Here is a 72089-nt window from a genome sequence, read left to right on the forward strand (position 1 = left end):
TTAAAGGTTTCTGTTTTTTGCCTTCTTACATTTTTAAGTAATTAATGCTTCTTGAATGACCATACTTGGGAATCTGCCAGGCTGGGATACCCAGAGCTCCCCCTCTTCTTCTTCTGAAGGGGCTATATGGGGGATGGAGTAAGACGTTATAGCCCGAAACAGTCTTAAGTGGGCCGACAGTTGAACAGGAAGTGGGTGGGGAGTGGTTGTGGCTAAACATGGTTCCGCTGCCCATAAAAAAGGTGTATTCAAATACTGTGTATGTAACTGGGTAAAATAAAAGTGAAAAAAGGTGCTTCTTGCGTGGGTACACTAAACGAGAGAAGAAAATTACAGCTAAACACGAGCGTCGCAAAAATGTTAAAACAGACTCGGTCATGAAGGGTATAAAAATTTTAAAAAAGCCTGGTCTTAAGGGGTTAATCCTGCCGTTTTTCTAAATGTAGCAATAAAAACAAAAGCCAAGAAAAAAATTTGGCCAGTTGATCTATCATTAGATAAGCTGGACAGCAACAACTGCCGGATCCCTGCTAATATGCTGGTAATAGATTTGGTGCCAATGTAAAGTGCTTCCTAACTGGCTAATTATTATTATTACCTTTTATTTACTAAGTTACGCAACAATGTACAATTCAATTGGGGCAGTTGACACATTTAATAACACAAATACATTAATGCATACAGACACATCAGGAGTTAAGAATCTTGCTGTGAGCTTGCCATCTAGCCTTATGGTAGTTTATACAAAGTTCATGGCAGGAATGGTGGGCTTATGAGGGCCCCGCTCGTGAGCTTACAGTCTACCGGAAAAGCATAGGTATGTGAAACAAATGTAGGGGTGAAGCTCTCTTGTAGCAATAATTAGGGCTAAGTGGTTTCAGAATGCAAAAAAAGGATAAATACAATGAACAGAAGGGTGGGCTAGTACGTGGCTTCAGATGGTGGTCTGCAGAAGGCTTGATCCTCAACAGGAGAGGAAAAAAGAGAGATAAATAAGAGAAAATAGTTTTAGGTTACAAAAAGGGGCGGGGTTATATATAAAAGGGCTATAGGAGGCCAGAGGGGAGGGGTTTAACATTAAGGAATGTAAACAAAATTTGGCTAAAAAAGAAACAAGGTTCCTAAAATACATATTTTTTTACATATACAGAAAACAACATGCATAATAATACAAAATATGAATTTGTAAATTCATATTGCTTACTAATAGGGCTGCAACTAACGATTATTTTCATAATCGATTAGTTGGCCGATTATTTTTTCGCAGAATAAAAAAACAAACTGATAAAATGCATTTCTTGTCTTTATTTCCCAACCAGCCCCCCCAATTTATGCACATTTGAGCCCAGGCTTGCCACGCTGCCTCCCAGACATGCCACGCTGCCTCCCAGACATGCCACGCTGCCTCCCAGACATGCCACTCCACGCTGCCTCCCACATATGCCACTTCACACTGCCTCCCACATGTGCCACTCCACACTGCCTCCCACATAAACCACTCCACGCTGCCTCCCACATAAACCACTCCACGCTGCCTCCCACATATACCACTCCACGCTGCCTCCCACATATGCCACGCTGCCTCCCACATATACCACTCCACGCTGCCTCCCACATATACCACTCCACGCTGCCTCCCACATATACCAGTCCACGCTGCCTCCCACATATGCCACGCTGCCTCCCACATATACCACTCCACGCTGCCTCCCACATATTCCAATCCACGCTGCCTCCCACATATGCCACGCTGCCTCCCACATGCACATTTGAGCACAGGCTTGCCACGCTGCCTCCCAGACATGCCACGCTGCCTCCCACATATGCCACGCTGCCTCCCACATGTGCCACTCCACGCTGCCTCCCACATATTCCACTCCATGCTGTCTCCCACATATGCCACGCTGCCTCCCACATATTCCACTCCACGCTGCCTCTCACATATTCCACTCCACTCTACCCCCACATATGCCACTGTGCCTGATACGCCTTATACCCCCTGATACACCACTCCATCCTCCCCAGACATGCCACACTGCCTCCCAGACATGCCACGCTGCCCTCCCCACATATGCCTTATATACCGTATATGCCTTATACCCCCAGATATGTCTCTCCATCCTCCCCAGATATGCCTTATACCCCCAGATATCTCATAGTCCCCTCAGAGTCACAGACCTGTTCGCATCACACTGACACCATACTTTTATAAACAAGTACTGGGTTAATCTTCACTGCCCCCAGGATTTAGATTCCCCTTTAGTCTGATTCCCCTTAGGATTTAGTCTGCCCCCCTTTACCTCTAACTGCGCCTTAAATTAACTTTATTAAATTAACCCTCAGTCCTCATCATTAAATTAACACTAAACACCCCATTAACCATAACTACCCCTAAATTAACTCTAAATACCCCATCAAACACAACTACCCTAAATTAACCCTAAACACCCCATTAACCACAGCATCCCCTAAATTAACCCTAAAGACCCCCATCAACCACAACAGCCCCTAAATTAACCCTAAACACCCCATTAACCACAACTGCCTCAAATTAACCCCAAACACCCCATTAACCACAGCTGCTCCTATATTAACCCTAAACACCCCATTAACCATAACTGCCCCTAAATTAACCCTAAACACCCCATTAACCATAGCTGCCCCTAAACACCCCATTAACCATAACTTCCCCTAAATTAACCCTAAACACCCCATTAACCATAACTGCCCCTAAATTAACCCCCACCTCCCCTAACTTTCAGCAGCCCAAATATTAATTTTATACTTACAGTTAGATGAGTGTCACAGCCATGTGGTTCTGGCCTTCTGGGAGAAGGAAGGGGGCGGGGCCAGTTGTCACAGTGATTACAGGGAGGGACTGGTAAGTAGGAGCTGTTGCTGTGAGTCACTGAAACGGTTTATATAATGAGGGGTATTTTTCAGAGCGTTTGCTCTGAAAAAACCCTCATTTTATAATCGATAAAAATCGATTCAACTATTCAATAATGAAATTCGTTGGCAACGATTTTCATTATCGATTATTATCGATTTTATCGATAAATTGTTGCAGCCCTACTTGCTAATCTGGCATATCTTTTAATTCCTGCGAGGGCTTTAGAGGGTGATCTGCAGTGTCCTTGGGGATGTTTCACAAAAGAAAGAAACATAACTCTCTCTTTTCCAACACAAATAATATGAAATTCTTTATTTTTTTTTAAATCATACAAACCCTAATACCGTATTTGCTCGATTATAAGACGACCCTGATTATAAGACGACCCCCCAAAATCTGAATATTAACTTAGGAAAAAAGAAAAAGCCTGAATATAAGACGACCCTAAAGGAAAAAAGTTTTACCAGTAAATGTTAATTCATGTAAACTATTTTTTTTAATAAAAGCTATGATTGAGAAAAATATTTTTTTTGTTTTTATTTCTTGTATTTTCCAGCCTGTCCCCCAGTTACGCACATCTGCCCCCAGGCTTGCCACACCAATATGGCACTGTGGCCCATGATATGCCTTTTAACCCTCTATATGCCACTGTGCCCCATGGTATGCCTTTTGACCCCCTATATGCCACTCTGCCTCCAGAAATGCCTTATACCCCTATATCCCATTCTGGCATTTAGGGGGTTAAAATGCATATTATGGGGCAGAGTGGCATATAGGGAGGTATAAGGCATTTCAGGAGGCAGAGTGGCATTAAGGGAGTTAAAAGGCATTGTATAGAGCACTCTGCCTCCAGAAATGCCTTATACCCCTATATGCCACTCTGGCATTTAGGGGGTTAAAAGGCATATTATGGGGCAGAGTGGCATATAGGGAGGTATAAGGCATTTCAGGAGGCAGAGTGCTCTATTAAATGCCCCCTTAACGCCACTCCAGAAATGCCCTATGCCCCCATTTAACTAACACACACACACACACTCTCTCCCCCCCCTCCCCTCCCCTCCCCTCTCCTCTCTCCTCTCTCCCCTCTCTCCCCTCTCAGCCCTCTCTTACCGGTGCTTCCAGCCGGGGCAGCGGGTTGACGTCGCCTTCTGCTGCAGCCGGAAGGAGGTGGAGTTGGCAGCGGGGGTTTGTATGCGTCCGTCGCGTATACTTTCCCCGGCTGTCAGAGATCAGAGATCTCTGACAGTCGGGGAAGGTCTACGCGACGGACGCAGACAACCCCCGCTGCTAGCCACACCTCCTTCCGGCTGCAGCGGACGTTGTCTACGCGGATCGCGTAGACGTCAACCCGCTGCCCCGGCAATACAGCAGGAAGCACCGGTAAGTGTGTATGATGGGGGGGGGGGTGAGACAGGAGGATCCAGGTCCCCTGCAGCGGTGCGGGGGATCTGGATCTTAGTCTCCTAATCAGACTCTATTTGAGGTCTGATTAGAAGACGACCCCGATTAGAAGACGAGGGGTATTTTTCAGAGCATTTGCTCTGAAAAAAACCTCGTCTTATAATCGAGCAAATACGGTATATTTATATAAATATCTTTATTTTCAAAAGAAAAAAGTGAGAGATGGGCAACCCCTATTATCAGCAGCTAAAAAGGGGATAGCATACCTTGTATTTTATCTATAGATTGTGTTTCTGTATTATATATATATATATATATGTGACATATGTGGCATATGTTGTGTACTGCCATCTAAACGGGATTTTTGTGCAATCTACATGCATTTAAAAGAAGAATTACACCTCAGGACGAATATGGCAAAGATTTAAGGAACAATATACCAAGAGAGAAAAGAGGGATTAAAATGATAAACTGGTTTTGACCAACCTAATATATATATATATATATATATATATATATATATATATATATATATATATATATATATATATATATATATATATATATATTGTAAATGTCTGTATGTATGTGGAAGCATAAAACATGGGCTATTGTTCTTAATCACTGTGATGTCACAATCCTATGTCATCGTGGTCACCACATAAACTGGGTATTTCTGAACTGGAATGTCATTTGATGCTCCTGCTCTTAGAGATTTGGATTCAAAGCATTTTGAGAAAGGAATAGGTAACAGCAAAATGAGGATATTTGATCTTCTTCCAACTGATGTGGAAATGGTGGATGTTGAATATTATTTAGGCAACAGGAGAGCACTGAAACAACTCCGGGATGGAGAAGATGATGGCTTTACTGTAACTAAAAAAAGAAAGATTTAAATCTTTGAGGATAGCAGAAAAGCTATAAAGCGGCAGTTGGAAGGTGAAGAGGATGAGATTTTGACACCAAAAGGGAAAAAGGGGAAATATTTTGGAGAAGGCACGACTCCTGTGAAGCGGTCCAGGGATGGAGAAGATGGGGACACCTTTACTCCAAAGTGGAGGAGAGTGTGGTAGCTACAACACCTAGCTTTAGTTATGTGATGTTGAATAAAATGTTTGATTTAATTTTGTTCTCTTCTGTGAATGTGATATTTCATATATGTGTAGTTAATATGGGTTTACAAGGGATCGGCCCTGTCAAACTAACCTGATCAGCTTTTATGAGGAGGTGAGCTCAAGACTGGATCGGGGTGAATCGCTGGATGTCATATATCTTGATTTTTCCAAACCATTTGATACGGTGCCCCATAAAAGGCTGTGCCACATAAAATGAGAATGCTTGGGCTCAGTGGCGTCTCCAGCTTTCATATTTAGGGGGGGCACATGGGGGGCCAGGGACCAAAGTAGGGGGGCCAATTATAAAACGGTACATATACACTATATATATATATATATATATATATATATATACACACACACGTTAGACGTGCATTTTTAACTACATAATATGCACTTTTCTCTTTGAAGTAAAGACTGTGATTAAAATATGATTTCAAAATAACAGCTAAAGTGACAGTTATTTTTCATTCTTTAATATTAGCCCCTGCTGACAATATATATAAATATTAGACCCTGCTGCAGATATATAGAAATATTAAACCCTGCTTCCGATATATAAATATTAACCCCTGCTGCGGATATATATTATTAGTCCCTGCAGCCAATATATATAAATATTAGCCCCTGCAGCCAATATTTATTGATAATAGGCCCTGCAGCCATTATATATTAATATTAGCCCCTGCTGCCGATATATATAAATATTAGTCCCAGCTTCCGATATATATTAATATTAGCCCCTGCAGCCAATATATATTAATATTAGACCCTGCTGCCAATATATTTGCCACACTGACTGCAGATCAGGGGAAGACAGTGAGAGTCAGTGCAGTGTTCCATCCTTCTGACTGCACCGTGACATTTAGAGGTCCTCTCCCCTGTAATCATCCCCAGAGTCCCTTTGTCCCTTCATTCACTAAACCATACCGCTCTTTTACTTACACCCTGTAGTTCAGGCATAGATCAAATAAACAACACATGGAAACAGCACATGCAACTGAATGAGATAAAAAAATAACTGTATTTGCAGGTATACATAAATAATTTACGGAAACATAGCAGATACAGATCAACAGAATTTGACACACTATTTGACATCCAAACAACAATAAATCATTCTTTTTTATCACATTATTAAAATCCCAGAAATCAAAAAAGTTAAAAGGCCCAAATAAATTAAGGAGATTAGACATAATGGAAACTTCAACAAAATGCATCACAACCATCTTAGCGCTGCGTCACCAAATGAACACCTCATCACAGATAACACAATGCATACAGCTGCATATAACTAAGCTGAGTACCACTTGGTCTGTGAAGGCCTGTGAAACCAAAGGGGAATAGCATCCTGTATAGTGTAATCAAGAATTGAGTTTCAAAAACTCTGAACCAACATCTAACTTTTAATAATATATTCAGATTGAAATAACACAAAACCTTTACTTTTCCTCTGATTTCTAGGCCTAGAAAGTTTTGTCCTCTGAAGTGACCACAAAATCTGGATAAATAAAAATTATAAAGTTCTATTTAACCCTCTACAGCAAGTAAAGTGCCAGGAAACAGATGACCAAACACATATCAGGACAGGCTCTGCCACACTGACACCCAAACACATACACCAGGACAGGCTCTGCTGCCACATGGACCCCCACATCAGGATGGGATAACCATATAAAATGCCTTCCACATTGCTTTGCTGTTTGTGTGTATTGACCCTTGTGTATTTGTGCCCCCCAGCCACCCCCCTTTGTGCATTTTTGCAATACACCCTTGTGTATTGATTTATTTGATGCCCCCAGCCAGCCCCCCTTCCCTTGTGTATTGATTTATTTGATGCCCCCAGAAAGCCCCCCCTCCCTTGTGTATTGATTTATTTGATGCCCCCAGCCAGCCCCCCTCCCTTGTGTATTGATGCACCAACCCCTTGTACTGGCTAATATAATGGCCCCCATACCCATGTGTATTATCCTTCTTACCACCCTGATGTGTAATTATGTCCCCAGCCACCATCTTTTTGTATTATTTAATTTTCCCAATGCAGCCCCCCTTGTTAATGTCCCTCCTTCTGTCACCTCCACTATTTATTTAAAATAAAATACTTTTTTTGCTGGCCTTCATTCTTCCACTGTAACACAGCAGACTGCTCTTCTCCCTCATGCGCTCAGGCAGTGACAAGCAACTGTTCCGTAAGAGCCCGCCCCCTTCAAAGGGGCAGGATGAAGAGCCTCAGTCAGTGATTGGCATGCCGGCAATCCATTAAGCAGCCAGCGGGGGCGGTTTTACAGCCGCTTTGAAACTGTCAGCCGCATCGGCTGCATTTGGAGCTTAGTGTTCCGGCACACCGGGTCAATGGTATAGCGTTTCAATTGGGGGGGCACACTGGGGGGCACAGCATGATGTAGGGGGGGCCATGGCCCCCTCTGGCCCCCCCCCTGGCGACACCACTGCTTGGGCTGGGGGAGAATGTGTGTTTGTGGGTAAGTAACTGGCTCAGTGATAGGAAACAGAGGATGGTTATTAATGGTACATACTCTGAGTGGGTGACTGTTACTAGTGGGATACCACAGGGGTCAGTTTTGGGTCCTATTCTTTTTAATATATTTATTAATGACCTTGTAGAGGGATTGTATAGTAAAGTATCAATCTTTGCAGACGATACTAAGCTCTGTAACGTGGTTAACACAATAGAGGACTGTTAGGGATATTAATGAGACAAAACAGGCAAAACCAATATTTCGTCACATACACAAAATAACAACGCTACCAAATATTGTAGGACCACATCCACAATATTAATTTCAGGAGATACCCTATATTTTATCTCCGATCCTAAATTCTTTCAGATCGCCGAAAATTATAATTCAAATTAGATAGATATCACCACGATAGTCAATAAAAATATTATTTATTGTAAACACAATTTATAAAATATCTATAGGAGTCACACAGTGCATAATATAAAACACAAAATTCTTAAAACATGTCAAAAATGAATCAATTCAAATACAGTATATTAGTGAAGTTCCTAATAGATGCAAATAATGTCAAACTTCATCTATAGGTAAAAATACCTTTTCATTATTGTTATTACCACGGGTTATAAGCTGCAGTCTCACAAGCCGTCATATACAATAATGCAATATACTATTTCCCAGAAACAGGGAATTCTATACGTAGAAGACAAAATTCACCTCTATTCAGAATATAAAACAATTATATTTACCACCACTTGTTGCTGTTGTCCAACTGGTCCTTGTAGAAATTAATCCAGATTCATTGTCAAGAAATTAAGTGGGCAAGAATATAACTTTCTACAAATTATATAGGTTAGGACTCCAAGTAACTCTAAGAGTGAAATATGGTGCCAGGATCTTAAGATTCTAATTCTCTGGGGTAAATTTGGTGAATAAGTCCGTCAGGGTCTGCCCATTTCAGGGTGCGATCTTTTTTTTTTCTTTTCTCTTTCTTTTTTTTATTAAAGACATAAGCTTTTAAAGACAGGGCTTATTATCATAGCCTCCACCTTTTGATTGGAATTCTCCAATCATAACGGTGGGTTTTACCCATTATAATTAGAATTTCTACTCATATGTGAGAGACGCTCTGGTCTAAGAATTAATTTAAAACCATTACATATGTGTTTGGAATTTATCCTTGGTCACCCTAATCGCCAAATGTTACTTCCTAGATAGTAACTCAGGTCTTGGTAGTCTTCCCATGTATCCCCCATTCCAAATTACATTTGATATAAGATATGCAGTGTCTACTCCTTAACTTTCTCATGGAAGATAACATTAATTGTATCATATATACACTGAAACATCATTATACATGAATACTCCTTTGTTCTCAATTATAGAGGGAACAAGGACAAAAAGAAATAATCACTATATGATTAAATAAAATAAAATGGCTCTAACTCCATTTTGTGTAAAATCACAGAATATAGAAATACATGTTTTCTGTGATGAAATATCTGACAGGACAGTACATGATTACAAATGGATCTGCATAGGTTGGCGGCTTGGGCTGGGATGTGGCAGATGAGGTTCAACACAGATAAATGTAAGGTTATGCACATGGGGAAGAAAAATCCAGGCTGGGAATATGTACTAAATGGGAAAACACTGGGGACGACTGACATGGAAAAGGACTTAGGAGTTTTAGTTAACAGTAAATTTACCTGTAGCGACCAGTGTCAGGCAGCTGCTGCTAAGGCAAATAAAATCATGGGGTGCATCAAAAGGGGCATAGATGCCCACGACAAGGAAATAATTCTACCACTGTACAAGTCACTAGTCAGACCACACATGGAATACTGTGTACAGTACTGGGCACCAGTGTACAAGAAAGATATAGTGGAGCTGGAGAGGGTTCAAATACAGCTAACCAGAGTAATAAGGGGAATGGGAGGACTACAGTACCCAGAAAGATTATCAGAATTAGGGTTATTTAGTTTGGAAAAAAGACGGCTTAGGGGGGACTTAATAACTATGTATAAATATATAAGGGGGCAGTACAGAGATCACTCCCAGGACCTATTTATACCCAGGACTGTATCTATAACAAGGGGACATCCTCTACGGCTGGAGGAAAGAAGGTTTCTACACCAGCACAGACGGGGGTTCTTTACAGTAAGAGCGGTGAGATTATGGAACTCTCTGCCAGAGGAAGTGGTAATAGTAAACTCAATAAAAGAGTTCAAAAGGAGCCTGGACGTGTTTCTTGAAAGCAATAATATTACCAGTTATAGATATTAGATTAATAGGGACAGAACGTTGATCCAGGGATTTATTCTGATTGCCATATTTGGAGTCGGGAAGGAATATTCCCCCTGGTATGGGGCAATTGGCATCTGCTTCATAAGGGTTTTTTGCCTTCCTCTGGATCAACACAGTAAGGACACAATATGTATATAGGTTGAACTTGATGGACTTTGGTCTTTTTTCAACCTTATGAACTATGTTACTATGTACATAATAAATGAGAAACCATTTTTGGCCTTGTGCCACATACCCAGTGAACGCCCCAACCAACCTGTGCTGCCAATCAGCCAGCTAATGCTATACATATGATGGGGGTCACATCTCCCATCATGCTCAGCCACACAACAGCGTCTTTAATACAGGAATGAATGGTGTTTCCTACACTGAGCTCAGCTAAGTTAAGGCTCTGCCAGTATTAACAGAAATAAAGGGGTGAATAGGTTTACTCATTAAGGTCAATGCTAGCACATACTAAGAGTTCAAAAGTAAAACTCAGAAACATAGAATTTGACTGTGGAGAAGAAGCATTCGGCCATCTAGGCTGCCCATTTTTCCTGATGTAATGATTCAGGCCTTAATCAGCCCTCGGTCTTGTTGATTCTGGATCGTTTTATGCCGGTCCCATGCATGTTTCAAAGAATAGTTTGATAAAAACAATTTTAAATGGAGTTAACAACCATCATAAAAAGAACCAATCAAAACAGACAGGACTCTATATCAGTCCCAACATCCAGCAACTCCCCCTCTTTCTTTGCTGCTTGACCTCCAGGTGAGCAATTTCCAATTACAGTCCTTATCTTACTTTTAAGATATTTATTGTTATTTTACTCGTATATATATTATTCTTCTGGGTTAGGCCTTTTCCTTTGGTCCTTTTCTATTCCTACCGTTTAATTTTCTGTTTAGCCTTTTTATTTCATTATTCTGGTGCTGTTTTTCTTGGCTAGGCCTTTTACCCGTATTTTATTTTCTTTATTTATTATCATTTTCACTATTTTTTATTACTTTCAGCGTTTTTCGTTGGCTGCCACGGTTTTGTTCTCTGCCGCGTTGCTCTCTGCGGCGGCTGCAGAGAGCCGCGGTGGTTTAGCGCGCTTTTTATTCTTTGCTGCGTACCTCGCGGCTCTCCGCTTTGCTGTGTCACAAGAAGGAAAAACCGCTGCGCGTCTTTTCTATTACGGTGCGGTGCAGTGCACCGCCCGTGAATAGATCTCGGCTGGGTGACAGCTCGCGGAGAGGTCAGTTTGATTTCTCCGCGAGCACGTCTCCTGCTCACGGTGCGGTGCCGTTTCACCGCCCTCGTGTAGCGGCCCCTTGTGTAACACGTTATTGCAGGGCCTGTAGGTCGGATTTCACGGCGGTTTTGTGCCGTTTCTGTTGTTTTCATGTGCTTGGATGTGTTATTTATGTTTTTAAATAAATTGTAAAACCCCTCATTATGTGAGGGTAACCCCATCTGTATATTTATTGAGGGTAGCCCCCTCTATATTGATTGGCCCTACCCGGGCCCCATGGTTGGTGGTTCCTGAGGGATTCCCTCTCCACCTTTATACTGCCTCTGCTTTTGTCTCGGGGTGAACCCCTGAGCCATTATATGGTGTGGCTGCCTTGTGGGCGAACCACACTCTTCCCTATTTGTTCCATCACTGCCGCTCTATCTCACTAAATCCCTTACTTTGTGTTTTCCATAATACAACCCCTGGAAACATGGCAGATGATTTTGAGACACCACTACCGGCGGCCCTTCAAGCTTGGCTTCGTTCAGCCCTGACTGCGGCTCTACCAACTGCCTTAGCAGAGACACAATCAGCCCGTCAGACACAGACTGTGAGTTTGACAGATTGAGTCTCCGTTTTTTTTATTTTGGCCGGGATCCGTCTCCTGACCGCCCTAAAGCTTCCACCTCAGGTTGCCCGCTCTTCGACCCACGGGCTCTGCGTCATCCACGTTCGGCCGAGTGGACTCCGTCCGCCCATATTGCGGAATTTATGCGTTTCTGGCTTAGACGCCCCTTGGATAAGGAGGTTCGCCAGCGTTTACGGTCTGAATGCCCAAGACCCACTTTGCCTGAGAAGGTGTCGAACACCCCAGAGTTCGACCAGTCGTTCATAACATTCCTCTCTGGCACTGGACGCGACCCCAGAAAGGGCATCGAGCAAGGCTTACGGGCGGCGCAGGATAAATTGTTGGACTCTACCGGCCCAATGGCTCAAGTCTTCCAGATGGCCGACGAGGCCTTGACAGCGGGCACCCCTCTAGATGCCCACCTGGTCCGTGAATGGATCCAGAGAGCGTTCTGCCTCATCGGAAATGCTAATTGTGCCATCTCTGCGGAACGGCGGAAAGCCGCTCTCTTCAAATTGGATGCGAAACTCGCTGACCTGGCTCCCAAGGAACTGGGCCCCGAAGCAAATGGTCTTCTCTTCGGGGAAAAGTTTATGAAGAATCTCAGCCAGCATGTGAGTGTCTTCACTTCGCTGAACAAGGCTCGCTCCTCCATGAAATGGGTATTCCGTCAAGGAGACCGTTTTTCCTACAGGGCTGGTCGGCAGAGGGGTCGTGCCACCAGCAGAGTTGCCTTCGGCTCCAGGCCCCAGTTTCCTCACGCCTCCACGACCTACCGGTCTCAAGACCGCACCCCATTTTCCCGCGGTTCCTTCAGAGGCAGAGGTTCCTCCACCTACCGAGGAAAGACTTCGGCAGGTAAGAGTTTGTACGCCTTTTCCCCTTATTCCGGTAGCGGGCAGGCTAGCACATTTTTCCCGCGCATGGGCGGCGCTCACATCAGACCCTTGGGTTCTAGAGACAGTAGCGGGGTTTCGCTTAGAGTTTGTTTCTCCTCCTTGTCAGGTCGCCCTTCCCTTTTCCCCGCGCTTGCCGTGCAGCTCCAGAGACCTTATCCATGCGGAGCTGGCCTCCCTGGCCGTGAAGGGAGCTATAGAGCGGGCCCTCGGCCCTCCTTGTTTCATCAGCAATATCTTTCTGGTGACAAAGATGTCCGGGGAGTTCCGCCCCGTTATAAATCTCCGTTCCCTGAACACTCTGGTAGTTTACCAGAGATGGAGGGTATCCATCTTTTGCGGGATCTACTCCGCGAGAACGATTGGTTCACGCGGTTGGTTTTAAAAGACGCTTATCTGACGGTTCCGGTCCACTCGGAACACAGGAGGTATCTCCAGTTTCGTTGGAAGGACCTTCTCTGGCAATTTACCTGTCTCCCGTTCGGCCTCAGCTCAGCTCCGTGGTGCTTCACGAAGCTTCTGAAGCCGGTCATGGAGTTCCTTCGTGCTCGCGGCGTTCGGTGCATCGTCTATCTGGACGATGTGCTCCTCATGGCTCCCGACAGAGACTCTCTCATTCGAGACACGACCCTGGCAGTCCGGCTATTTCAGGACCTCGGTTTTATAATCAACGAGACCAAGTCGGTCCTCGTCCCTACACAGTCCATCCAGTTCCTTGGATTCACCGTGGATTCTGTTGCGGCAATGCTCCGCTTGCCACGGGACAAGGTTCTGGCTATCAAAAAGGAGATTCGGAAAATTCTTCGATCTCCATCTGTCTCCCTCAGGTCACTGGCGCGCGTCATAGGCCTTTTATCAGCCTCCATTCAGGCCATATTTCCCGGTCCCTTGCACTACCGGGCTCTTCAGAGGTTGAAGACTCGGCATCTTCGGACGTCGGGTTCCTACGACCTTTTCGTTCCCCTTTCCGACGAGGCGTGGCTGGAGCTTCGCTGGTGGCTCTCCCACATGGACGCCTGGAATGGCCGGGCCATTTTTGGCTCGGCTCCAGATCTCGTCCTACAGTCGGACGCCAGCCTGCGACACGGCGACGGGGGGGCTCTGGTCAGACGACGAACGCGGTCTCCACATAAATTGTTTAGAACTCATAGCGGGTTCTTTTGCCGTCCGCAGCTTTACCAAGGCTGTCACTCATTGTTCCCTTGTCCTCCGCATGGAGAATGTGTCCGCGGTTCGGTACATCAACCGGCTTGGGGGCACGAGGTCTCGACTCCTGACGGAGCTCACCAAAGAGCTCTATCAGTATTGTCTGGACAATCACCTGTCCATTCGGGAGGAGTAACTGCCAGGCAAAGACAATTTAGTGGCGGATTGGTTTTCGCGCCATTGGAGGGATGCCAGCCACTGGCGTCTTCTTCGGGGGGTGTTTCTGTCCCTGGATCACTCCCGGGGTCCTTTTCACCTGGACCTCTTTGCCTCCAGGATGAACCGCCAGACGGAGGATTTCTTCAGCTGGCTTCCGGACCCTCTCTCCCTGGCGGCGGACGCCTTCCTCCAGACCTGGCCCCCTCTGGGCGCCTATGCATTTCCTCCATTCTCCATGATTCTGCACACGCTCCACTACCTCTCCAGGCAGGGAGTTACGGTTCTCGTGATCACTCCGTTTTGGAGGACTCAGCCGTGGTTCCCGTTGCTGCTGGAGTTGTCCTGCGAGGACCCTCTTCTCCTCCCCTCCTCCCCGGACCTGATCCTGGACCCGGAGGGGAACCCTCATCCCCTGATTCTTCAGGACCACCTGGCACTAGTGGCTTGGCTGGTTTTAGGGGATCCTGGAATGTGCCGGGCCTATCGGCAGCGGCTAGGGAATTGCTTTGGGGCTCTTGGGCCCCTGGAACTCAGAAGTCCTATCTCCTGGCCTGGGGTGTGTGGTGTCGCTGGTGTTTGGAACACGATTTCGATCCCGTTACGGCTCCTGTAGTAGCTGTACTTAACTTTTTTGCGCACCTTTATTCCCAGGGTAAGTCTTACCGGTCCATTAATTTGTTCCGGTCGGCTATCTCTGCGGCCCACGTTCCCGTTGCTGGTCTAGGCGTCGGTAAGGATCCCTCTGTGTGTCGCCTCCCCCGGGGGATCCGTATTTCTCGTTCCCCTTCGACGCGCTATTCAGCCTTTTGGGATGTTGTCACGATCCCGGCCGGCGTGCATCGCAAGGGTGCTCGCAGCGTCGCCCGAGTACCCGTTGCGACGGGATATCATACGGAGCGTGTCGCCCGAGTACCCGCGGCATCATGGTCCCGTCCGGGACACGTCGCCCGGGTGCTCGTGGCGTCTCGCTCCGGTGAGGAGTGCTTCTCCCGAGTACCCACGAGTAGCGGGTACTTGGTACTTACCCCTCCAGGACCGATGCCGCAACAGTGTGTCTTCATACGCGGCGGTTCACATGAAAGAACCGCCGCACAATGATAGACACCCACGGCATCATACACCACGCCCCCCTTCAGCTTCTAGTCTCCAATGGAGGAGACGGAACGTCCATTGGACAGCGTCACTGATGGGGGCGGGACTTAGAAGGGCGGCTGGTTTAAAAACTGAGCACTGATACCTGTTCCGTGCTCAGTTGTTCTTACAACTAGCTGTATGTCTACCTGTTGCCAAAACCTTCTCTGCCTGATACCCGGTGCCGACCTCTGCTTGCCTTGTGACCTTGTTGACCTCTCTGCTCTTGACCCGGATTGCCTGACCCTTCTCTGCCTGATACCCGGTGCCGACCTCTGCTTGCCTTATGACCTTGTTGACCTCTCTGCTACTGACCCGGATTGCCTGACCCTTCTCTGCCTGATACCCGGTGCCGACCTCTGCTTGCCCTATGACCTTGTTGACCTCTCTGCTACTGACCCGGATTGCCTGACCCTTCTCTGCCTGATACCCGGTGCCGACCTCTGCTTGCCTTGTGACCTTGTTGACCTCTCTGCTCCTGACCCGGATTGCCTGACCCTTCTCTGCCTGATACCCGGTGCCGACCTCTGCTTGCCTTGTGACCGCGCTCTCCTGCATCCTGGTTTCCTCACCTGTACCAACGTAATAGATGTTTCGAGAGTTCTGGACTTTCTTGAGGCATGGCCGGATAATTCCCGCTTGTCTTTCCGTCAGCTTTCGGCTAAGACCGCTCTGTTGTTATGTCTGGTTTCCTTTCGTCGGTGTCAGGTGAGGGGTGCGGAGCGTGGCGCAGGCACCACTATACAGAGTCCAGGAGCGTAGCACAAAGAGGGGCAAATCCAGGAGAATAGTCGAGGTCACGGTCCAAAGGTCAAGGCAGGCAGCAGACAGCATAAACGGAATACGAAAGCCAAAAAAGGTCAGGATACCAAGGACACGATTACTAGAGGTCGGGATAAGCATGCACTTGAAGCTTAACAAAGAAGCACTGGTGTAGAGGTTTGGGGAGTTTATATAGGGGCAGGTAATTAGGGTCCCACCCCCTATCACCTGTACTCCTACCTCCCAAAGTGCCTGTCTCCCTCCCCCTTGCTACACCTGAGTGTAGGGAGACAGAGCTGGGTCTATCTCCTCCCCCTCCCTCTGGTGGCTGTGGGAGAGGGAGGTTGCATGAACGGGGTTAAGCCCCGCCCCCCTCCTCTCCGGGTGCGTGGCTCGTGCTCGGCACTTCGTGCCCACAGATCGGGAGTCCGGGAGGCAGGATTAGACCTCCTGCCCGACGTCTCCCGCGACGCCGGACCCGATACTCTGCGTGGCGCACGGTCCGGGGACCGTGCGGCCACGTCGCGAGGAGGTCTGCCGGTGGGGATCGCGCTCCGAGGCGGCGGCCCCCGCAGCGAGGTAGGTGCTCCCGGCCGGGCCTGACATACCCCCCCTCGTACACGCGACCCCCGGGCGCGACGGGGAACAGGACGACCAGGATGGGAGCGATGGAAGGATCGGATCTTAGCAGGGGCGTGAACGTTGGCCAGGGGTTCCCATGACCGTTCCTCCGGGCCGTATCCCTTCCACAGAACCAGGTACTCAAAACGACCCCTGCGGATGCGGGAGTCAAGGATGCTCTCCACCTCGTATTCTTGGTCGTCGTCCACCAGAACCGGAGGAGGAGGAATGCTGCTTCCCCCAGCGTCCAGAGGAGGGACCCATCTCTTCACCAAGGATACGTGGAACGTTGGGTGGATACCCCAGGAGTCAGGGAGCTTGAGCTTGACGGCAGCCGGACCGATCAAATTGGTGACAAGAAAGGGTCCTAGATAGGTGGGACCCAACTTCTTGGAGGGTGTCCGAGTGGGTATGTATTTGGAGGAGAGCCACACCTTGTCGCCCACTTGAAGAGGGGCATGCGGCCGATGGTGTTTGTCGAATTGTTTCTTGTGGTGTTCTTGGGCTTTCTGCAGTGCAGCTCTGAGGACTGGGACAGTTTGTTGTAGTAGCTGGATACGGTCCCGGGCCGGAGGGACCCCCTCGGTGGATGGAAGGTCGAAGAGGAAGGACAGGTTGTACCCGTAAACCGCTTGGAAGGGAGACATCCCTATAGACCGTTGTAGGTGGTTGTTGTATGAGAACTCCGCCAATGGTAGCAAGGTGAGCCAATCGTCTTGCAGGTGCGAGATGTAGCAGCGCAAGTATTGTTCCAGTATTTGGTTCACCCGTTCCGTTTGGCCATTGGTACGGGGGTGATATGCGGAGGACAAACAGCGATGGACTCCCAATCCCTTACAGAACGCTTTCCAGAATCGGGACGTGAACTGGGTCCCCCGGTCTGACAATACTGTGTGGGGAGTCCCATGTAGTCTGTATATGGCCTGCAAAAACAGGTCGGCCGTCTTGGCCGCCGTGGGTAATGCAGTGGTGGGGACGAAATGTGCCATCTTTGTGAGACGATCGACCACCACCATGACTGTGTTGTGGCCTTGTGAGGGTGGTAGGTCCACGATGAAATCCACGGTGATGTCTGTCCATGGTCGCTCGGGGATGGGGAGGGGTTGCAGGAGGCCTGCTGTTTTGGTGGTGGGTTTCTTGGATCGGGCGCACACGGAACATGAGTGGACTTACTGCTCGATGTCTTTGGACATAGTCGGCCACCAAAAGTATCGTCGGGCGAGGTCTCGGGTCTGACGGTGTCCTCCATGACCGGAGGAGGGAAGGTCATGGACTGCGCGGAGAACTGCGTGTCTCGCGAGGAGGGGTACATACACCAACCCGTCTTTCAGGAACAGGCCCTGAGAGGCCTTGCAAGACACTGTCTCTGGTTCGGAGTGGAGGGTTCGGCTGTGTCTACGGAGGTCATCCATGAGGGACGTCTGTATGCCTAAGAAGTGGGCTGACTGTAGGATCCCGTCTTGTGACGTGACTGGTTCCTCCACCGGGTCGTACAGTCTGGACAGGGCGTCGGCCTTGATGTTCTTTGTCCCGGCTCTGTAGGTGATATGGAGTTGAAAGCGAGTGAAAAACAGCGCCCATCGGGCTTGCCGAGGGCAGAGTCTCTTGGCTGTACGAAGATATTCCAAGTTGCGATGGTCGGTGAACACGGTGATGGGGTGTTGTGCTCCCTCCAACAGGTGCCGCCACTCCTCCAAGGCCATCTTGATGGCGAGGAGTTCCCGGTCCCCCACGTTGTAGTTGCTCTCAGCCGGGGAGAGTCGTTTGGAGAAATATGAGACCGGATGGAGAAGGTCTTGGGCTCCGTGGCGCTGTGAGAGAACGGCCCCCACCGCAGACTCCGAGGCATCCACCTCCAACCAGTAGGCCTTCAAAGGATTTGGAAGCACGAGGATGGGGGCTGTGGTGAACTGCTGTTTCAGCATTTCAAACGCCTTTTGCGCAGGTAGTGTCCACCGAAACTTGGTATGTTTCTTGGTGAGACTGGTGATGGGGAGGACCAGGCGAGAGAACCCCTTGATAAACCGCCTGTAGAAGTTGGCGAAACCGATGAATCTTTGGACGGCCTTGACCGAGTTGACAGGCCATTGCTGGATCGCCATCACCTTCCCCAGGAACTCCACCCTGGTGGTTTCGAAGGTGCACTTGGAGAGCTTGGCATAGAGGTGGTTCTGGTGGAGCCGAGTCAGCACCAGTGCCATGTGCTTTCGGTGTTCTGCTAGTGAGGATGAGTAGACGAGGATGTCGTCCAAATAGACCACAACACATGAGTCCAGCACGTCCCTGAACAAGTCGTTGAGGAACCGCTGAAAGGTGGCTGGTGAATTACAGAGACCAAACGGCATGACCCGGTACTCGTAATGTCCGTATCTGGTACGAAAAGCTGTCTTCCATTCGTCCCCCTTCCGGATGCGAACCAGGTTATAGGCGCCCAGTAGGTCAAGCTTGGAGTACACTTGCGCCTCCCGTAGGCGGTCCATGAGTTCGGGAATCAGAGGCAGGGGATACTTGTTTTTGATGGTGATGTGGTTCAATTCCCTGTAATCGACACAAGGTCGGAGTCCTCCATCTTTTTTTCCTATGAAGAAGATCCCAGCGCCGGCCGGGGAAGTGGAAGGTCGGATGAAGCCTCTCCTCAGGTTGTCCTCGATGTACTCCTTGAGGATCTTGAGTTCGGGTTCCGAGAGGGGAAAGATACGACCGAACGGTATGGGAGCCCCCGGGAGGAGATCGATAGGACAGTCGTACGGTCTGTGTGGAGGAAGACGTTCAGCTTCCTTAGGGTCAAAAACGGAGGCAAAACCATGGTATGGGGCGGGTAGCATAGAAGCCCCAGCTGAAGGAGTCGACGAAGGCTCGATAAGGGAGAGCGCAGCCCTCGCGATACAATGTTGCACACAAAAGTTCGAACAAAACGTGACTTTTCCTGACGACCACTTTATTGCTGGATCGTGTTTACAGAGCCAGGGAAGACCCAGGATGAGGGGGTACGTGGGAGTGTGGACAAGGTTGAGGACCACCGTCTCGTGATGTGACGTTCCGACGGTAAGGCGGAGAGGGATAGTCTCGGAGGTCACCGGCCCTGATGATATCGGTCTCCCGTCCACCAGCCGGACTTCGAGAGGTGGGTCCCTGAGACGTGTGGGGGTGTGAAGGCGATGGGCTAGGTCAGTGTCCAGAAAGCTTTCGCTGGCCCCGGAATCCAGGATGGCGTGTAGGGGTACGGACTTATCGCCCCACTGCAATAACACAGGAACGGAGAGGTGAGAGGTAGCCCCGTTGAGACATAAAGAGGTACGTAAAGACGTGGCCTTACCTCGAGGCGGTGCTAGGGGGCATACACGAACCAAGTGCCCCGGCTTCCCGCAATACATGCAGAGGTTCTCGTTCCTCCGTTTGGTTCTTTCGGCTGTCGACAGGGGTCCTCTTGCCACCCCGATTTGCATGGGTTCCACAGCATCATTGGAGGAAGGACTCGGAGTCGCAGTTGGAGGACGGTTGGGGAAGCCTGGACGCGAGAGAGGAGGAGGACCCCGCTCTATGCGACGTTCCCGGAGACGGCGGTCCAATAGGGTGACTGCGTGAATCAGGGCATCCAGGGTGGCCGGGGGATCCACTCGGGCTAATTCATCCTTGAGGGACTCCGCCAACCCGAGGCGGAACTGGTGGAGCAGAGCAGGTTCGTTCCACCGGGTCTCTGTGGCCAGGCTCCGGAACTCCGAAACGTAGTCCTCCACCGGCTTGCGACCTTGCCGGAGGTTGTGGAGGAGGTTCTCAGCGGTCCCCCTTCTGTGGGGGTCTGCATATAAACCGTCCATGGCCTGGCGGAACAGTACCCAGGTCTCCAATGCAGGGTGTTGCGTGAGCAATAGGTGATGGGCCCAGATCATGGGGCCATTGGACAGGAGGGAGATAGCCGAACGCACCTTGACATAGTCCGTAGCATACGTGCGAGGCTTTAAGGCAAACAGCAGTTCACACGAGGACACGAACGCCTGATACTTGGTGCGGTCTCCGTCGAAGACAGCAGGCAACCGAACAGGGGGTTCAGGGAGGATTCCTGCCCCCTCCGCTAATGGTTCCCCCACGGGTCCAGGGAGAACCCCTTCAGGGGGTAGTTGGGGTATGGCCCCTTGGACGACTTGGAACTGTTGGCGGAGCAGGAGTTGATTCTCCTGTAGGTCCATCATGTTTTGGGCCATAGCTGCCATCTGTTGGGTCAAGGTGTGGAGCGCATCAGCAGCGCCTGCAGGCTCCATAATGGCTTCTTTGTTTTGTCAGGTGAGGGGTGCGGAGCGTGGCGCAGGCACCACTATACAGAGTCCAGGAGCGTAGCACAAAGAGGGGCAAATCCAGGAGAATAGTCGAGGTCACGGTCCAAAGGTCAAGGCAGGCAGCAGACAGCATAAACGGAATACGAAAGCCAAAAAAGGTCAGGATACCAAGGACACGATTACTAGAGGTCGGGATAAGCAAGCACTTGAAGCTTAACAAAGAAGCACTGGTGTAGAGGTTTGGGGAGTTTATATAGGGGCAGGTAATTAGGCTCCCACCCCCTATCACCTGTACTCCTACCTCCCAAAGTGCCTGTCTCCCCCCCCCTTGCTACACCTGAGTGTAGGGAGACAGAGCTGGGTCTATCTCCTCCCCCTCCCTCTGGTGGCTGTGGGAGAGGGAGGTTGCATGAACGGGGTTAAGCCCCGCCCCCCTCCTCTCCGGGTGCGTGGCTCGTGCTCGGCACTTCGTGCCCGCAGACCGGGAGTCCGGGAGCGCGGCCTGCCACGAGGCAGTGCCGCGCCGTGATCGGGAGGTCCGCGGGCAGGATTAGACCTCCTGCCCGACGTCTCCCGCGACGCCGGACCCGATACTCTGCGTGGTCGCCGGTCGGGGTTTCCGTCTCTGTTTCGCGTCGGACTAAGTCTAATTCGGTCTCTGTGTCGTACCCTTACTTCCCTGATAGACCTAGACTTTGCGTAGCTCAGTCTGTTAAGGCTTACCTTTGCGCGTCTCGGCCCTTCCGTAGCTCTTCCTCGGGTCCGCTCTTTATTTCCTATGTCCGTCCGTTTCGTCCTGTATCTGCTCCGACTTTGGCCAGGTGGATTAGATGGATCCTTGGCCTGGCTGGAGTTGAGCCTTCGTTTGGGGCTCATTCGGTTCGGGGTGCTGCCGCCTCGGCGGCTTTGTCTCTCGGGAGTTCACTGTCCGATGTCCTTTCGGCTGCAGATTGGTCCCGGGAGTCTACTTTTCGCACCTTTTATTTTCGCCCTCAGCCGCATGCTTCCTGCGCTCTGTTGCGGCGTTAAAATTGCAAAATATGAAGCCTCCTGTCTTGCTGTAAAATTGGGGATTAATCTAGCCTTGGTGCAGTATTAATCTAAATTTTATTAAAGACAGGAGGCGAGTATTTTGCATAACCTTCTTTACTGAATAACCTCCAGAACCAAACAATTCTGTTACAAAGTATTAGCTCCAGAGGCACTCAGCTGATCATATTAAAATCTATCAGGCTGCCAAAACATATAATGGCCACAAAAAAACCAACTGATTAAAAGACTTAACTCAGCTCAGGAAAGTCCAATCGAATGGGCTTTCCCAGCCCTGGTCACAACAATCTAGAGATTAACACCTCTATGCTGAGATAGAGATACAAGAATACCTATTTTAAAGTGTTGTTCCACCTACGTTGCAGAATAAGACGTAAATGCAGAATTAGAACCATGATTCTATGTATTGTGAATGGCTCAAGCTTTTACAAAAATATGTTTTATTTGTGTCATTTTTTTTCTCAGACTTTTTCAAAGAATGCACATCATGTGACATAAAAGTAGGCACTGACAGGTTTTTGCCACAGAAATTCAAACTCCTTATTAAAGGTTTCTGTTTTTTGCCTTCTTACATTTTTAAGTAATTAATGCTTCTTGAATGACCATACTAGGGAATCTGCCAGGCTGGGATACCCAGAGCTCCCCCTCTTCTTCTTCTGAAGGGGCTATATGGGGGATGGAGTAAGACGTTATAGCCCGAAACAGTCTTAAGTGGGCCGACAGTTGAACAGGAAGTGGGTGGGGAATGGTTGTGGCTAAACATGGTTCCCCTGCCCATAAAAAAGGTGTATTCAAATACTATGTATGTAACTGGGTAAAACAAAAGTGAAAAAAGGTGCTTCTTGTGTGGGTACACTAAACGAGAGAAGAAAATTACAGCTAAAAACGAGCGTCGCAAAACGGTTAAAACAGACTCGGTCATGAAGGGTACAAAAATAAAAAAAAAGCCTGGTCTTAAGGGGTTAATCCTGCCGTTTTTCTAAATGTAGCAATAAAAACAAAAGCCAAGAAAAAAATTTGGGCAGTTGATCTATCATTAGATAAGCTGGACAGCAACAACTGCCGGATCCCTGCTAATATGCTGGTAATAGATTTGGTGCCAAAGTAAAGTGCTTCCTAACTGGCTAATTATTATTATTACCTTTTATTTACTAAGTTACGCAACAATGTACAATTCAATTGGGGCAGTTGACACATTTAATAACACAAATACATTAATGCATACAGACACATCAGGAGTTAAGAATCTTGCTGTGAGCTTGCCATCTAGCCTTATGGTAGTTTATACAAAGTTCATGGCAGGAATGGTGGGCTTATGAGGGCCCCGCTCGTGAGCTTACAGTCTACCGGAAAAGCATAGGTATGTGAAACAAATATAGGGGTGAAGCTCTCTTGTAGCAATAATTAGGGCTAAGTGGTTTCAGAATGCAAAAAAAGGATAAATACAATGAACAGAAGGGTGGGCTAGTACGTGGCTTCAGATGGTGGTCTGCAGAAGGCTTGATCCTCAACAGGAGAGGAAAAAAGAGAGATAAATAAGAGAAAATTGTTTTAGGTTACAAAAAGGGGTGGGGTTATATATAAAAGGGCTATAGGAGGCCAGAGGGGAGGGGTTTAACATTAAGGAATGTACTTTCCAAGATAAACAAAATTTGGCTAAAAAAGAAACAAGGTTCCTAAAATACATATTTTTTTACATATACAGATAACAACATGCATAATAATACAAAATATGAATTTGTAAATTCATATTGCTTGCTAATCTGGCATAGCTTTTAATTCCTGCGAGGGCCTCAGAGGGTGATCTGCAGTGTCCTTGGGGATGTTTCACAAAAGAAAGAAACATAACTCTCTCTTTTCCAACACAGATAATATGAAATTCTTTTTTTTTTTTTTAATCATACAAACCCTAATATATTTATATAAATATCTTTATTTTTAAAAGAAAAAAGTGAGAGATGGGCAACCCCTATTATCAGCAGCTAAAAAGGGGATAGCATACCTTGTATTTTATCTATAGATTGTGTTTCTGTATTATATATATATATATATATATATATACATATATATATATACATATGTGACATATGTGGCATATGTTGTGTACTGCCATCTAAACGGGATTTTTGTGCAATCAACATGCATTTAAAAGAAGAATTACACCTCAGGACGAATATGGCAAAATGGCAACAATCTCCAAGATTTAAGGAACAATATACCAAGAGAGAAAAGAGGGATTAAAATGATAAACTGGTTTTTACCAACCTAATACATATATATATATATATATATATATATTGTAAATGTCTGTATGTATGTGGAAGCATAAAACATGGGCTATTGTTCTTAATCACTGTGATGTCACAATCCTATGTCATCGTGGTCACCACATAAACTGGGTATTTCTGAACTGGAATGTCATTTGATGCTCCTGCTCTTAGAGATTTGGATTCAAAGCATTTTGAGAAAGGAATAGGTAACAGCAAAATGAGGATATTTGATCTTCTTCCAACTGATGTGGAAATGGTGGATGTTGACTATTATTTAGGCAACAGGAGAGCACTGAAACAACTCCGGGATGGAGAAGATGATGGCTTTGCTGTAACTAAAAAAAGAAAGATTGAAATCTTTGAGGATAGCAGAAAAGCTATAAAGCGGCAGTTGGAAGGTGAAGAGGATGAGATTTTGACACCAAAAGGGAAAAAGGGAAAATATTTTGGAGAAGGCACGACTCCTGTGAAGCGGTCCAGGGATGGAGAAGATGGGGACACCTTTACCTCAAAGTGGAGGAGAGTGTGGTAGCTACAACACCTAGCTTTAGCTATGTGATGTTGAATAAAATGTTTGACTTAATTTTGCTCTCTTCTGTGAATGTGATATTTCATATATGTGTAGTTAATATGGGTTTACAAGGGATCGGCCCTGTCAAACTAACCTGATCAGCTTTTATGAGGAGGTGAGCTCAAGACTGGATCGGGGTGAATCGCTGGATGTCATATATCTTGATTTTTCCAAACCATTTGATACGGTGCCCCATAAAAGGCTGTGCCACATAAAATGAGAATGCTTGGGCTCAGTGGCGTCTCCAGCTTTCATATTTAGGGGGGGCACATGGGGGGCCAGGGACCAAAGTAGGGGGGCCAATTATAAAACGGTACATATACACTATATATATATATATATATATATATATACACACACACGTTAGACGTGCATTTTTAACTACATAATATGCACTTTTCTCTTTGAAGTAAAGACTGTGATTAAAATATGATTTCAAAATAACAGCTAAAGTGACAGTTATTTTTCATTCTTTAATATTAGCCCCTGCTGACAATATATATAAATATTAGACCCTGCTGCAGATATATAGAAATATTAAACCCTGCTTCCGATATATAAATATTAACCCCTGCTGCGGATATATATTATTAGTCCCTGCAGCCAATATATATAAATATTAGCCCCTGCAGCCAATATTTATTGATAATAGGCCCTGCAGCCATTATATATTAATATTAGCCCCTGCTGCCGATATATATAAATATTAGTCCCAGCTTCCGATATATATTAATATTAGCCCCTGCAGCCAATATATATTAATATTAGACCCTGCTGCCAATATATTTGCCACACTGACTGCAGATCAGGGGAAGACAGTGAGAGTCAGTGCAGTGTTCCATCCTTCTGACTGCACCGTGACATTTAGAGGTCCTCTCCCCTGTAATCATCCCCAGAGTCCCTTTGTCCCTTCATTCACTAAACCATACCGCTCTTTTACTTACACCCTGTAGTTCAGGCATAGATCAAATAAACAACACATGGAAACAGCACATGCAACTGAATGAGATAAAAAAATAACTGTATTTGCAGGTATACATAAATAATGTACGGAAACATAGCAGATACAGATCAACAGAATTTGACACACTATTTGACATCCAAACAACAATAAATCATTCTTTTTTATCACATTATTAAAATCCCAGAAATCAAAAAAGTTAAAAGGCCCAAATAAATTAAGGAGATTAGACATAATGGAAACTTCAACAAAATGCATCACAACCATCTTAGCGCTGCGTCACCAAATGAACACCTCATCACAGATAACACAATGCATACAGCTGCATATAACTAAGCTGAGTACCACTTGGTCTGTGAAGGCCTGTGAAACCAAAGGGGAATAGCATCCTGTATAGTGTAATCAAGAATTGAGTTTCAAAAACTCTGAACCAACATCTAACTTTTAATAATATATTCAGATTGAAATAACACAAAACCTTTACTTTTCCTCTGATTTCTAGGCCTAGAAAGTTTTGTCCTCTGAAGTGACCACAAAATCTGGATAAATAAAAATTATAAAGTTCTATTTAACCCTCTACAGCAAGTAAAGTGCCAGGAAACAGATGACCAAACACATATCAGGACAGGCTCTGCCACACTGACACCCAAACACATACACCAGGACAGGCTCTGCTGCCACATGGACCCCCACATCAGGATGGGATAACCATATAAAATGCCTTCCACATTGCTTTGCTGTTTGTGTGTATTGACCCTTGTGTATTTGTGCCCCCCAGCCACCCCCCTTTGTGCATTTTTGCAATACACCCTTGTGTATTGATTTATTTGATGCCCCCAGCCAGCCCCCCTTCCCTTGTGTATTGATTTATTTGATGCCCCCAGAAAGCCCCCCCTCCCTTGTGTATTGATTTATTTGATGCCCCCAGCCAGCCCCCCTCCCTTGTGTATTGATGCACCAACCCCTTGTACTGGCTAATATAATGGCCCCCATACCCATGTGTATTATCCTTCTTACCACCCTGATGTGTAATTATGTCCCCAGCCACCATCTTTTTGTATTATTTAATTTTCCCAATGCAGCCCCCCTTGTTAATGTCCCTCCTTCTGTCACCTCCACTATTTATTTAAAATAAAATACTTTTTTTGCTGGCCTTCATTCTTCCACTGTAACACAGCAGACTGCTCTTCTCCCTCATGCGCTCAGGCAGTGACAAGCAACTGTTCCGTAAGAGCCCGCCCCCTTCAAAGGGGCAGGATGAAGAGCCTCAGTCAGTGATTGGCATGCCGGCAATCCATTAAGCAGCCAGCGGGGGCGGTTTTACAGCCGCTTTGAAACTGTCAGCCGCATCGGCTGCATTTGGAGCTTAGTGTTCCGGCACACCGGGTCAATGGTATAGCGTTTCAATTGGGGGGGCACACTGGGGGGCACAGCATGATGTAGGGGGGGCCATGGCCCCCTCTGGCCCCCCCCCTGGCGACACCACTGCTTGGGCTGGGGGAGAATGTGTGTTTGTGGGTAAGTAACTGGCTCAGTGATAGGAAACAGAGGATGGTTATTAATGGTACATACTCTGAGTGGGTGACTGTTACTAGTGGGATACCACAGGGGTCAGTTTTGGGTCCTATTCTTTTTAATATATTTATTAATGACCTTGTAGAGGGATTGTATAGTAAAGTATCAATCTTTGCAGACGATACTAAGCTCTGTAACGTGGTTAACACAATAGAGGACTGTTAGGGATATTAATGAGACAAAACAGGCAAAACCAATATTTCGTCACATACACAAAATAACAACGCTACCAAATATTGTAGGACCACATCCACAATATTAATTTCAGGAGATACCCTATATTTTATCTCCGATCCTAAATTCTTTCAGATCGCCGAAAATTATAATTCAAATTAGATAGATATCACCACGATAGTCAATAAAAATATTATTTATTGTAAACACAATTTATAAAATATCTATAGGAGTTACACAGTGCATAATATAAAACACAAAATTCTTAAAACATGTCAAAAATGAATCAATTCAAATACAGTATATTAGTGAAGTTCCTAATAGATGCAAATAATGTCAAACTTCATCTATAGGTAAAAATACCTTTTCATTATTGTTATTACCACGGGTTATAAGCTGCAGTCTCACAAGCCGTCATATACAATAATGCAATATACTATTTCCCAGAAACAGGGAATTCTATACGTAGAAGACAAAATTCACCTCTATTCAGAATATAAAACAATTATATTTACCACCACTTGTTGCTGTTGTCCAACTGGTCCTTGTAGAAATTAATCCAGATTCATTGTCAAGAAATTAAGTGGGCAAGAATATAACTTTCTACAAATTATATAGGTTAGGACTCCAAGTAACTCTAAGAGTGAAATATGGTGCCAGGATCTTAAGATTCTAATTCTCTGGGGTAAATTTGGTGAATAAGTCCGTCAGGGTCTGCCCATTTCAGGGTGCGATCTTTTTTTTTTCTTTTCTCTTTCTTTTTTTTATTAAAGACATAAGCTTTTAAAGACAGGGCTTATTATCATAGCCTCCACCTTTTGATTGGAATTCTCCAATCATAACGGTGGGTTTTACCCATTATAATTAGAATTTCTACTCATATGTGAGAGACGCTCTGGTCTAAGAATTAATTTAAAACCATTACATATGTGTTTGGAATTTATCCTTGGTCACCCTAATCGCCAAATGTTACTTCCTAGATAGTAACTCAGGTCTTGGTAGTCTTCCCATGTATCCCCCATTCCAAATTACATTTGATATAAGATATGCAGTGTCTACTCCTTAACTTTCTCATGGAAGATAACATTAATTGTATCATATATACACTGAAACATCATTATACATGAATACTCCTTTGTTCTCAATTATAGAGGGAACAAGGACAAAAAGAAATAATCACTATATGATTAAATAAAATAAAATGGCTCTAACTCCATTTTGTGTAAAATCACAGAATATAGAAATACATGTTTTCTGTGATGAAATATCTGACAGGACAGTACATGATTACAAATGGATCTGCATAGGTTGGCGGCTTGGGCTGGGATGTGGCAGATGAGGTTCAACACAGATAAATGTAAGGTTATGCACATGGGGAAGAAAAATCCAGGCTGGGAATATGTACTAAATGGGAAAACACTGGGGACGACTGACATGGAAAAGGACTTAGGAGTTTTAGTTAACAGTAAATTTACCTGTAGCGACCAGTGTCAGGCAGCTGCTGCTAAGGCAAATAAAATCATGGGGTGCATCAAAAGGGGCATAGATGCCCACGACAAGGAAATAATTCTACCACTGTACAAGTCACTAGTCAGACCACACATGGAATACTGTGTACAGTACTGGGCACCAGTGTACAAGAAAGATATAGTGGAGCTGGAGAGGGTTCAAATACAGCTAACCAGAGTAATAAGGGGAATGGGAGGACTACAGTACCCAGAAAGATTATCAGAATTAGGGTTATTTAGTTTGGAAAAAAGACGGCTTAGGGGGGACTTAATAACTATGTATAAATATATAAGGGGGCAGTACAGAGATCACTCCCAGGACCTATTTATACCCAGGACTGTATCTATAACAAGGGGACATCCTCTACGGCTGGAGGAAAGAAGGTTTCTACACCAGCACAGACGGGGGTTCTTTACAGTAAGAGCGGTGAGATTATGGAACTCTCTGCCAGAGGAAGTGGTAATAGTAAACTCAATAAAAGAGTTCAAAAGGAGCCTGGACGTGTTTCTTGAAAGCAATAATATTACCAGTTATAGATATTAGATTAATAGGGACAGAACGTTGATCCAGGGATTTATTCTGATTGCCATATTTGGAGTCGGGAAGGAATATTCCCCCTGGTATGGGGCAATTGGCATCTGCTTCATAAGGGTTTTTTGCCTTCCTCTGGATCAACACAGTAAGGACACAATATGTATATAGGTTGAACTTGATGGACTTTGGTCTTTTTTCAACCTTATGAACTATGTTACTATGTACATAATAAATGAGAAACCATTTTTGGCCTTGTGCCACATACCCAGTGAACGCCCCAACCAACCTGTGCTGCCAATCAGCCAGCTAATGCTATACATATGATGGGGGTCACATCTCCCATCATGCTCAGCCACACAACAGCGTCTTTAATACAGGAATGAATGGTGTTTCCTACACTGAGCTCAGCTAAGTTAAGGCTCTGCCAGTATTAACAGAAATAAAGGGGTGAATAGGTTTACTCATTAAGGTCAATGCTAGCACATACTAAGAGTTCAAAAGTAAAACTCAGAAACATAGAATTTGACTGTGGAGAAGAAGCATTCGGCCATCTAGGCTGCCCATTTTTCCTGATGTAATGATTCAGGCCTTAATCAGCCCTCGGTCTTGTTGATTCTGGATCGTTTTATGCCGGTCCCATGCATGTTTCAAAGAATAGTTTGATAAAAACAATTTTAAATGGAGTTAACAACCATCATAAAAAGAACCAATCAAAACAGACAGGACTCTATATCAGTCCCAACATCCAGCAACTCCCCCTCTTTCTTTGCTGCTTGACCTCCAGGTGAGCAATTTCCAATTACAGTCCTTATCTTACTTTTAAGATATTTATTGTTATTTTACTCGTATATATATTATTCTTCTGGGTTAGGCCTTTTCCTTTGGTCCTTTTCTATTCCTACCGTTTAATTTTCTGTTTAGCCTTTTTATTTCATTATTCTGGTGCTGTTTTTCTTGGCTAGGCCTTTTACCCGTATTTTATTTTCTTTATTTATTATCATTTTCACTATTTTTTATTACTTTCAGCGTTTTTCGTTGGCTGCCACGGTTTTGTTCTCTGCCGCGTTGCTCTCTGCGGCGGCTGCAGAGAGCCGCGGTGGTTTAGCGCGCTTTTTATTCTTTGCTGCGTACCTCGCGGCTCTCCGCTTTGCTGTGTCACAAGAAGGAAAAACCGCTGCGCGTCTTTTCTATTACGGTGCGGTGCAGTGCACCGCCCGTGAATAGATCTCGGCTGGGTGACAGCTCGCGGAGAGGTCAGTTTGATTTCTCCGCGAGCACGTCTCCTGCTCACGGTGCGGTGCCGTTTCACCGCCCTCGTGTAGCGGCCCCTTGTGTAACACGTTATTGCAGGGCCTGTAGGTCGGATTTCACGGCGGTTTTGTGCCGTTTCTGTTGTTTTCATGTGCTTGGATGTGTTATTTATGTTTTTAAATAAATTGTAAAACCCCTCATTATGTGAGGGTAACCCCATCTGTATATTTATTGAGGGTAGCCCCCTCTATATTGATTGGCCCTACCCGGGCCCCATGGTTGGTGGTTCCTGAGGGATTCCCTCTCCACCTTTATACTGCCTCTGCTTTTGTCTCGGGGTGAACCCCTGAGCCATTATATGGTGTGGCTGCCTTGTGGGCGAACCACACTCTTCCCTATTTGTTCCATCACTGCCGCTCTATCTCACTAAATCCCTTACTTTGTGTTTTCCATAATACAACCCCTGGAAACATGGCAGATGATTTTGAGACACCACTACCGGCGGCCCTTCAAGCTTGGCTTCGTTCAGCCCTGACTGCGGCTCTACCAACTGCCTTAGCAGAGACACAATCAGCCCGTCAGACACAGACTGTGAGTTTGACAGATTGAGTCTCCGTTTTTTTTATTTTGGCCGGGATCCGTCTCCTGACCGCCCTAAAGCTTCCACCTCAGGTTGCCCGCTCTTCGACCCACGGGCTCTGCGTCATCCACGTTCGGCCGAGTGGACTCCGTCCGCCCATATTGCGGAATTTATGCGTTTCTGGCTTAGACGCCCCTTGGATAAGGAGGTTCGCCAGCGTTTACGGTCTGAATGCCCAAGACCCACTTTGCCTGAGAAGGTGTCGAACACCCCAGAGTTCGACCAGTCGTTCATAACATTCCTCTCTGGCACTGGACGCGACCCCAGAAAGGGCATCGAGCAAGGCTTACGGGCGGCGCAGGATAAATTGTTGGACTCTACCGGCCCAATGGCTCAAGTCTTCCAGATGGCCGACGAGGCCTTGACAGCGGGCACCCCTCTAGATGCCCACCTGGTCCGTGAATGGATCCAGAGAGCGTTCTGCCTCATCGGAAATGCTAATTGTGCCATCTCTGCGGAACGGCGGAAAGCCGCTCTCTTCAAATTGGATGCGAAACTCGCTGACCTGGCTCCCAAGGAACTGGGCCCCGAAGCAAATGGTCTTCTCTTCGGGGAAAAGTTTATGAAGAATCTCAGCCAGCATGTGAGTGTCTTCACTTCGCTGAACAAGGCTCGCTCCTCCATGAAATGGGTATTCCGTCAAGGAGACCGTTTTTCCTACAGGGCTGGTCGGCAGAGGGGTCGTGCCACCAGCAGAGTTGCCTTCGGCTCCAGGCCCCAGTTTCCTCACGCCTCCACGACCTACCGGTCTCAAGACCGCACCCCATTTTCCCGCGGTTCCTTCAGAGGCAGAGGTTCCTCCACCTACCGAGGAAAGACTTCGGCAGGTAAGAGTTTGTACGCCTTTTCCCCTTATTCCGGTAGCGGGCAGGCTAGCACATTTTTCCCGCGCATGGGCGGCGCTCACATCAGACCCTTGGGTTCTAGAGACAGTAGCGGGGTTTCGCTTAGAGTTTGTTTCTCCTCCTTGTCAGGTCGCCCTTCCCTTTTCCCCGCGCTTGCCGTGCAGCTCCAGAGACCTTATCCATGCGGAGCTGGCCTCCCTGGCCGTGAAGGGAGCTATAGAGCGGGCCCTCGGCCCTCCTTGTTTCATCAGCAATATCTTTCTGGTGACAAAGATGTCCGGGGAGTTCCGCCCCGTTATAAATCTCCGTTCCCTGAACACTCTGGTAGTTTACCAGAGATGGAGGGTATCCATCTTTTGCGGGATCTACTCCGCGAGAACGATTGGTTCACGCGGTTGGTTTTAAAAGACGCTTATCTGACGGTTCCGGTCCACTCGGAACACAGGAGGTATCTCCAGTTTCGTTGGAAGGACCTTCTCTGGCAATTTACCTGTCTCCCGTTCGGCCTCAGCTCAGCTCCGTGGTGCTTCACGAAGCTTCTGAAGCCGGTCATGGAGTTCCTTCGTGCTCGCGGCGTTCGGTGCATCGTCTATCTGGACGATGTGCTCCTCATGGCTCCCGACAGAGACTCTCTCATTCGAGACACGACCCTGGCAGTCCGGCTATTTCAGGACCTCGGTTTTATAATCAACGAGACCAAGTCGGTCCTCGTCCCTACACAGTCCATCCAGTTCCTTGGATTCACCGTGGATTCTGTTGCGGCAATGCTCCGCTTGCCACGGGACAAGGTTCTGGCTATCAAAAAGGAGATTCGGAAAATTCTTCGATCTCCATCTGTCTCCCTCAGGTCACTGGCGCGCGTCATAGGCCTTTTATCAGCCTCCATTCAGGCCATATTTCCCGGTCCCTTGCACTACCGGGCTCTTCAGAGGTTGAAGACTCGGCATCTTCGGACGTCGGGTTCCTACGACCTTTTCGTTCCCCTTTCCGACGAGGCGTGGCTGGAGCTTCGCTGGTGGCTCTCCCACATGGACGCCTGGAATGGCCGGGCCATTTTTGGCTCGGCTCCAGATCTCGTCCTACAGTCGGACGCCAGCCTGCGACACGGCGACGGGGGGGCTCTGGTCAGACGACGAACGCGGTCTCCACATAAATTGTTTAGAACTCATAGCGGGTTCTTTTGCCGTCCGCAGCTTTACCAAGGCTGTCACTCATTGTTCCCTTGTCCTCCGCATGGAGAATGTGTCCGCGGTTCGGTACATCAACCGGCTTGGGGGCACGAGGTCTCGACTCCTGACGGAGCTCACCAAAGAGCTCTATCAGTATTGTCTGGACAATCACCTGTCCATTCGGGAGGAGTAACTGCCAGGCAAAGACAATTTAGTGGCGGATTGGTTTTCGCGCCATTGGAGGGATGCCAGCCACTGGCGTCTTCTTCGGGGGGTGTTTCTGTCCCTGGATCACTCCCGGGGTCCTTTTCACCTGGACCTCTTTGCCTCCAGGATGAACCGCCAGACGGAGGATTTCTTCAGCTGGCTTCCGGACCCTCTCTCCCTGGCGGCGGACGCCTTCCTCCAGACCTGGCCCCCTCTGGGCGCCTATGCATTTCCTCCATTCTCCATGATTCTGCACACGCTCCACTACCTCTCCAGGCAGGGAGTTACGGTTCTCGTGATCACTCCGTTTTGGAGGACTCAGCCGTGGTTCCCGTTGCTGCTGGAGTTGTCCTGCGAGGACCCTCTTCTCCTCCCCTCCTCTCCGGACCTGATCCTGGACCCGGAGGGGAACCCTCATCCCCTGATTCTTCAGGACCACCTGGCACTAGTGGCTTGGCTGGTTTTAGGGGATCCTGGAATGTGCCGGGCCTATCGGCAGCGGCTAGGGAATTGCTTTGGGGCTCTTGGGCCCCTGGAACTCAGAAGTCCTATCTCCTGGCCTGGGGTGTGTGGTGTCGCTGGTGTTTGGAACACGATTTCGATCCCGTTACGGCTCCTGTAGTAGCTGTACTTAACTTTTTTGCGCACCTTTATTCCCAGGGTAAGTCTTACCGGTCCATTAATTTGTTCCGGTCGGCTATCTCTGCGGCCCACGTTCCCGTTGCTGGTCTAGGCGTCGGTAAGGATCCCTCTGTGTGTCGCCTCCCCCGGGGGATCCGTATTTCTCGTTCCCCTTCGACGCGCTATTCAGCCTTTTGGGATGTTGTCACGATCCTGGCCGGCGTGCATCGCAAGGGTGCTCGCAGCGTCGCCCGAGTACCCGTTGCGACGGGATATCATACGGAGCGTGTCGCCCGAGTACCCGCGGCATCATGGTCCCGTCCGGGACACGTCGCCCGGGTGCTCGTGGCGTCTCGCTCCGGTGAGGAGTGCTTCTCCCGAGTACCCACGAGTAGCGGGTACTTGGTACTTACCCCTCCAGGACCGATGCCGCAACAGTGTGTCTTCATACGCGGCGGTTCACATGAAAGAACCGCCGCACAATGATAGACACCCACGGCATCATACACCACGCCCCCCTTCAGCTTCTAGTCTCCAATGGAGGAGACGGAACGTCCATTGGACAGCGTCACTGATGGGGGCGGGACTTAGAAGGGCGGCTGGTTTAAAAACTGAGCACTGATACCTGTTCAGTGCTCAGTTGTTCTTACAACTAGCTGTATGTCTACCTGTTGCCAAAACCTTCTCTGCCTGATACCCGGTGCCGACCTCTGCTTGCCTTGTGACCTTGTTGACCTCTCTGCTCCTGACCCGGATTGCCTGACCCTTCTCTGCCTGATACCCGGTGCCGACCTCTGCTTGCCTTATGACCTTGTTGACCTCTCTGCTACTGACCCGGATTGCCTGACCCTTCTCTGCCTGATACCCGGTGCCGACCTCTGCTTGCCCTATGACCTTGTTGACCTCTCTGCTACTGACCCGGATTGCCTGACCCTTCTCTGCCTGATACCCGGTGCCGACCTCTGCTTGCCTTGTGACCTTGTTGACCTCTCTGCTCCTGACCCGGATTGCCTGACCCTTCTCTGCCTGATACCCGGTGCCGACCTCTGCTTGCCTTGTGACCGCGCTCTCCTGCATCCTGGTTTCCTCACCTGTACCAACGTAATAGATGTTTCGAGAGTTCTGGACTTTCTTGAGGCATGGCCGGATAATTCCCGCTTGTCTTTCCGTCAGCTTTCGGCTAAGACCGCTCTGTTGTTATGTCTGGTTTCCTTTCGTCGGTGTCAGGTGAGGGGTGCGGAGCGTGGCGCAGGCACCACTATACAGAGTCCAGGAGCGTAGCACAAAGAGGGGCAAATCCAGGAGAATAGTCGAGGTCACGGTCCAAAGGTCAAGGCAGGCAGCAGACAGCATAAACGGAATACGAAAGCCAAAAAAGGTCAGGATACCAAGGACACGATTACTAGAGGTCGGGATAAGCATGCACTTGAAGCTTAACAAAGAAGCACTGGTGTAGAGGTTTGGGGAGTTTATATAGGGGCAGGTAATTAGGGTCCCACCCCCTATCACCTGTACTCCTACCTCCCAAAGTGCCTGTCTCCCTCCCCCTTGCTACACCTGAGTGTAGGGAGACAGAGCTGGGTCTATCTCCTCCCCCTCCCTCTGGTGGCTGTGGGAGAGGGAGGTTGCATGAACGGGGTTAAGCCCCGCCCCCCTCCTCTCCGGGTGCGTGGCTCGTGCTCGGCACTTCGTGCCCACAGATCGGGAGTCCGGGAGGCAGGATTAGACCTCCTGCCCGACGTCTCCCGCGACGCCGGACCCGATACTCTGCGTGGCGCACGGTCCGGGGACCGTGCGGCCACGTCGCGAGGAGGTCTGCCGGTGGGGATCGCGCTCCGAGGCGGCGGCCCCCGCAGCGAGGTAGGTGCTCCCGGCCGGGCCTGACATACCCCCCCTCGTACACGCGACCCCCGGGCGCGACGGGGAACAGGACGACCAGGATGGGAGCGATGGAAGGATCGGATCTTAGCAGGGGCGTGAACGTTGGCCAGGGGTTCCCATGACCGTTCCTCCGGGCCGTATCCCTTCCACAGAACCAGGTACTCAAAACGACCCCTGCGGATGCGGGAGTCAAGGATGCTCTCCACCTCGTATTCTTGGTCGTCGTCCACCAGAACCGGAGGAGGAGGAATGCTGCTTCCCCCAGCGTCCAGAGGAGGGACCCATCTCTTCACCAAGGATACGTGGAACGTTGGGTGGATACCCCAGGAGTCAGGGAGCTTGAGCTTGACGGCAGCCGGACCGATCAAATTGGTGACAAGAAAGGGTCCTAGATAGGTGGGACCCAACTTCTTGGAGGGTGTCCGAGTGGGTATGTATTTGGAGGAGAGCCACACCTTGTCGCCCACTTGAAGAGGGGCATGCGGCCGATGGTGTTTGTCGAATTGTTTCTTGTGGTGTTCTTGGGCTTTCTGCAGTGCAGCTCTGAGGACTGGGACAGTTTGTTGTAGTAGCTGGATACGGTCCCGGGCCGGAGGGACCCCCTCGGTGGATGGAAGGTCGAAGAGGAAGGACAGGTTGTACCCGTAAACCGCTTGGAAGGGAGACATCCCTATAGACCGTTGTAGGTGGTTGTTGTATGAGAACTCCGCCAATGGTAGCAAGGTGAGCCAATCGTCTTGCAGGTGCGAGATGTAGCAGCGCAAGTATTGTTCCAGTATTTGGTTCACCCGTTCCGTTTGGCCATTGGTACGGGGGTGATATGCGGAGGACAAACAGCGATGGACTCCCAATCCCTTACAGAACGCTTTCCAGAATCGGGACGTGAACTGGGTCCCCCGGTCTGACAATACTGTGTGGGGAGTCCCATGTAGTCTGTATATGGCCTGCAAAAACAGGTCGGCCGTCTTGGCCGCCGTGGGTAATGCAGTGGTGGGGACGAAATGTGCCATCTTTGTGAGACGATCGACCACCACCATGACTGTGTTGTGGCCTTGTGAGGGTGGTAGGTCCACGATGAAATCCACGGTGATGTCTGTCCATGGTCGCTCGGGGATGGGGAGGGGTTGCAGGAGGCCTGCTGTTTTGGTGGTGGGTTTCTTGGATCGGGCGCACACGGAACATGAGTGGACTTACTGCTCGATGTCTTTGGACATAGTCGGCCACCAAAAGTATCGTCGGGCGAGGTCTCGGGTCTGACGGTGTCCTCCATGACCGGAGGAGGGAAGGTCATGGACTGCGCGGAGAACTGCGTGTCTCGCGAGGAGGGGTACATACACCAACCCGTCTTTCAGGAACAGGCCCTGAGAGGCCTTGCAAGACACTGTCTCTGGTTCGGAGTGGAGGGTTCGGCTGTGTCTACGGAGGTCATCCATGAGGGACGTCTGTATGCCTAAGAAGTGGGCTGACTGTAGGATCCCGTCTTGTGACGTGACTGGTTCCTCCACCGGGTCGTACAGTCTGGACAGGGCGTCGGCCTTGATGTTCTTTGTCCCGGGTCTGTAGGTGATATGGAGTTGAAAGCGAGTGAAAAACAGCGCCCATCGGGCTTGCCGAGGGCAGAGTCTCTTGGCTGTACGAAGATATTCCAAGTTGCGATGGTCGGTGAACACGGTGATGGGGTGTTGTGCTCCCTCCAACAGGTGCCGCCACTCCTCCAAGGCCATCTTGATGGCGAGGAGTTCCCGGTCCCCCACGTTGTAGTTGCTCTCAGCCGGGGAGAGTCGTTTGGAGAAATATGAGACCGGATGGAGAAGGTCTTGGGCTCCGTGGCGCTGTGAGAGAACGGCCCCCACCGCAGACTCCGAGGCATCCACCTCCAACCAGTAGGCCTTCAAAGGATTTGGAAGCACGAGGATGGGGGCTGTGGTGAACTGCTGTTTCAGCATTTCAAACGCCTTTTGCGCAGGTAGTGTCCACCGAAACTTGGTATGTTTCTTGGTGAGACTGGTGATGGGGAGGACCAGGCGAGAGAACCCCTTGATAAACCGCCTGTAGAAGTTGGCGAAACCGATGAATCTTTGGACGGCCTTGACCGAGTTGACAGGCCATTGCTGGATCGCCATCACCTTCCCCAGGAACTCCACCCTGGTGGTTTCGAAGGTGCACTTGGAGAGCTTGGCATAGAGGTGGTTCTGGTGGAGCCGAGTCAGCACCAGTGCCATGTGCTTTCGGTGTTCTGCTAGTGAGGATGAGTAGACGAGGATGTCGTCCAAATAGACCACAACACATGAGTCCAGCACGTCCCTGAACAAGTCGTTGAGGAACCGCTGAAAGGTGGCTGGTGAATTACAGAGACCAAACGGCATGACCCGGTACTCGTAATGTCCGTATCTGGTACGAAAAGCTGTCTTCCATTCGTCCCCCTTCCGGATGCGAACCAGGTTATAGGCGCCCAGTAGGTCAAGCTTGGAGTACACTTGCGCCTCCCGTAGGCGGTCCATGAGTTCGGGAATCAGAGGCAGGGGATACTTGTTTTTGATGGTGATGTGGTTCAATTCCCTGTAATCGACACAAGGTCGGAGTCCTCCATCTTTTTTTCCTATGAAGAAGATCCCAGCGCCGGCCGGGGAAGTGGAAGGTCGGATGAAGCCTCTCCTCAGGTTGTCCTCGATGTACTCCTTGAGGATCTTGAGTTCGGGTTCCGAGAGGGGAAAGATACGACCGAACGGTATGGGAGCCCCCGGGAGGAGATCGATAGGACAGTCGTACGGTCTGTGTGGAGGAAGACGTTCAGCTTCCTTAGGGTCAAAAACGGAGGCAAAACCATGGTATGGGGCGGGTAGCATAGAAGCCCCAGCTGAAGGAGTCGACGAAGGCTCGATAAGGGAGAGCGCAGCCCTCGCGATACAATGTTGCACACAAAAGTTCGAACAAAACGTGACTTTTCCTGACGACCACTTTATTGCTGGATCGTGTTTACAGAGCCAGGGAAGACCCAGGATGAGGGGGTACGTGGGAGTGTGGACAAGGTTGAGGACCACCGTCTCGTGATGTGACGTTCCGACGGTAAGGCGGAGAGGGATAGTCTCAGAGGTCACCGGCCCTGATGATATCGGTCTCCCGTCCACCAGCCGGACTTCGAGAGGTGGGTCCCTGAGACGTGTGGGGGTGTGAAGGCGATGGGCTAGGTCAGTGTCCAGAAAGCTTTCGCTGGCCCCGGAATCCAGGATGGCGTGTAGGGGTACGGACTTATCGCCCCACTGCAATAACACAGGAACGGAGAGGTGAGAGGTAGCCCCGTTGAGACATAAAGAGGTACGTAAAGACGTGGCCTTACCTCGAGGCGGTGCTAGGGGGCATACACGAACCAAGTGCCCCGGCTTCCCGCAATACATGCAGAGGTTCTCGTTCCTCCGTTTGGTTCTTTCGGCTGTCGACAGGGGTCCTCTTGCCACCCCGATTTGCATGGGTTCCACAGCATCATTGGAGGAAGGACTCGGAGTCGCAGTTGGAGGACGGTTGGGGAAGCCTGGACGCGAGAGAGGAGGAGGACCCCGCTCTATGCGACGTTCCCGGAGACGGCGGTCCAATAGGGTGACTGCGTGAATCAGGGCATCCAGGGTGGCCGGGGGATCCACTCGGGCTAATTCATCCTTGAGGGACTCCGCCAACCCGAGGCGGAACTGGTGGAGCAGAGCAGGTTCGTTCCACCGGGTCTCTGTGGCCAGGCTCCGGAACTCCGAAACGTAGTCCTCCACCGGCTTGCGACCTTGCCGGAGGTTGTGGAGGAGGTTCTCAGCGGTCCCCCTTCTGTGGGGGTCTGCATATAAACCGTCCATGGCCTGGCGGAACAGTACCCAGGTCTCCAATGCAGGGTGTTGCGTGAGCAATAGGTGATGGGCCCAGATCATGGGGCCATTGGACAGGAGGGAGATAGCCGAACGCACCTTGACATAGTCCGTAGCATACGTGCGAGGCTTTAAGGCAAACAGCAGTTCACACGAGGACACGAACGCCTGATACTTGGTGCGGTCTCCGTCGAAGACAGCAGGCAACCGAACAGGGGGTTCAGGGAGGATTCCTGCCCCCTCCGCTAATGGTTCCCCCACGGGTCCAGGGAGAACCCCTTCAGGGGGTAGTTGGGGTATGGCCCCTTGGACGACTTGGAACTGTTGGCGGAGCAGGAGTTGATTCTCCTGTAGGTCCATCATGTTTTGGGCCATAGCTGCCATCTGTTGGGTCAAGGTGTGGAGCGCATCAGCAGCGCCTGCAGGCTCCATAATGGCTTCTTTGTTTTGTCAGGTGAGGGGTGCGGAGCGTGGCGCAGGCACCACTATACAGAGTCCAGGAGCGTAGCACAAAGAGGGGCAAATCCAGGAGAATAGTCGAGGTCACGGTCCAAAGGTCAAGGCAGGCAGCAGACAGCATAAACGGAATACGAAAGCCAAAAAAGGTCAGGATACCAAGGACACGATTACTAGAGGTCGGGATAAGCAAGCACTTGAAGCTTAACAAAGAAGCACTGGTGTAGAGGTTTGGGGAGTTTATATAGGGGCAGGTAATTAGGCTCCCACCCCCTATCACCTGTACTCCTACCTCCCAAAGTGCCTGTCTCCCCCCCCCTTGCTACACCTGAGTGTAGGGAGACAGAGCTGGGTCTATCTCCTCCCCCTCCCTCTGGTGGCTGTGGGAGAGGGAGGTTGCATGAACGGGGTTAAGCCCCGCCCCCCTCCTCTCCGGGTGCGTGGCTCGTGCTCGGCACTTCGTGCCCGCAGACCGGGAGTCCGGGAGCGCGGCCTGCCACGAGGCAGTGCCGCGCCGTGATCGGGAGGTCCGCGGGCAGGATTAGACCTCCTGCCCGACGTCTCCCGCGACGCCGGACCCGATACTCTGCGTGGCGCACGGTCCGGGGACCGTGCGGCCACGTCGCGAGGAGGTCTGCCGGTGGGGATCGCGCTCCGAGGCGGCGGCCCCCGCAGCGAGGTAGGTGCTCCCGGCCGGGCCTGACAGTCGGGTTTCCGATGTCCGTGCATTTGACGTGGACTCCTTTTCGCCGGTCGGGGTTTCCGTCTCTGTTTCGCGTCGGACTAAGTCTAATTCGGTCTCTGTGTCGTACCCTTACTTCCCTGATAGACCTAGACTTTGCGTAGCTCAGTCTGTTAAGGCTTACCTTTGCGCGTCTCGGCCCTTCCGTAGCTCTTCCTCGGGTCCGCTCTTTATTTCCTATGTCCGTCCGTTTCGTCCTGTATCTGCTCCGACTTTGGCCAGGTGGATTAGATGGATCCTTGGCCTGGCTGGAGTTGAGCCTTCGTTTGGGGCTCATTCGGTTCGGGGTGCTGCCGCCTCGGCGGCTTTGTCTCTCGGGAGTTCACTGTCCGATGTCCTTTCGGCTGCAGATTGGTCCCGGGAGTCTACTTTTCGCACCTTTTATTTTCGCCCTCAGCCGCATGCTTCCTGCGCTCTGTTGCGGCGTTAAAATTGCAAAATATGAAGCCTCCTGTCTTGCTGTAAAATTGGGGATTAATCTAGCCTTGGTGCAGTATTAATCTAAATTTTATTAAAGACAGGAGGCGAGTATTTTGCATAACCTTCTTTACTGAATAACCTCCAGAACCAAACAATTCTGTTACAAAGTATTAGCTCCAGAGGCACTCAGCTGATCATATTAAAATCTATCAGGCTGCCAAAACATATAATGGCCACAAAAAAACCAACTGATTAAAAGACTTAACTCAGCTCAGGAAAGTCCAATCGAATGGGCTTTCCCAGCCCTGGTCACAACAATCTAGAGATTAACACCTCTATGCTGAGATAGAGATACAAGAATACCTATTTTAAAGTGTTGTTCCACCTACGTTGCAGAATAAGACGTAAATGCAGAATTAGAACCATGATTCTATGTATTGTGAATGGCTCAAGCTTTTACAAAAATATGTTTTATTTGTGTCATTTTTTTTCTCAGACTTTTTCAAAGAATGCACATCATGTGACATAAAAGTAGGCACTGACAGGTTTTTGCCACAGAAATTCAAACTCCTTATTAAAGGTTTCTGTTTTTTGCCTTCTTACATTTTTAAGTAATTAATGCTTCTTGAATGACCATACTAGGGAATCTGCCAGGCTGGGATACCCAGAGCTCCCCCTCTTCTTCTTCTGAAGGGGCTATATGGGGGATGGAGTAAGACGTTATAGCCCGAAACAGTCTTAAGTGGGCCGACAGTTGAACAGGAAGTGGGTGGGGAATGGTTGTGGCTAAACATGGTTCCCCTGCCCATAAAAAAGGTGTATTCAAATACTATGTATGTAACTGGGTAAAACAAAAGTGAAAAAAGGTGCTTCTTGTGTGGGTACACTAAACGAGAGAAGAAAATTACAGCTAAAAACGAGCGTCGCAAAACGGTTAAAACAGACTCGGTCATGAAGGGTACAAAAATAAAAAAAAAGCCTGGTCTTAAGGGGTTAATCCTGCCGTTTTTCTAAATGTAGCAATAAAAACAAAAGCCAAGAAAAAAATTTGGGCAGTTGATCTATCATTAGATAAGCTGGACAGCAACAACTGCCGGATCCCTGCTAATATGCTGGTAATAGATTTGGTGCCAAAGTAAAGTGCTTCCTAACTGGCTAATTATTATTATTACCTTTTATTTACTAAGTTACGCAACAATGTACAATTCAATTGGGGCAGTTGACACATTTAATAACACAAATACATTAATGCATACAGACACATCAGGAGTTAAGAATCTTGCTGTGAGCTTGCCATCTAGCCTTATGGTAGTTTATACAAAGTTCATGGCAGGAATGGTGGGCTTATGAGGGCCCCGCTCGTGAGCTTACAGTCTACCGGAAAAGCATAGGTATGTGAAACAAATATAGGGGTGAAGCTCTCTTGTAGCAATAATTAGGGCTAAGTGGTTTCAGAATGCAAAAAAAGGATAAATACAATGAACAGAAGGGTGGGCTAGTACGTGGCTTCAGATGGTGGTCTGCAGAAGGCTTGATCCTCAACAGGAGAGGAAAAAAGAGAGATAAATAAGAGAAAATTGTTTTAGGTTACAAAAAGGGGTGGGGTTATATATAAAAGGGCTATAGGAGGCCAGAGGGGAGGGGTTTAACATTAAGGAATGTACTTTCCAAGATAAACAAAATTTGGCTAAAAAAGAAACAAGGTTCCTAAAATACATATTTTTTTACATATACAGATAACAACATGCATAATAATACAAAATATGAATTTGTAAATTCATATTGCTTGCTAATCTGGCATAGCTTTTAATTCCTGCGAGGGCCTCAGAGGGTGATCTGCAGTGTCCTTGGGGATGTTTCACAAAAGAAAGAAACATAACTCTCTCTTTTCCAACACAGATAATATGAAATTCTTTTTTTTTTTTTTAATCATACAAACCCTAATATATTTATATAAATATCTTTATTTTTAAAAGAAAAAAGTGAGAGATGGGCAACCCCTATTATCAGCAGCTAAAAAGGGGATAGCATACCTTGTATTTTATCTATAGATTGTGTTTCTGTATTATATATATATATATATATATATACATATATATATACATATGTGACATATGTGGCATATGTTGTGTACTGCCATCTAAACGGGATTTTTGTGCAATCAACATGCATTTAAAAGAAGAATTACACCTCAGGACGAATATGGCAAAATGGCAACAATCTCCAAGATTTAAGGAACAATATACCAAGAGAGAAAAGAGGGATTAAAATGATAAACTGGTTTTGACCAACCTAATATATATATATATATATATATATATATATATATTGTAAATGTCTGTATGTATGTGGAAGCATAAAACATGGGCTATTGTTCTTAATCACTGTGATGTCACAATCCTATGTCATCGTGGTCACCACATAAACTGGGTATTTCTGAACTGGAATGTCATTTGATGCTCCTGCTCTTAGAGATTTGGATTCAAAGCATTTTGAGAAAGGAATAGGTAACAGCAAAATGAGGATATTTGATCTTCTTCCAACTGATGTGGAAATGGTGGATGTTGACTATTATTTAGGCAACAGGAGAGCACTGAAACAACTCCGGGATGGAGAAGATGATGGCTTTGCTGTAACTAAAAAAAGAAAGATTGAAATCTTTGAGGATAGCAGAAAAGCTATAAAGCGGCAGTTGGAAGGTGAAGAGGATGAGATTTTGACACCAAAAGGGAAAAAGGGGAAATATTTTGGAGAAGGCACGACTCCTGTGAAGCGGTCCAGGGATGGAGAAGATGGGGACACCTTTACCCCAAAGTGGAGGAGAGTGTGGTAGCTACAACACCTAGCTTTAGTTATGTGATGTTGAATAAAATGTTTGACTTAATTTTGCTCTCTTCTGTGAATGTGATATTTCATATATGTGTAGTTAATATGGGTTTACAAGGGATCGGCCCTGTCAAACTAACCTGATCAGCTTTTATGAGGAGGTGAGCTCAAGACTGGATCAGGGTGAATCGCTGGATGTCGTATATCTTGATCCAGGCTGGGAATATGTATTAAATGGGAAAACACTGGCAACGACTGACATGGAAAAGGACTTAGGAGTTTTAGTTAACAGTAAATTTACCTGTAGCGACCAGTGTCAGGCAGCTGCTGCTAAGGCAAATAAAATCATGGGGTGCATCAAAAGGGGCATAGATGCCCACGACAAGGAAATAATTCTACCACTGTACAAGTCACTAGTCAGACCACACATGGAATACTGTGTACAGTACTGGGCACCAGTGTACAAGAAAGATATAGTGGAGCTGGAGAGGGTTCAAAGACGGGCAACCAGAGTAATAAGGGGAATGGGAGGACTACAGTACCCAGAAAGATTATCAGAATTAGGGTTATTTAGTTTGGAAAAAAGACGGTTTAGGGGGGACTTAATAACTATGTATAAATATATAAGGGGGCAGTACAGAGATCACTCCCAGGACCTATTTATACCCAGGACTGTATCTATAACAAGGGGACATCCTCTACGGCTGGAGGAAAGAAGGTTTCTACACCAGCACAGACGGGGGTTCTTTACAGTAAGAGCGGTGAGATTATGGAACTCTCTGCCAGAGGAAGTGGTAATAGTAAACTCAATAAAAGAGTTCAAAAGGAGCCTGGACGTGTTTCTTGAAAGCAATAATATTACCAGTTATAGATATTAGATTAATAGGGACAGAACGTTGATCCAGGGATCTATTCTGATTGCCATATTTGGAGTCGGGAAGGAATATTCCCCCTGGTATGGGGCAACTGGCATCTGCTTCATAAGGGTTTTTTGCCTTCCTCTGGATCAACACAGTAAGGACACAATATGTATATAGGTTGAACTTGATGGACTTTGGTCTTTTTTCAACCTTATGAACTATGTTACTATGTTACTATGTACATAATAAATGAGAAACCATTTTTGGCCTTGTGCCACATACCCAGTGAACGCCCCAACCAACCTGTGCTGCCAATCAGCCAGCTAATGCTATACATATGATGGGGGTCACATCTCCCATCATGCTCAGCCACACAACAGCGTCTTTAATACAGGAATGAATGGTGTTTCCTACACTGAGCTAAGCTAAGTTAAGGCTCTGCCAGTATTAACAGAAATAAAGGGGTGAATAGGTTTACTCATTAAGGTCAATGCCAGCACTTACTAAGAGTTCAAAAGTAAAACTCAGAAACATAGAATTTGACTGTGGAGAAGAAGCATTCGGCCATCTAGGCTGCCCATTTTTCCTGATGTAATGATTCAGGCCTTAATCAGCCCTCGATATTGTTGATTCTGGATCGTTTTATGCCGGTCCCATGCATGTTTCAAAGAATAGTTTGATAAAAACAATTCTGTTACAAAGTATTAGCTCCAGAGGAACTCAGCTGATCGTATTAAAATCTATCAGGCTGCCAAAACACATAATGGCCACAAAAAAACCAACTGATTAAAAGACTTTACTCAGCTCAGGAAAGTCCAATCGAATGGGCTTTCCCAGCCCTGGTCACAACAATCTAGAGATTAACACCTCTATGCTGAGATAGAGATACAAGAATACCTATTTTAAGGTGTTGTTCCACCTACTTTGCAGAATAAGACGTAAATGCAGAATTAGAACCATAATTCTATGTATTGTGAATGGCTCAAACTTTTACAAAAATATGTTTTATTTGTGTCATTTTTTTTCTCAGACTTTTTCAGAGAATGCACATCATGTGACATAAAAGTAGGCACTGGCAGGTTTTTGCCACAGAAATTCAAACTCCTTATTAAAGGTTTCTGTTTTTTGCCTTCTTACATTTTTAAGTAATTAATGCTTCTTGAATGACCATACTTGGGAATCTGCCAGGCTGGGATACCCAGAGCTCCCCCTCTTCTTCTTCTGAAGGGGCTATATGGGGGATGGAGTAAGACGTTATAGCCCGAAACAGTCTTAAGTGGGCCGACAGTTGAACAGGAAGTGGGTGGGGAGTGGTTGTGGCTAAACATGGTTCCCCTGCCCATAAAAAAGGTGTATGCAAATACTATGTATGTAACTGGGTAAAATAAAAGTGAAAAAAGGTGCTTCTTGTGTGGGTACACTAAACGAGAGAAGAAAATTACAGCTAAACACGAGCGTCGCAAAAATGTTAAAACAGACTCGGTCATGAAGGGTACAAAAATAAAAAAAAGCCTGGTCTTAAGGGGTTAATCCTGCCGTTTTTCTAAATGTAGCAATAAAAACAAAAGCCAAGAAAAAAATTTGGCCAGTTGATCTATCATTAGATAAGCTGGACAGCAACAACTGCCGGATCCCTGCTAATATGCTGGTAATAGATTTGGTGCCAAAGTAAAGTGCTTCCTAACTGGCTAATTATTATTATTACCTTTTATTTACTAAGTTACGCAACAATGTACAATTCAATTGGGGCAGTTGACACATTTAATAACACAAATACATTAATGCATACAGACACATCAGGAGTTAAGAATCTTGCTGTGAGCTTGCCATCTAGCCTTATGGTAGTTTATACAAAGTTCATGGCAGGAATGGTGGGCTTATGAGGGCCCCGCTCGTGAGCTTACAGTCTACCGGAAAAGCATAGGTATGTGAAACAAATGTAGGGGTGAAGTTCTCTTGTAGCAATAATTAGGGCTAAGTGGTTTCAGAATGCAAAAAAAGGATAAGTACAATGAACAGAAGGGTGGGCTAGTACGTGGCTTCAGATGGTGGTCTGCAGAAGGCTTGATCCTCAACAGGAAAGGAAAAAAGAGAGATAAATAAGAGAAAATTGTTTTAGGTTACAAAAAGGGGCGGGGTTATATGTAAAAGGGCTATAGGAGGCCAGAGGGGAGGGGTTTAACATTAAGGAATGTACTTTCCAAGGTAAACAAAATTTGGCTAAAAAAGAAACAAGGTTCCTAAAATACATATTTTTTTACATATACAGATAACAACATGCATAATAATAATAATACAAAATATGAATTTTTAAATTCATATTGCTTGCTAATCTGGCATAGTTTTTAATTCCTGCGAGGGCCTCAGAGGGTGATCTGCAGTGTCCTTGGGGATGTTTCACAAAAGAAAGAAACATAACTCTCTCTTTTCCAACACAAATAATATGAAATTCTTTTTTTTCTTTTAAATCATACAAACCCTAATATATTTATATAAATATCTTTATTTTTAAAAGAAACAAGTGAGAGATGGGCAACCCCTATTATCAGCAGCTAAAAAGGGGATAGCATACCTTGTATTTTATCTATAGATTGTGTTTCTGTATTATATATATATATATATATATATATATATATATACATATGTGACATATGTGGCATATGTTGTGTACTGCCATCTAAACGGGATTTTTGTGCAATCAACATGCATTTAAAAGAAGAATTACACCTCAGGACGAATATGGCAAAATGGCAACAATCTCCAAGATTTAAGGAACAATATACCAAGAGAGAAAAGAGGGATTAAAATGATAAACTGGTTTTGACCAACCTAATATATATATATATATATATATATATATATATATATATATATTGTAAATGTCTGTATGTATGTGGAAGCATAAAACATGGGCTATTGTTCTTAATCACTGTGATGTCACAATCCTATGTCATCGTGGTCACCACATAAACTGGGTATTTCTGAACTGGAATGTCATTTGATGCTCCTGCTCTTAGAGATTTGGATTCAAAGCATTTTGAGAAAGGAATAGGTAACAGCAAAATGAGGATATTTGATCTTCTTCCAACTGATGTGGAAATGGTGGATGTTGACTATTATTTAGGCAACAGGAGAGCACTGAAACAACTCCGGGATGGAGAAGATGATGGCTTTGCTGTAACTAAAAAAAGAAAGATTGAAATCTTTGAGGATAGCAGAAAAGCTATAAAGCGGCAGTTGGAAGGTGAAGAGGATGAGATTTTGACACCAAAAGGGAAAAAGGGGAAATATTTTGGAGAAGGCACGACTCCTGTGAAGCGGTCCAGGGATGGAGAAGATGGGGACACCTTTACCCCAAAGTGGAGGAGAGTGTGGTAGCTACAACACCTAGCTTTAGTTATGTGATGTTGAATAAAATGTTTGACTTAATTTTGCTCTCTTCTGTGAATGTGATATTTCATATATGTGTAGTTAATATGGGTTTACAAGGGATCGGCCCTGTCAAACTAACCTGATCAGCTTTTATGAGGAGGTGAGCTCAAGACTGGATCGGGGTGAATCGCTGGATGTCGTATATCTTGATCCAGGCTGGGAATATGTATTAAATGGGAAAACACTGGGGACGACTGACATGGAAAAGGACTTAGGAGTTTTAGTTAACAGTAAATTTACCTGTAGCGACCAGTGTCAGGCAGCTGCTGCTAAGGCAAATAAAATCATGGGGTGCATCAAAAGGGGCATAGATGCCCACGACAAGGAAATAATTCTACCACTGTACAAGTCACTAGTCAGACCACACATGGAATACTGTGTACAGTACTGGGCACCAGTGTACAAGAAAGATATAGTGGAGCTGGAGAGGGTTCAAAGACGGGCAACCAGAGTAATAAGGGGAATGGGAGGACTACAGTACCCAGAAAGATTATCAGAATTAGGGTTATTTAGTTTGGAAAAAAGACGGTTTAGGGGGGACTTAATAACTATGTATAAATATATAAGGGGGCAGTACAGAGATCACTCCCAGGACCTATTTATACCCAGGACTGTATCTATAACAAGGGGACATCCTCTACGGCTGGAGGAAAGAAGGTTTCTACACCAGCACAGACGGGAGTTCTTTACAGTAAGAGCGATGAGATTATGGAACTCTCTGCCAGAGGAAGTGGTAATAGTAAAATCAATAAAAGAGTTCAAAAGGAGCCTGGACGTGTTTCTTGAAAGCAATAATATTACCAGTTATAGATATTAGATTAATAGGGACAGAACGTTAATCCAGGGATTTATTCTGATTGCCATATTTGGAGTCGGGAAGGAATATTCCCCCTGGTATGGGGCAATTGGCATCTGCTTCATAAGGGTTTTTTGCCTTCCTCTGGATCAACACAGTAAGGACACAATATGTATATAGGTTGAACTTGATGGACTTTGGTCTTTTTTCAACCTTATGAACTATGTTACTATGTTACTATGTACATAATAAATGAGAAACCATTTTTGGCCTTGTGCCACATACCCAGTGAACGCCCCAACCAACCTGTGCTGCCAATCAGCCAGCTAATGTTATACATATGATGAGGGTCACATCTCCCATCATGCTCAGCCACACAACAGCGTCTTTAATACAGGAATGAATGGTGTTTCCTACACTGAGCTCAGCTAAGTTAAGGCTCTGCCAGTATTAACAGAAATAAAGGGGTGAATAGGTTTACTCATTAAGGTCAATGCCAGCACTTACTAAGAGTTCAAAAGTAAAACTCAGAAACATAGAATTTGACTGTGGAGAAGAAGCATTCGGCCATCTAGGCCGCCCATTTTTCCTGATGGAATGATTCAGGCCTTAATCAGCCCTCGGTCTTGTTGATTCTGGATAGTTTTATGCCGGTCCCATGCATGTTTCAAAGAATAGTTTGATAAAAACAATTCTGTTACAAAGTATTAGCTCCAGAGGAACTCAGCTGATCGTATTAAAATCTATCAGGCTGCCAAAACACATAATGGCCACAAAAAAACCAACTGATTAAAAGACTTAACTCAGCTCAGGAAAGTCCAATCGAATGGGCTTTCCCAGCCCTGGTCACAACAATCTAGAGATTAACACCTCTATGCTGAGATAGAGATACAAGAATACCTATTTTACGGTGTTGTTCCACCTACTTTGCAGAATAAGACGTAAATGCAGAATTAGAACCATAATTCTATGTATTGTGAATGGCTCAAACTTTTACAAAAATATGTTTTATTTGTGTCATTTTTTTTCTCAGACTTTTTCAGAGAATGCACATCATGTGACATAAAAGTAGGCACTGGCAGGTTTTTGCCACAGAAATTCAAACTCCTTATTAAAGGTTTCTGTTTTTTGCCTTCTTACATTTTTAAGTAATTAATGCTTCTTGAATGACCATACTTGGGAATCTGCCAGGCTGGGATACCCAGAGCTCCCCCTCTTCTTCTTCTGAAGGGGCTATATGGGGGATGGAGTAAGACGTTATAGCCCGAAACAGTCTTAAGTGGGCAGACAGTTGAACAGGAAGTGGGTGGGGAGTGGTTGTGGCTAAACATGGTTCCCCTGCCCATAAAAAAGGTGTATTTAAATACTATGTATGTAACTGGGTAAAATAAAAGTGAAAAAAGGTGCTTCTTGTGTGGGTACACTAAACGAGAGAAGAAAATTACAGCTAAAAACGAGCGTCGCAAAAATGTTAAAACAGACTCGGTCATGAAGGGTACAAAAATAAAAAAAAGCCTGGTCTTAAGGGGTTAATCCTGCCGTTTTTCTAAATGTAGGAATAAAAACAAAAGCCAAGAAAAAAATTTGGGCAGTTGATCTATCATTAGATAAGCTGGACAGCAACAACTGCCGGATCCCTGCTAATATGCTGGTAATAGATTTGGTGCCAAAGTAAAGTGCTTCCTAACTGGCTAATTATTATTATTACCTTTTATTTACTAAGTTACGCAACAATGTACAATTCAATTGGGGCAGTTGACACATTTAATAACACAAATACATTAATGCATACAGACACATCAGGAGTTAAGAATCTTGCTGTGAGCTTGCCATCTAGCCTTATGGTAGTTTATACAAAGTTCATGGCAGGAATGGTGGGCTTATGAGGGCCCCGCTCGTGAGCTTACAGTCTACCGGAAAAGCATAGGTATGTGAAACAAATGTAGGGGTGAAGCTCTCTTGTAGCAATAATTAGGGCTAAGTGGTTTCAGAATGCAAAAAAAGGATAAATACAATGAACAGAAGGGTGGGCTAGTACGTGGCTTCAGATGGTGGTCTGCAGAAGGCTTGATCCTCAACAGGAGAGGAAAAAAGAGAGATAAATAAGAGAAAATTGTTTTAGGTTACAAAAAGGGGCGGGGTTATATATAAAAGGGCTATAGGAGGCCAGAGGGGAGGGGTTTAACATTAAGGAATGTACTTTCCAAGGTAAACAAAATTTGGCTAAAAAAGAAACAAGGTTCCTAAAATACATATTTTTTTACATATACAGATAACAACATGCATAATAATACAAAATATGAATTTGTAAATTCATATTGCTTGCTAATCTGGCATAGCTTTTAATTCCTGCGAGGGCCTCAGAGGGTGATCTGCAGTGTCCTTGGGGATGTTTCACAAAAGAAAGAAACATAACTCTCTCTTTTCCAACAGAAATAATATGAAATTCTTTTTTTTTTTTTAAATCATACAAACCCTAATATATTTATATAAATATCTTTATTTTTAAAAGAAAAAAGTGAGAGATGGGCAACCCCTATTATCAGCAGCTAAAAAGGGGATAGCATACCTTGTATTTTATCTATAGATTGTGTTTCTGTATTATATATATATATATATATATATATATATATATACATATGTGACATATGTGGCATATGTTGTGTACTGCCATCTAAACGGGACTTTTGTGCAATCAACATGCATTTAAAAGAAGAATTACACCTCAGGACGAATATGGCAAAATGGCAACAATCTCCAAGATTTAAGGAACAATATACCAAGAGAGAAAAGAGGGATTAAAATGATAAACTGGTTTTGACCAACCTAATATATATATATATATATATATATATATATATATATTGTAAATGTCTGTATGTATGTGGAAGCATAAAACATGGGCTATTGTTCTTAATCACTGTGATGTCACAATCCTATGTCATCGTGGTCACCACATAAACTGGGTATTTCTGAACTGGAATGTCATTTGATGCTCCTGCTCTTAGAGATTTGGATTCAAAGCATTTTGAGAAAGGAATAGGTAACAGCAAAATGAGGATATTTGATCTTCTTCCAACTGATGTGGAAATGGTGGATGTTGACTATTATTTAGGCAACAGGAGAGCACTGAAACAACTCCGGGATGGAGAAGATGATGGCTTTGCTGTAACTAAAAAAAGAAAGATTGAAATCTTTGAGGATAGCAGAAAAGCTATAAAGCGGCAGTTGGAAGGTGAAGAGGATGAGATTTTGACACCAAAAGGGAAAAAGGGGAAATATTTTGGAGAAGGCACGACTCCTGTGAAGCGGTCCAGGGATGGAGAAGATGTGGACGCCTTTACCCCAAAGTGGAGGAGAGTGTGGTAGCTACAACACCTAGCTTTAGTTATGTGATGTTGAATAAAATGTTTGACTTAATTTTGCTCTCTTCTGTGAATGTGATATTTCATATATGTGTAGTTAATATGGGTTTACAAGGGATCGGCCCTGTCAAACTAACCTGATCAGCTTTTATGAGGAGGTGAGCTCAAGACTGGATCGGGGTGAATCACTGGATGTCGTATATCTTGATCCAGGCTGGGAATATGTATTAAATGGGAAAACACTGGGGACGACTGACATGGAAAAGGACTTAGGAGTTTTAGTTAACAGTAAATTTACCTGTAGCGACCAGTGTCAGGCAGCTGCTGCTAAGGCAAATAAAATCATGGGGTGCATCAAAAGGGGCATAGATGCCCACGACAAGGAAATAATTCTACCACTGTACAAGTCACTAGTCAGACCACACATGGAATACTGTGTACAGTACTGGGCACCAGTGTACAAGAAAGATATAGTGGAGCTGGAGAGGGTTCAAATACAGCTAACCAGAGTAATAAGGGGAATGGGAGGACTACAGTACCCAGAAAGATTATCAGAATTAGGGTTATTTAGTTTGGAAAAAAGACGGCTTAGGGGGGACTTAATAACTATGTATAAATATATAAGGGGGCAGTACAGAGATCACTCCCAGGACCTATTTATACCCAGGACTGTATCTATAACAAGGGGACATCCTCTACGGCTGGAGGAAAGAAGGTTTCTACACCAGCACAGACGGGGGTTCTTTACAGTAAGAGCGGTGAGATTATGGAACTCTCTGCCAGAGGAAGTGGTGATAGTAAACTCAATAAAAGAGTTCAAAAGGAGCCTGGACGTGTTTCTTGAAAGCAATAATATTACCAGTTATAGATATTAGATTAATAGGGACAGAACGTTGATCCAGGGATTTATTCTGATTGCCATATTTGGAGTCGGGAAGGAATATTCCCCCTGGTATGGGGCAATTGGCATCTGCTTCATAAGGGTTTTTTGCCTTCCTCTGGATCAACACAGTAAGGACACAATATGTATATAGGTTGAACTTGATGGACTTTGGTCTTTTTTCAACCTTATGAACTATGTTACTATGTACATAATAAATGAGAAACCATTTTTGGCCTTGTGCCACATACCCAGTGAACGCCCCAACCAACCTGTGCTGCCAATCAGCCAGCTAATGCTATACATATGATGGGGGTCACATCTCCCATCATGCTCAGCCACACAACAGCGTCTTTAATACAGGAATGAATGGTGTTTCCTACACTGAGCTCAGCTAAGTTAAGGCTCTGCCAGTATTAACAGAAATAAAGGGGTGAATAGGTTTACTCATTAAGGTCAATGCCAGCACATACTAAGAGTTCAAAAGTAAAACTCAGAAACATAGAATTTGACTGTGGAGAAGAAGCATTCGGCCATCTAGGCTGCCCATTTTTCCTGATGTAATGATTCAGGCCTTAATCAGCCCTCGGTCTTGTTGATTCTGGATCGTTTTATGCCGGTCCCATGCATGTTTCAAAGAATAGTTTGATAAAAACAATTTTAAATGGAGTTAACAACCATCATAAAAAGAACCAATCAAAACAGACAGGACTCTATATCAGTCCCAACATCCAGCAACTCCCCCTCTTTCTTTGCTGCTTGACCTCCAGGTGAGCAATTTCCAATTACAGTCCTTATCTTACTTTTAAGATATTTATTGTTATTTTACTCGTATATATATTATTCTTCTGGGTTAGGCCTTTTCCTTTGGTCCTTTTCTATTCCTACCGTTTAATTTTCTGTTTAGCCTTTTTATTTCATTATTCTGGTGCTGTTTTTCTTGGCTAGGCCTTTTACCCGTATTTTATTTTCTTTATTTATTATCGTTTTCACTATTTTTTATTACTTTCAGCGTTTTTCGTTGGCTGCCGCGGTTTTGTTCTCTGCCGCGTTGCTCTCTGCGGCGGCTGCAGAGAGCCGCGGTGGTTTAGCGCGCTTTTTATTCTTTGCTGCGTACCTCGCGGCTCTCCGCTTTGCTGTGTCACAAGAAGGAAAAACCGCTGCGCGTCTTTTCTATTACGGTGCGGTGCAGTGCACCGCCCGTGAATAGATCTCGGCTGGGTGACAGCTCGCGGAGAGGTCAGTTTGATTTCTCCGCGAGCACGTCTCCTGCTCACGGTGCGGTGCCGTTTCAGCGCCCTCGTCTAGCGGCCGCTTGTGTAACACGTTATTGCAGGGCCTGTAGGTCGGATTTCACGGCGGTTTTGTGCCGTTTCTGTTGTTTTCATGTGCTTGGATGTGTTATTTATGTTTTTAAATAAATTGTAAAACCCCTCATTATGTGAGGGTAACCCCATCTGTATATTTATGGAGGGTAGCCCCCTCTATATTGATTGGCCCTACCCGGGCCCCATGGTTGGTGGTTCCTGAGGGATTCCCTCTCCACCTTTATACTGCCTCTGCTTTTGTCTCGGGGTGAACCCCTGAGCCATTATATGGTGTGGCTGCCTTGTGGGCGAACCACACTCTACCCTATTTGTTCCATCACTGCCGCTCTATCTCACTAAATCCCTTACTTTGTGTTTTCCATAATACAACCCCCGGAAACATGGCAGATGATTTTGAGACACCACTACCGGCGGCCCTTCAAGCTTGGCTTCGTTCAGCCCTGACTGCGGCTCTACCAACTGCCTTAGCAGAGACACAATCAGCCCGTCAGACACAGACTGTGAGTTTGACAGATTGAGTCTCCGTTTTTTTTATTTTGGCCGGGATCCGTCTCCTGACCGCCCTAAAGCTTCCACCTCAGGTTGCCCGCTCTTCGACCCACGGGCTCTGCGTCATCCACGTTCGGCCGAGTGGACTCCGTCCGCCCATATTGCGGAATTTATGCGTTTCTGGCTTAGACGCCCCTTGGATAAGGAGGTTCGCCAGCGTTTACGGTCTGAATGCCCAAGACCCACTTTGCCTGAGAAGGTGTCGAACACCCCAGAGTTCGACCAGTCGTTCATAACATTCCTCTCTGGCACTGGACGCGACCCCAGAAAGGGCATCGAGCAAGGCTTACGGGCGGCGCAGGATAAATTGTTGGACTCTACCGGCCCAATGGCTCAAGTCTTCCAGGTGGCCGACGAGGCCTTGACAGCGGGCACCCCTCTAGATGCCCACCTGGTCCGTGAATGGATCCAGAGAGCGTTCTGCCTCATCGGAAATGCTAATTGTGCCATCTCTGCGGAATGGCGGAAAGCCGCTCTCTTCAAATTGGATGCGAAACTCGCTGACCTGGCTCCCAAGGAACTGGGCCCCGAAGCAAATGGTCTTCTCTTCGGGGAAAAGTTTATGAAGAATCTCAGCCAGCATGTGAGTGTCTTCACTTCGCTGAACAAGGCTCGCTCCTCCATGAAATGGGTATTCCGTCAAGGAGACCGTTTTTCCTACAGGGCTGGTCGGCAGAGGGGTCGTGCCACCAGCAGAGTTGCCTTCGGCTCCAGGCCCCAGTTTCCTCACGCCTCCACGACCTACCGGTCTCAAGATCGCACCCCATTTTCCCGCGGTTCCTTCAGAGGCAGAGGTTCCTCCACCTACCGAGGAAAGACTTCGGCAGGTAAGAGTTTGTACGCCTTTTCCCCTTATTCCGGTAGCGGGCAGGCTAGCACATTTTTCCCGCGCATGGGCGGCGCTCACATCAGACCCTTGGGTTCTAGAGACAGTAGCGGGGTTTCGCTTAGAGTTTGTTTCTCCTCCTTGTCAGGTCGCCCTTCCCTTTTCCCCGCGCTTGCCGTGCAGCTCCAGAGACCTTATCCATGCGGAGCTGGCCTCCCTGGCCGTGAAGGGAGCTATAGAGCGGGCCCTCGGCCCTCCTTGTTTCATCAGCAATATCTTTCTGGTGACAAAGATGTCCGGGGAGTTCCGCCCCGTTATAAATCTCCGTTCCCTGAACACTCTGGTAGTTTACCAGAGATGGAGGGTATCCATCTTTTGCGGGATCTACTCCGCGAGAACGATTGGTTCACGCGGTTGGTTTTAAAAGACGCTTATCTGACGGTTCCGGTCCACTCGGAACACAGGAGGTATCTCCAGTTTCGTTGGAAGGACCTTCTCTGGCAATTTACCTGTCTCCCGTTCGGCCTCAGCTCAGCTCCGTGGTGCTTCACGAAGCTTCTGAAGCCGGTCATGGAGTTCCTTCGTGCTCGCGGCGTTCGGTGCATCGTCTATCTGGACGATGTGCTCCTCATGGCTCCCGACAGAGACTCTCTCATTCGAGACACGACCCTGGCAGTCCGGCTATTTCAGGACCTCGGTTTTATAATCAACGAGACCAAGTCGGTCCTCGTCCCTACACAGTCCATCCAGTTCCTTGGATTCACCGTGGATTCTTTTGCGGCAATGCTCCGCTTGCCACGGGACAAGGTTCTGGCTATCAAAAAGGAGATTCGGAAAATTCTTCGATCTCCATCTGTCTCCCTCAGGTCACTGGCGCGCGTCATAGGCCTTTTATCAGCCTCCATTCAGGCCATATTTCCCGGTCCCTTGCACTACCGGGCTCTTCAGAGGTTGAAGACTCGGCATCTTCGGACGTCGGGTTCCTACGACCTTTTCGTTCCCCTTTCCGACGAGGCGCGGCTGGAGCTTCGCTGGTGGCTCTCCCACATGGACGCCTGGAATGGCCGGGCCATTTTTGGCTCGGCTCCAGATCTCGTCCTACAGTCGGACGCCAGCCTGCGACACGGCGACGGGGGGGCTCTGGTCAGACGACGAACGCGGTCTCCACATAAATTGTTTAGAACTCATAGCGGGTTCTTTTGCCGTCCGCAGCTTTACCAAGGCTGTCATTCATTTTTCCCTTGTCCTCCGCATGGAGAATGTGTCCGCGGTTCGGTACATCAACCGGCTTGGGGGCACGAGGTCTCGACTCCTGACGGAGCTCACCAAAGAGCTCTATCAGTATTGTCTGGACAATCACCTGTCCATTCGGGAGGAGTAACTGCCAGGCAAAGACAATTTAGTGGCGGATTGGTTTTCGCGCCATTGGAGGGATGCCAGCCACTGGCGTCTTCTTCGGGGGGTGTTTCTGTCCCTGGATCACTCCCGGGGTCCTTTTCACCTGGACCTCTTTGCCTCCAGGATGAACCGCCAGACGGAGGATTTCTTCAGCTGGCTTCCGGACCCTCTCTCCCTGGCGGCGGACGCCTTCCTCCAGACCTGGCCCCCTCTGGGCGCCTATGCATTTCCTCCATTCTCCATGATTCTGCGCACGCTCCACTACCTCTCCAGGCAGGGAGTTACGTTCTCGTGATCACTCCGTTTTGGAGGACTCAGCCGTGGTTCCCGTTGCTGCTGGAGTTGTCCTGCGAGGACCCTCTTCTCCTCCCCTCCTCTCCGGACCTGATCCTGGACCCGGAGGGGAACCCTCATCCCCTGATTCTTCAGGACCACCTGGCACTAGTGGATCCGTATTTCTCGTTCCCCTTCGACGCGCTATTCAGCCTTTTGGGATGTTGTCACGATGCCGGCCGGCGTGCATCGCAAGGGTGCTCGCAGCGTCGCGCTCCCGTTCGGAGCGCGTCGCCCGAGTACCCGTTGCGACGGGATATCATACGGAGCGTGTCGCCCGAGTACCCGCGGCGTCATGGTCCCGTCCGGGACACGTCGCCCGGGTGCTCGTGGCGTCTCGCTCCGGTGAGGAGTGCTTCTCCCGAGTACCCACGAGTAGCGGGTACTTGGTACTTACCCCTCCAGGACCGATGCCGCAACGGTGTGTCTTCATACGCGGCGGTTCACATGAAAGAACCGCCGCACAATGATAGACACCCACGGCATCATACACCACGCCCCCCTTCAGCTTCTAGTCTCCAATGGAGGAGACGGAACGTCCATTGGACGGCGTCACTGATGGGGGCGGGACTTAGAAGGGCGGCTGGTTTAAAAACTGAGCACTGATACCTGTTCAGTGCTCAGTTGTTCTTACAACTAGCTGTATGTCTACCTGTTGCCAAAACCTTCTCTGCCTGATACCCGGTGCCGACCTCTGCTTGCCTTGTGACCTTGTTGACCTCTCTGCTCCTGACCCGGATTGCCTGACCCTTCTCTGCCTGATACCCGGTGCCGACCTCTGCTTGCCTTATGACCTTGTTGACCTCTCTGCTACTGACCCGGATTGCCTGACCCTTCTCTGCCTGATACCCGGTGCCGACCTCTGCTTGCCCTATGACCTTGTTGACCTCTCTGCTACTGACCCGGATTGCCTGACCCTTCTCTGCCTGATACCCGGTGCCGACCTCTGCTTGCCTTGTGACCTTGTTGACCTCTCTGCTCCTGACCCGGATTGCCTGACCCTTCTCTGCCTGATACCCGGTGCCGACCTCTGCGTGCCTTGTGACCGCGCTCTCCTGCATCCTGGTTTCCTCACCTGTACCAACGTAATAGATGTCTCGAGAGTTCTGGACTTTCTTGAGGCATGGCCGGATAATTCCCGCTTGTCTTTCCGTCAGCTTTCGGCCAAGACCGCTCTGTTGTTATGTCTGGTTTCCTTTCGTCGGTGTCAGGTGAGGGGTGCGGAGCGTGGCGCAGGCACCACTATGCAGAGTCCAGGAGCGTAGCACAAAGAGGGGCAAATCCAGGAGAATAGTCGAGGTCACGGTCCAAAGGTCAAGGCAGGCAGCAGACAGCATAAACGGAATACGAAAGCCAAAAAAGGTCAGGATACCAAGGACACGATTACTAGAGGTCGGGATAAGCAAGCACTTGAAGCTTAACAAAGAAGCACTGGTGTAGAGGTTTGGGGAGTTTATATAGGGGCAGGTAATTAGGCTCCCACCCCCTATCACCTGTACTCCTACCTCCCAAAGTGCCTGTCTCCCTCCCCCTTGCTACACCTGAGTGTAGGGAGACAGAGCTGGGTCTATCTCCTCCCCCTCCCTCTGGTGGCTGTGGGAGAGGGAGGTTGCATGAACGGGGTTAAGCCCCGCCCCCCTCCTCTCCGGGTGCGTGGCTCGTGCTCGGCACTTCGTGCCCGCAGACCGGGAGTCCGGGAGCGCGGCCTGCCACGAGGCAGTGCCGCGCCGTGATCGGGAGGTCCGCGGGCAGGATTAGACCTCCTGCCCGACGTCTCCCGCGACGCCGGACCCGATACTCTGCGTGGCGCACGGTCCGGGACCGTGCGGCCACGTCGCGAGGAGGCCTGCCGGTGGGGATCGCGCTCCGAGGCGGCGGCCCCCGCAGCGAGGTAGGTGCTCCCGGCCGGGCCTGACATACCCCCCCTCGTACACGCGACCCCCGGGCGCGACGGGGAACAGGACGACCAGGATGGGAGCGATGGAAGGATCGGATCTTAGCAGGGGCGTGAACATTGGCCAGGGGTTCCCATGACCGTTCCTCCGGGCCGTATCCCTTCCACAGAACCAGGTACTCAAAACGACCCCTGCGGATGCGGGAGTCAAGGATGCTCTCCACCTCGTATTCTTGGTCGTCGTCCACCAGAACCGGAGGAGGAGGAATGCTGCTTCCCCCAGCGTCCAGAGGAGGGACCCATCTCTTCACCAAGGATACGTGGAACGTTGGGTGGATACCCCAGGAGTCAGGGAGCTTGAGCTTGACGGCAGCCGGACCGATCAAATCGGTGACGAGAAAGGGTCCTAGATAGGTGGGACCCAACTTCTTGGAGGGTGTCCGAGTGGGTATGTATTTGGAGGAGAGCCACACCTTGTCGCCCACTTGAAGAGGGGCATGCGGCCGATGGTGTTTGTCGAATTGTTTCTTGTGGTGTTCTTGGGCTTTCTGCAGTGCAGCTCTGAGGACTGGGACGGTTTGTTGTAGTAGCTGGATACGGTCCCGGGCCGGAGGGACCCCCTCGGTGGATGGAAGGTCGAAGAGGAAGGACGGGTTGTACCCGTAAACCGCTTGGAAGGGAGACATCCCTATAGACCGTTGTAGGTGGTTGTTGTATGAGAACTCCGCCAATGGTAGAAAGGTGAGCCAATCGTCTTGCAGGTGCGAGCTGTAGCAGCGCAAGTATTGTTCCAGTATTTGGTTCACCCGTTCCGTTTGGCCATTGGTACGGGGGTGATATGCGGAGGACAAACAGCGATGGACTCCCAATCCCTTACAGAACGCTTTCCAGAATCGGGACGTGAACTGGGTCCCCCGGTCTGACAATACTGTGTGGGGAGTCCCATGTAGTCTGTATATGGCCTGCAAAAACAGGTCGGCCGTCTTGGCCGCCGTGGGTAATGCAGTGGTGGGGACGAAATGTGCCATCTTTGTGAGACGATCGACCACCACCATGACTGTGTTGTGGCCTTGTGAGGGTGGTAGGTCCACGATGAAATCCACGGTGATGTCTGTCCATGGTCGCTCGGGGATGGGGAGGGGTTGCAGGAGGCCTGCTGTTTTGGTGGTGGGTTTCTTGGATCGGGCGCACACGGAACATGAGTGGACTTACTGCTCGATGTCTTTGGACATAGTCGGCCACCAAAAGTATCGTCGGGCGAGGTCTCGGGTCTGACGGTGTCCTCCATGACCGGAGGAGGGAAGGTCATGGACTGCGCGGAGAACTGTGTGTCTCGCGAGGAGGGGTACATACACCAACCCGTCTTTCAGGAACAGGCCCTGAGAGGCCTTGCAAGACACTGTCTCTGGTTCGGAGTGGAGGGTTCGGCTGTGTCTACGGAGGTCATCCATGAGGGACGTCTGTATGCCTCATGCCTCAAGAAGTGGGCTGACTGTAGGATCCCGTCTTGTGACGTGACTGGTTCCTCACCCGGGTCGTACAGTCTGGACAGGGCGTCGGCCTTGATGTTCTTTGTCCCGGGTCTGTAGGTGATATGGAGTTGAAAGCGAGTGAAAAACAGCGCCCATCGGGCTTGCCGAGGGCAGAGTCTCTTGGCTGTACGAAGATATTCCAAGTTGCGATGGTCGGTGAACACGGTGATGGGGTGTTGTGCTCCCTCCAACAGGTGCCGCCACTCCTCCAAGGCCATCTTGATGGCGAGGAGTTCCCGGTCCCCCACGTTGTAGTTGCTCTCAGCCGGGGAGAGTCGTTTGGAGAAATATGAGACCGGATGGAGAAGGTCTTGGGCTCCGTGGCGCTGTGAGAGAACGGCCCCCACCGCAGACTCCGAGGCATCCACCTCCAACCAGTAGGCCTTCAAAGGATTTGGAAGCACGAGGATGGGGGCTGTGGTGAACTGCTGTTTCAGCATGTCAAACGCCTTTTGCGCAGGTAGTGTCCACCGAAACTTGGTATGTTTCTTGGTGAGACTGGTGATGGGGAGGACCAGGCGAGAGAACCCCTTGATAAACCGCCTGTAGAAGTTGGCGAAACCGATGAATCTTTGGACGGCCTTGACCGAGTTCGGGACAGGCCATTGCTGGATCGCCATCACCTTCCCCAGGAACTCCACCCTGGTGGTTTCGAAGGTGCACTTGGAGAGCTTGGCATAGAGGTGGTTCTGGTGGAGCCGAGTCAGCACCAGTGCCATGTGCTTTCGGTGTTCTGCTAGTGAGGATGAGTAGACGAGGATGTCGTCCAAATAGACCACAACACATGAGTCCAGCACGTCCCTGAACAAGTCGTTGAGGAACCGCTGAAAGGTGGCTGGTGAATTACAGAGACCAAACGGCATGACCCGGTACTCGTAATGTCCGTATCTGGTACGAAAAGCTGTCTTCCATTCGTCCCCCTTCCGGATGCGAACCAGGTTATAGGCGCCCAGTAGGTCAAGCTTGGAGTACACTTGCGCCTCCCGTAGGCGGTCCATGAGTTCGGGAATCAGAGGCAGGGGATACTTGTTTTTGATGGTGATGTGGTTCAATTCCCTGTAATCGACACAAGGTCGGAGTCCTCCATCTTTTTTTCCTATGAAGAAGATCCCAGCGCCGGCCGGGGAAGTGGAAGGTCGGATGAAGCCTCTCCTCAGGTTGTCCTCGATGTACTCCTTGAGGATCTTGAGTTTGGGTTCCGAGAGGGGAAAGATACGACCGAACAGTATGGGAGCCCCCGGGAGGAGATCGATAGGACAGTCGTACGGTCTGTGTGGAGGAAGACGTTCAGCTTCCTTAGGGTCAAAAACGGAGGCAAAACCACGGTATGGGGCGGGTAGCATAGAAGCCCCAGCTGAAGGAGTCGACGAAGGCTCGATAAGGGAGAGCGCAGCCCTCGCGATACAATGTTGCACACAAAAGTTCGAACAAAACGTGACTTTTCCTGACGACCACTTTATTGCTGGATCGTGTTTACAGAGCCAGGGAAGACCCAGGATGAGGGGGTACGTGGGAGTGTGGACAAGGTTGAGGACCACCGTCTCGTGATGTGACGTTCCGACGGTAAGGCGGAGAGGGATAGTCTCGGAGGTCACCGGCCCTGATGATATCGGTCTCCCGTCCACCAGCCGGACTTCGAGAGGTGGGTCCCTGAGACGTGTGGGGGTGTGAAGGCGATGGGCTAGGTCAGTGTCCAGAAAGCTTTCGCTGGCCCCGGAATCCAGGATGGCGTGTAGGGGTACGGACTTATCGCCCCACTGCAATAACACAGGAACAGAGAGGTGAGAGGTAGCCCCGTTGAGACATAAAGAGGTACGTAAAGACGTGGCCTTACCTCGAGGCGGTGCTAGGGGGCATACACGAACCAAGTGCCCCGGCTTCCCGCAATACATGCAGAGGTTCTCGTTCCTCCGTTTGGTTCTTTCGGCTGTCGACAGGGGTCCTCTTGCCACCCCGATTTGCATGGGTTCCACAGCATCATTGGAGGAAGGACTCGGAGTCGCAGTTGGAGGACGGTTGGGGAAGCCTGGACGCGAGAGAGGAGGAGGACCCCGCTCTATGCGACGTTCCCGGAGACGGCGGTCCAATAGGGTGACTGCGTGAATCAGGGCATCCAGGGTGGCCGGGGGATCCACTCGGGCTAATTCATCCTTGAGGGACTCCGCCAACCCGAGGCGGAACTGGTGGAGCAGAGCAGGTTCGTTCCACCGGGTCTCTGTGGCCAGGCTCCGGAACTCCGAAACGTAGTCCTCCACCGGCTTGCGACCTTGCCGGAGGTTGTGGAGGAGGTTCTCAGCGGTCCCCCTTCTGTGGGGGTCTGCATATAAACCGTCCATGGCCTGGCGGAACAGTACCCAGGTCTCCAATGCAGGGTGTTGCGTGAGCAATAGGTGATGGGCCCAGATCATGGGGCCATTGGACAGGAGGGAGATAGCCGAACGCACCTTGACATAGTCCGCAGCATACGTGCGAGGCTTTAAGGCAAACAGCAGTTCAAACGAGGACACGAACGCCTGATACTTGGTGCGGTCTCCGTCGAAGACAGCAGGCAACCGAACAGGGGGTTCAGGGAGGATTCCTGCCCCCTCCGCTAATGGTTCCCCCACGGGTCCAGGGAGAACCCCTTCAGGGGGTAGTTGGGGTATGGCCCCTTGGACGACTTGGAACTGTTGGCGGAGCAGGAGTTGATTCTCCTGTAGGTCCATCATGTTTTGGGCCATAGCTGCCATCTGTTGGGTCAAGGTGTGGAGCGCATCAGCAGCGCCTGCAGGCTCCATAATGGCTTCTTTGTTTTGTCAGGTGAGGGGTGCGGAGCGTGGCGCAGGCACCACTATACAGAGTCCAGGAGCGTAGCACAAAGAGGGGCAAATCCAGGAGAATAGTCGAGGTCACGGTCCAAAGGTCAAGGCAGGCAGCAGACAGCATAAACGGAATACGAAAGCCAAAAAAGGTCAGGATACCAAGGACACGATTACTAGAGGTCGGGATAAGCAAGCACTTGAAGCTTAACAAAGAAGCACTGGTGTAGAGGTTTGGGGAGTTTATATAGGGGCAGGTAATTAGGCTCCCACCCCCTATCACCTGTACTCCTACCTCCCAAAGTGCCTGTCTCCCTCCCCCTTGCTACACCTGAGTGTAGGGAGACAGAGCTGGGTCTATCTCCTCCCCCTCCCTCTGGTGGCTGTGGGAGAGGGAGGTTGCATGAACGGGGTTAAGCCCCGCCCCCCTCCTCTCCGGGTGCGTGGCTCGTGCTCGGCACTTCGTGCCCGCAGACCGGGAGTCCGGGAGCGCGGCCTGCCACGAGGCAGTGCCGCGGCGTGATCGGGAGGTCCGAGGGCAGGATTAGACCTCCTGCCCGACGTCTCCCGCGACGCCGGACCCGATACTCTGCGTGGCGCACGGTCCGGGGACCGTGCGGCCACGTCGCGAGGAGGTCTGCCGGTGGGGATCGCGCTCCGAGGCGGCGGCCCCCGCAGCGAGGTAGGTGCTCCCGGCCGGGCCTGACAGTCGGGTTTCCGATGTCCGTGCATTTGACGTGGACTCCTTTTCGCCGGTCGGGGTTTCCGTCTCTGTTTCGCGTCGGACTAAGTCTAATTCGGTCTCTGTGTCGTACCCTTACTTCCCTGATAGACCTAGACTTTGCGTAGCTCAGTCTGTTAAGGCTTACCTTTGCGCGTCTCGGCCCTTCCGTAGCTCTTCCTCGGGTCCGCTCTTTATTTCCTATGTCCGTCCGTTTCGTCCTGTATCTGCTCCGACTTTGGCCAGGTGGATTAGATGGATCCTTGGCCTGGCTGGAGTTGAGCCTTCGTTTGGGGCTCATTCGGTTCGGGGTGCTGCCCCCTCGGCGGCTTTGTCTCTCGGGAGTTCACTGTCCGATGTCCTTTCGGCTGCAGATTGGTCCCGGGAGTCTACTTTTCGCACCTTTTATTTTCGCCCTCAGCCGCATGCTTCCTGCGCTCTGTTGCGGCGTTAAAATTGCAAAATATGAAGCCTCCTGTCTTGCTGTAAAATTGGGGATTAATCTAGCCTTGGTGCAGTATTAATCTAAATTTTATTAAAGACAGGAGGCGAGTATTTTGCATAACCTTCTTTACTGAATAACCTCCAGAACCAAACAATTCTGTTACAAAGTATTAGCTCCAGAGGCACTCAGCTGATCATATTAAAATCTATCAGGCTGCCAAAACATATAATGGCCACAAAAAAAACAACTGATTAAAAGACGTAACTCAGCTCAGGAAAGTCCAATCGAATGGGCTTTCCCAGCCCTGGTCACAACAATCTAGAGATTAACACCTCTATGCTGAGATAGAGATACAAGAATACCTATTTTAAGGTGTTGTTCCACCTACTTTGCAGAATAAGACGTAAATGCAGAATTAGAACCATAATTCTATGTATTGTGAAAGGCTCAAACTTTTACAAAAATATGTTTTATTTGTGTCATTTTTTTTCTCAGACTTTTTCAGAGAATGCACATCATGTGACATAAAAGTAGGCACTGGCAGGTTTTTGCCACAGAAATTCAAACTCCTTATTAAAGGTTTCTGGTTTTTGCCTTCTTACATTTTTAAGTAATTAATGCTTCTTGAATGACCATACTTGGGAATCTGCCAGGCTGGGATACCCAGAGCTCCCCCTCTTCTTCTTCTGAAGGGGCTACATGGGGGATGGAGTAAGACGTTATAGCCCGAAACAGTCTTAAGTGGGCCGACAGTTGAACAGGAAGTGGGTGGGGAGTGGTTGTGGCTAAACATGGTTCCCCTGCCCATAAAAAAGGTGTATTCAAATACTATGTATGTAACTGGGCAAAATAAAAGTGAAAAAAGGTGCTTCTTGTGTGGGTACACTAAACGAGAGAAGAAAATTACAGCTAAACACGAGCGTCGCAAAAATGTTAAAACAGACTCGGTCATGAAGGGTACAAAAATAAAAAAAAAGCCTGGTCTTAAGGGGTTAATCCTGCCGTTTTTCTAAATGTAGCAATAAAAACAAAAGCCAAGAAAAAAATTTGGGCAGTTGATCTATCATTAGATAAGCTGGACAGCAACAACTGCCGGATCCCTGCTAATATGCTGGTAATAGATTTGGTGCCAAAGTAAAGTGCTTCCTGACTGGCTAATTATTATTATTACCTTTTATTTACTAAGTTACGCAACAATGTACAATTCAATTGGGGCAGTTGACACATTTAATAACACAAATACATTAATGCATACAGACACATCAGGAGTTAAGAATCTTGCTGTGAGCTTGCCATCTAGCCTTATGGTAGTTTATACAAAGTTCATGGCAGGAATGGTGGGCTTATGAGGGCCCCGCTCGTGAGCTTACAGTCTACCGGAAAAGCATAGGTATGTGAAACAAATGTAGGGGTGAAGCTCTCTTGTAGCAATAATTTGGGCTAAGTGGTTTCAGAATGCAAAAAAAGGATAAATACAATGAACAGAAGGGTGGGCTAGTACGTGGCTTCAGATGGTGGTCTGCAGAAGGCTTGATCCTCAACAGGAGAGGAAAAAAGAGAGATAAATAAGAGAAAATTGTTTTAGGTTACAAAAAGGGGCGGGGTTATATATAAAAGGGCTATAGGAGGCCAGAGGGGAGGCGTTTAACATTAAGGAATGTACTTTCCAAGGTAAACAAAATTTGGCTAAAAAAGAAACAAGGTTCCTAAAATACATATTTTTTTACATATACAGATAACAACATGCATAATAATACAAAATATGAATTTGTAAATTCATATTGCTTGCTAATCTGGCATAGTTTTTAATTCCTGCGAGGGCCTCAGAGGGTGATCTGCAGTGTCCTTGGGGATGTTTCACAAAAGAAAGAAACATAACTCTCTCTTTTCCAACAGAAATAATATGAAATTCTTTTTTTTTTTTTTTAAATCATACAAACCCTAATATATTTATATAAATATCTTTATTTTTAAAAGAAAAAAGTGAGAGATGGGCAACCCCTATTATCAGCAGCTAAAAAGGGGATAGCATACCTTGTATTTTATCTATAGATTGTGTTTCTGTATTATATATATATATATATATATATATATATACATATGTGACATATGTGGCATATGTTGTGTACTGCCATCTAAACGGGATTTTTGTGCAATCAACATGCATTTAAAAGAAGAATTACACCTCAGGACGAATATGGCAAAATGGCAACAATCTCTAAGATTTAAGGAACAATATACCAAGAGAGAAAAGAGGGATTAAAATGATAAACTGGTTTTGACCAACCTAATATATATATATATATATATATATATTGTAAATGTCTGTATGTATGTGGAAGCATAAAACATGGGCTATTGTTCTTAATCACTGTGATGTCACAATCCTATGTCATCGTGGTCACCACATAAACTGGGTATTTCTGAACTGGAATGTCATTTGATGCTCCTGCTCTTAGAGATTTGTATTCAAAGCATTTTGAGAAAGGAATAGGTAACAGCAAAATGAGGATATTTGATCTTCTTCCAACTGATGTGGAAATGGTGGATGTTGACTATTATTTAGGCAACAGGAGAGCACTGAAACAACTCCGGGATGGAGAAGATGATGGCTTTGCTGTAACTAAAAAAAGAAAGATTGAAATCTTTTAGGATAGCAGGAAAGCTATAAAGCGGCAGTTGGAAGGTGAAGAGGATGAGATTTTGACACCAAAAGGGAAAAAGGGGAAATATTTTGGAGAAGGCACGACTCCTGTGAAGCGGTCCAGAGATGGAGAAGATGGGGACACCTTTACCCCAAAGTGGAGGAGAGTGTGGTAGCTACAACACCTAGCTTTAGTTATGTGATGTTGAATAAAATGTTTGACTTAATTTTGCTCTCTTCTGTGAATGTGATATTTCATATATGTGTAGTTAATATGGGTTTACAAGGGATCGGCCCTGTCAAACTAACCTGATCAGCTTTTATGAGGAGGTGAGCTCAAGACTGGATCGGGGTGAATCGCTGGATGTCGTATATCTTGATCCAGGCTGGGAATATGTATTAAATGGGAAAACACTGGGGACGACTGACATGGAAAAGGACTTAGGAGTTTTAGTTAACAGTAAATTTACCTGTAGCGACCAGTGTCAGGCAGCTGCTGCTAAGGCAAATAAAATCATGGGGTGCATCAAAAGGGGCATAGATGCCCACGACAAGGAAATAATTCTACCACTGTACAAGTCACTAGTCAGACCACACATGGAATACTGTGTACAGTACTGGGCACCAGTGTACAAGAAAGATATAGTGGAGCTGGAGAGGGTTCAAAGACGGGCAACCAGAGTAATAAGGGGAATGGGAGGACTACAGTACCCAGAAAGATTATCAGAATTAGGGTTATTTAGTTTGGAAAAAAGACGGTTTAGGGGGGACTTAATAACTATGTATAAATATATAAGGGGGCAGTACAGAGATCACTCCCAGGACCTATTTATACCCAGGACTGTATCTATAACAAGGGGACATCCTCTACGGCTGGAGGAAAGAAGGTTTCTACACCAGCACAGACGGGGGTTCTTTACAGTAAGAGCGGTGAGATTATGGAACTCTCTGCCAGAGGAAGTGGTAATAGTAAACTCAATAAAAGAGTTCAAAAGGAGCCTGGACGTGTTTCTTGAAAGCAATAATATTACCAGTTATAGATATTAGATTAATAGGGACAGAACGTTGATCCAGGGATTTATTCTGATTGCCATATTTGGAGTCGGGAAGGAATATTCCCCCTGGTATGGGGCAATTGGCATCTGCTTCATAAGGGTTTTTTGCCTTCCTCTGGATCAACACAGTAAGGACACAATATGTATATAGGTTGAACTTGATGGACTTTGGCCTTTTTTCAACCTTATGAACTATGTTACTATGTTACTATGTACATAATAAATGAGAAACCATTTTTGGCCTTGTGCCACATACCCAGTGAACGCCCCAACCAACCTGTGCTGCCAATCAGCCAGCTAATGCTATACATATGATGGGGGTCACATCTCCCATCATGCTCAGCCACACAACAGCGTCTTTAATACAGGAATGAATGGTGTTTCCTACACTGAGCTCAGCTAAGTTAAGGCTCTGCCAGTATTAACAGAAATAAAGGGGTGAATAGGTTTACTCATTAAGGTCAATGCCAGCACTTACTAAGAGTTCAAAAGTAAAACTCAGAAACATAGAATTTGACTGTGGAGAAGAAGCATTCGGCCATCTAGGCTGCCCATTTTTCCTGATGGAATGATTCAGGCCTTAATCAGCCCTCGGTCTTGTTGATTCTGGATAGTTTTATGCCGGTCCCATGCATGTTTCAAAGAATAGTTTGATAAAAACAATTCTGTTACAAAGTATTAGCTCCAGGGGAACTCAGCTGATCGTATTAAAATCTATCAGGCTGCCAAAACACATAATGGCCACAAAAAAACCAACTGATTAAAAGACTTAACTCAGCTCAGGAAAGTCCAATCGAATGGGCTTTCCCAGCCCTGGTCACAACAATCTAGAGATTAACACCTCTATGCTGAGATAGAGATACAAGAATACCTATTTTAAGGTGTTGTTCCACCTACTTTGCAGAATAAGACGTAAATGCAGAATTAGAACCATAATTCTATGTATTGTGAATGGCTCAAACTTTTACAAAAATATGTTTTATTTGTGTCATTTTATTTCTCAGACTTTTTCAGAGAATGCACATCATGTGACATAAAAGTAGGCACTGGCAGGTTTTTGCCACAGAAATTCAAACTCCTTATTAAAGGTTTCTGTTTTTTGCCTTCTTACATTTTTAAGTAATTAATGCTTCTTGAATGACCATACTTGGGAATCTGCCAGGCTGGGATACCCAGAGCTCCCCCTCTTCTTCTTCTGAAGGGGCTATATGGGGGATGGAGTAAGACGTTATAGCCCGAAACAGTCTTAAGTGGGCCGACAGTTGAACAGGAAGTGGGTGGGGAGTGGTTGTGGCTAAACATGGTTCCCCTGCCCATAAAAAAGGTGTATTCAAATACTATGTATGTAACTGGGTAAAATAAAAGTGAAAAAAGGTGCTTCTTGTGTGGGTACACTAAACGAGAGAAGAAAATTACAGCTAAACACGAGCGTCGCAAAAATGTTAAAACAGACTCGGTCATGAAGGGTACAAAAATTAAAAAAAAGCCTGGTCTTAAAGGGTTAATCCTGCCGTTTTTCTAACTGTAGCAATAAAAACAAAAGCCAAGAAAAAAATTTGGCCAGTTGATCTATCATTAGATAGGCTGGACAGCAACAACTGCCGGATCCCTGCTAATATGCTGGTAATAGATTTGGTGCCAAAGTAAAGTGCTTCCTAACTGGCTTATTATTATTATTACCTTTTATTTACTAAGTTACGCAACAATGTACAATTCAATTGGGGCAGTTGACACATTTAATAACACAAATACATTAATGCATACAGACACATCAGGAGTTAAGAATCTTGCTGTGAGCTTGCCATCTAGCCTTATGGTAGTTTATACAAAGTTCATGGCAGGAATGGTGGGCTTATGAGGGCCCCGCTCGTGAGCTTACAGTCTACCGGAAAAGCATAGGTATGTGAAACAAATGTAGGGGTGAAGCTCTCTTGTAGCAATAATTTGGGCTAAGTGGTTTCAGAATGCAAAAAAAGGATAAATACAATGAACAGAAGGGTGGGCTAGTACGTGGCTTCAGATGGTGGTCTGCAGAAGGCTTGATCCTCAACAGGAGAGGAAAAAAGAGAGATAAATAAGAGAAAATTGTTTTAGGTTACAAAAAGGGGCGGGGTTATATATAAAAGGGCTATAGGAGGCCAGAGGGGAGGGGTTTAACATTAAGGAATGTACTTTCCAAGGTAAACAAAATTTGGCTAAAAAAGAAACAAGGTTCCTAAAATACATATTTTTTTACATATACAGATAACAACATGCATAATAATACAAAATATGAATTTGTAAATTCATATTGCTTGCTAATCTGGCATAGCTTTTAATTCCTGCGAGGGCCTCAGAGGGTGATCTGCAGTGTCCTTGGGGATGTTTCACAAAAGAAAGAAACATAACTCTCTCTTTTCCAACAGAAATAATATGAAATTCTTTTTTTTTTTTTAAATCATACAAACCCTAATATATTTATATAAATATCTTTATTTTTAAAAGAAAAAAGTGAGAGATGGGCAACCCCTATTATCAGCAGCTAAAAAGGGGATAGCATACCTTGTATTTTATCTATAGATTGTGTTTCTGTATTTTATATATATATATATATATATATATATATATATAT

The sequence above is a fragment of the Sceloporus occidentalis genome, unplaced genomic scaffold (genome assembly GCF_023333645.1).
Source record: "Sceloporus occidentalis isolate IW3139 unplaced genomic scaffold, rSceOcc1.0.p SCAF_93, whole genome shotgun sequence".
In the NCBI taxonomy this organism is placed as follows: Eukaryota; Metazoa; Chordata; class Lepidosauria; order Squamata; family Phrynosomatidae; genus Sceloporus; species Sceloporus occidentalis.